A 62707-nucleotide genomic window follows, 5' to 3' on the forward strand; every position below is an offset into this window, starting at 1 on the left:
TACTTCTGGCAGAAAATCACACAAAAAAACCTCAGTGTTTTGGCGCCATTCTGGTGCAGGTTTCTGCCAGGAGATGCAAATTTGATGCAGAAATCTGGGACAGACATTTCTACCAGTAGATGTTGGTTTGGTGCTAAAATTATTACACCAAATTCCTGCATCAAATCTGCATTTTCTGGCAAAAAAAAAACATCTAAATGCAATGAGGTTTTGATGTGTTATTGATGAATTTTTTGGCCAGGAGATGCAGATTTGGTGCAGAAATTTGGTGTCTAATTTCCAGTATGAAATCTGCATCTCCTGGCAGAAAATCACACAAAAAACACCTAAAAGCTTGCCGAATGGCTTCTCTGCAACCTTTCAACAAGCTTTATTTGGGAGACAAACCCGAACAGGAACCAGACGTACAGACAAAAGTCTGTGTTCGGGTTTGCTCATTACTAGTTACAATCCCTTAAGGGAAGAAAAGTGCATGTGTTTGAGCCTGAGAAATAGACTATGTTACTTGTAAAGATTAGACAATAAATTCAAGAGTTGAATTCTTCTAGAATTTTACAAAAATCCAAAATTTGCCAAAATGAAAATCTTTTTGTAATTCATTTACTCATGGATTCATCAAAATGGCAGCAATTGGCCCAATGCACATTAAATGAAAGGGAGCTGAACTCAATTTTGGAATGGCTGGATGACCATTTGATGTGCATTTGGGCTTCCTGACTTTGCAAAGATATTGCTGCTGGGCAAATCGGAAACAAGCAGTCTGAATTCAAAAGCTTTATCGTGTTGTTCTTGTGAGAAAAAAAGCTGCTGCTAGATGCCTATCTTTTTTCTCCTCTCCCCATTAAAAACACATGTTTAAGGAAGTGCCGAGAGAAATATCTTAAGTGTGTGAACACCTTTAAATTTCTGGCTTGTTCTTGTCTATCTCTTTGCTCTCTTGTGGGCTGACCTCTGCTGGTTTTTGATCTTGCCTGTTTGATGGCTTTATAGACCGAAGAGAGTATGATTCCCCTTATGCTCTTGGGGTCTGGAGTGTCCACCCACAGTTTTGCTGATTAATTTATGTGAGATTTAGGAGGATTCTATTTTCTTATAGTATTTACCATTAATACTATACTGTACACAATGGTATGCAAACGTTTGGGCACCCTTGGTCAAAATTACTGTTATTGTGAACAGTTTAAGCAAGTTGAAGATTAAATTATACCTAAAAGCCATAAAGTTGAAGATGACACATTTCTATTGTATTTAAGGCAAAAAAAAACAACTATTTTCATCTTTTACATTTTTAACCCCTTTACCACCCAGGCCACTTTTTTCTTTAATTCTGATCAGTATCACTTTATGATGTAATAACTCTGGAACGCTTGAATAGATACCGGTGATTCTGAAAAAAAATTTTCATGACATATTGTATTTCATCATGATAATGGTAAATTTGTGACTATTTTTCGCAATTTACAAACTTTAAATTTTATGCCCTTAAACCAGAGTTGTGTCACAAAATAGTTAATAACATTTCTCAAATGTCTACATTACATCAACACAATTTTTGAAACATTTTTTTGTTAGGTTTATCAGAAATGTCTAATTTTTCCAGCAAAATTTACAAAATCTATATTTTTTTAGGGACCGCATCAAATTTGAAGTGACTTTGAGAAGCCTAGGTGACAGAATATACCCAAAACTGACACCATTCTAAAAACTGCACCTCTCAAAGTACTCAAAATTACACATAAGAAGTTTATGATAAATCAGTTTTTATTGAAATTTTTCATCAAAATACAGTTACATAAAGCAAGCAAAAAAATAGAATATGATTAGAGTACAGATAAATTATTTAGCCGCTATCCTCTTTACACTATCGACCCAACAACAGAATTAAACAGTCGCAACGGTTTACCTTGATATTATATTGCGAAACCACATAATATTTATTGTCACCAGGAGAAGCCTCTAGGTCAATTTGTTTGTTTCATATCCAACCTGAGTCACCTTGAGGTATGGCTAACCAGACAATGAACATCAAAGAAAAAGAACTATACCTAAACGTATTCAGAAAAGGGGGGGAACAGAGTAAAGTAAGAAACCAAGGGGATTTAAACAAAAGGGTCTGAGGAGCAGGGTAAGGAGGGTGTTTGGGTATGTGCTGTTACCGAAACAGGGCTTAAAAGTCTGAAGACTCATTGAACAAAATCCAGGGTTGCCAGACCTTAATACATTTCTCATTATTACCCATCACCATAGCTGAGAGTTCCTCCATGTGGCAAATATGCGACATTTCTGTCTGCCACTCCCAAATAGTGGGAGCCTCCATGGACCTCCAATGCCTAGGAATGATCGCTTGGGCTGCTATCAAGCAAAACTGTAAAAGGCTCCTCTTTTGCTGCCCTACCGAGCCAGGTAGAATTAAAAGAAGTGCTATTTTAATTGAGGGGGCAAGGTTCTCACCTGATATTTGTTTATACACCTGAAACACCAGAGTCCAAAAATTGGACAATTTCTGACATGCCCACCATATGTGAGTCAGCGTGCCTTTGTCTAATCCACATCGCCAACAACACTTTGGGACCGATGGAAAAAATATGCAATGTGGCGGGGCACTGGTATCATCTTGCTAACAGCTTGTAGATCTTTTCCTGAGCACTACATGCTACTGAGATCTTGTGGGAGAACAGGTAAGCCTTCTGCCTTTCTTCCCCCTCCAAGCCACGACCTCACAAAAGAGTGCAGCTGAACATATTCAAACCAATTCAAGCGCTGGTCACAGAATGTGGCCTGTATTTCTGACAGGTGATGGCCCTGTATTATACAAGAAGATTATTAACCCTTTATGTGCTTCACAGGAGCTAAAGCAATGTGGAAGGAAAGAATTAAAAATTAATTTTTTTCACAAAAAAATATTACTTTAGCTCCAAATTTGCATTTTCACAAGTGGATCACCAGAAAGTGCACACAATATAATTTGTTGTGCAATTTCTCCTGAATATACAGATACCTCACATATGATGGAAATATACTGTTTGGGAGCAACACAGGACTCAGAAGGAAAGGAGGGTATTTTGATATTTTGAGCGAAAAATGTTTGGAATACACTGTGTGCAGAATTATTAGGCAAATAAGTATTTTGATCACATGATAATTTTTATACCTGTTGTCCTACTCCAAGCTGTATAGGCTTGAGAGCCAACTACCAATTAAGTAAATCAGGGGATGTGCATCTCTAATGAGGAGGGGTGTGGTCTAAGGACATCAACACCCTATATAAGGTATGCTTAATAATTAGGCAACTTCATTTAATTTGGCAAAATGGGTCAGAAGAGAGATTTCATGGGCACTGAAAAGTCCAGAATTGTGAGATGTTTTGCATAGGGATGCAGCAGTCTTGAAATTGCCAAACTTTCAAAGCTTGATCTCCGAACAATCAAGCGTTTCATTGCAAATAGCCAACAGGGTCGCAAGAAGAGTGTTTGGCAAAAAAGGTACAAAATAACTGCCCATGAACTGAGGAAAATCAAGCGTGAAGCTGCCAAGATGCCATTTGCCACCAGTTTGGCCATATTTCAGAGCTGCAACGCTACTGGATTATCAAAAAGCACAAGGTGTGCCATACTCAGGGACATGGCCAAGGTAAGGATGGGTGAAAAACGACCGCCTTTGAACAAGAAACATAAGATAAAATGTCAAGTCTGAGCCAAGAAATATCTTAAGACTAATTTTTAAAAGGTTTTATGGACTGATGAAATGAGAGTGACTTGATGGGCCAGATGGATGGGCCAGAGGCTGGATCAGTAAAGGACAGAGAGCTTCACTCCGACTTAGATGCCAGCGAGGTGGGGTACTGGTATGGGCTGGTATCATCAAAGATGAACTTGTGGGACCTTTTCGGGTTGAGGATGGAGTGAAGCTCAACTCCCAGACCTACTGACAGTTTCTGGAAGACAACTTCTTCAAGCAGTGGTACAGGAAGAAGTCGGTATCTTTCAAGAAAAACATTTTCATGCAGGACAATGCTCCATCACATGAATCCAACTACGCTGGCCAGTAAAGGTCTAATAGATGAAAAAATAATTACATGGCCCCCTTGTTCACCTGATCTGAACCCCATAGAGAACCTGCGGTCCCTCATAAAATGTAAGATCTACAGGGAGGGAAAACAGTACACCTCTCGGAACAGTGTCTGGGAGGCTGTGGTGGCTGCTGCACGCAATGTTGATCGTAAACAGATCAAGCAACTGACAATCTATGGATGGTAGGCTGTTGAGTGTCATCATAAAGAATGGTGGCTATATTGGTCACTTATTTTTTGGGGTTTTGTTTTTGCATGTCTGAAATGTTTATTTCTAAATTTTGTGCAGTTATATTGGTTTACCTGGTGAAAATAAACAAGTAAGATGGGAATATATTTTGTTTTTATTAAGTTGCCTAATAATTCTGCACAGTAATAGTTACCTGTAGGGATGGGCGAACCCGAACTGTAAAGTTCGGGGTCCGTACCGAACACATTGTGTTCGTACACACGACCCCGAACATGAGCTTTCTGGGACAATTGTATTACAGTATGTGTTGCAGTTCGGGTGCAGGGGCTTCACCCCATTTTTGTGTCCAGCCAGGTGCAACTAGGCAGCTGGGGATTTGAATCCGCAGCGCCGGTTGGCCCAAGCTTTCTGGGCCCCTACTGCTGCACAATGTAGTTGACGGCCGCCCAAGAAATTGGCGCTTTCCTAGAAGCGCCATCTTCTGGCGCTGTATCAAACTCTTCCAGTGGCCCTGGTGATGGGTGGCATGCTGGGTAATAAGGGGTTAAACCTTGCTTTCTTTTACCAGCTAGTATTAAGCCAGAGATTCTTAATCTCAGGCAAGTTTGACCCAGCCTTTAAGAATCTCCAATAAAGGGTTAAAAAAAACAAAAAACAGAGAAAAAATACTTTATTAGAAATAAATACACAGACACACTTAGAGACTCCATGTTTATTACTCCCTTTCACCCCTCCATGCTCCATGATCCTGGTCTTCTGTCTTTTCTCCTTCAACTCATGCAGCTCTACTACATCAGACAGCACTGCATGGCAGGAAGAATGCTTCTGCTCCCGTGCAGTCTAATCACTCAATGAGTGAGCAGAGGCTGCGGGTTGGTAAGCGGTGATGTCACCGCTGCCACCGTTGCAATAGTAACCTGACAGGCTGGTTACTATAGCAAGGGTGATCTCTGATCACCTGAGTCCTGACGCCGCTATTCACCGGCTGTGGCAGCCAGTCCCTGCATGTGGGCTGAGTCTGTAAAGAGCGCCGACATGCAGGGACGGGGAGCCAAGCATGTGCGTGAGCATCTCGCCGGTACACGGCACTCGGAGTATACAGAGTACGAAGATGCTCGGGCGAGCACCACATACTGGTGAGATGCACTGACAGGACCTAGCATAACGTCATAGCCATGTGACCAGTCTGTAGCCAATGAGATAATACACATGTGACTGGTAACATGCTATGTCGTCACAGAAGATCCTATCATCAGTGCTGGTTACCAGGAGGGCACAGCAATGATCGGAAGGAGAAGCGGCAGGAGACAGAGTGCAGGAAGCGTCGCAGGACCTGTAAGTATAATGACAATATTTATTATTAACTGTATTCTTTATTTTACAGCGCCCGCCCCATCACATAATTGTAAAGTCCAAGTTCGGTGTTCGAACGCAAGTTCGCAGTATATCAGAACCTAAACTTTACAAAAAGTTGGAGCGAATCTACCGAACAGTGAACATCAGGGTGTTCGCCCATCCCTAGTTACCTGCACAAACAGATATCCTCCTAAGATAGCCAAATTAAAAAAAAAAAAAACACTCCAACGTCCAAAAATATTAAGTTTTGGTATTTAGGAGTCTTTTGGGTTGATTGAGAACATAGTTGTTGATCAATATTAAAAAAAAAATCCTCTAAAATACAACTTGCCTAATAATTTTTCACACAGCGTAGATAAAAAATGTCATGTTTGGAGTGCTCCTGATGTGCCTAAACAGTGGAACTCCCCCACAAGTGATCCCATTTTGAAAACTAGACCCCTCAAGGAATTTAGCTGTTTGGTGAGCACCTTGAAACCCCAGATGATTCACAAAATTTTATAAGATTAAGTCGTGTATGAAGAGAGTGGGGCATTTGGATTTTGGAGCGCAGATATTGTTGGATTTCTTGACTACCTCAAGTCACCATGGCAACAATCAGGCCTTTACGATTACATTGTGGGGGTCTTGATCCCTCTCCTAATCCCCTAAGTATCGTGATAGATATTGATTGCACCATTGGGGGTTAAAACAGCCAGGGAAGACGTGGGCACTGTCCCTGGCTGGGAGGGCCTAGGCTCGGCTGTCAGGAAAGCCAAGACTCCAGCAGCGATCGTGCTGGGCCCAGTGAAATTTACACACAGTACATATACCGTACGTCCAAGGGTGGAACTATTCCCTTTCAAGAGCGTATATGTACGTCCAAGGTTATGAAGAGGTTAATTAACTTGTTAGGGTTATGGCTTGTTCACTATCATCATTAGAAAATACTTAAGCGGGCTTTACATGCTGCGATCTCACTAGCGAGAGCGCAAGCGATCGTACCCGCCCCCGTCGGTTGTGCGACTCAGGCAAATCGCTGCCCATCGCGCACAACCTCGCTTACCCCCGTCCCACGGACTTACCTGTCTTGCGACGTCGCTCTGGCCGGCGATCAGCCTCCTTTCTAAGGGGGTGGGTCATGCGGCGTCACAGCGACGTCACGGCAGCCGTCCAATAGATGTGAAGATGAGTGGGACGTAAACATCCCGCCCACCTCCTTCCTTCCGCATTGGCGGTGGAGGCAGGTAAGGAGATGTTCCTCGCTCCTGCGGTGTCACACCTAGCGATGTGTGCTGCTGCAGGAACAACATCGCTAATTAGAAGAGAACTATTTTTTGTTTTAGGACCACCTCTCCGCGGCAAACAATTTTTGACACTTTTGCGATCGTTTTAAGTCGCACATAAGTGTCACACACTGCGATATAGTTAATGACGCCGGATGTGAGTCACAAACAACGTGACCCCGATGATAAATCATTAACGATATCGTAGCGTGTAAAGCCTGTTTAGTCATGCCAAATTTCACAGCTTTATAAAAACCCAGCCTCCTCTTACCTTGTGCCAACAAACAGCAGCCATGGGTTTTTATAAGCAGCTGCCTAGCACTCTAACAATGAAAATGGCTATAAGAGGAAAGCAATGCACTTTCAAGTTGCCCTTTCCTCAGTTCAAAATGTAATTAAGAAATCGCTGTTAACAGGTACAATGAAGGTCCAGATAAGGTCTGGAAGACCAAGCAAAATTTCTGTGAGAGCTGTTCGTAGGATTGCTTGAAAGGCAAATTAGAACCCCGCTTGACTGCAAAAACCCTTCAGGAGGATTTAGCAGACTCTGGAGTTGTGGAACATTGTTCTACTTTTCAGACACACCTGCACAAATATGGCCTTCATGGAAGAATCATCAGAATTCTATATCCTTACCATAAAATTCAGTATCAGAAGTATACAAAAGGACATTAACAAGTTGATGCATTTTGGAAACAAGTCCTGTGGACCAATGAAGTTTGAATAGAGAGCTTTTGATCATTATGGCCAAAGAGATGTGTGGAATAAAAATTAAACAGAATTTCAAGAAAATAATATCTCGCCAACCATTAAGCATGAGGATGGATCAATCATGCTTTGGGGTTGTGTTGCAGCCAATGACCCTGGTAGCATTTCATGGGTAGAGGGAAGAATGGATTCAATGAAATGTTAACAAATTTTTGATGCAAACACAACACCATCTGTAAAAATGAATAAATAAAGAAATAGTTGAAGTTGATAAAAAAAAAAAAAAAAAAAAAAAAAAAGGGGGGATGGCTTCTACAAATGGGTATTCATCCTAAATAAGCCAAAATCCACAATAGACTACCTCAAAAGGTGTAAGCTGAAGGTTTTACAATGGTCATTACAGACCCCTGATCTAAGCATTAATGAGAATCTGTGGCTAGACCTCAAAAGAGCAGTGCATGCAAGACGACCCAGGAATCTCACAGAACTGAAAGAGTTTTCCAAGGAAGAATGGATTAAAATCCCTCAGAAAAGAACTCAAACACTCTTGGCTGGCTGCAAAAAGCATTTATAAAGCTGTGATACTTGTCAAAAGGTGGTGCTACTAGATAATAACCATGCAGGGTGGCCAAACTTTTGCATTCGCCCATTTTCCATTGTAATTTAAATTTTTTTTTCTTTTTTGCCTAAAATACAAAAGGAAATGCGTCCTCTTTAACTTCACGCCTTTTAGAAATAATTTCACCTTTAATTTAACTGTTCACATTAAATGGTAATTTGATCAGGCGATGCCCAAACGTCTACATGCCACTGTACTTTTACACACACACACTAAAATATATATATATATATATATATATATATATACACACAGTTAGGTCCAGAAATATTTGGACAGTGACGCAAGTTTTGTTATTTTAGCTGTTTACAAAAACATGTTCAGAAATACAATTATATATATAATATGGGCTGAAAGTGCACACTCCCAGCTGCAATATGAGAGTTTTCACATCCAAATCGGAGAAAGGGTTTAGGAATCATAGCTCTGTAATGCATAGCCTCCTCTTTTTCAAGGGACCAAAAGTAATTGGACAAGGGACTCTAAAGCTGGTGTCACACATAACGACGACGACAACGACGTCGCTGCTACGTCACCATTTTCTGTGACGTTGCAGCGACGTCCCGTTGCTGTCGCTGTGTGTGACATCCAGCAACGACCTGGCCCCTGCTGTGAGGTCGCCGGTCGTTGCTGAATGTCCAGCTTCATTTTTTGGTCGTCACTCTCCCGCTGTGACACACACATCGCTGTGTGTGACAGCGAGAGAGCGACGAAATGAAGCGATCAGGAGCCGGCACTGGCAGCTGCGTTAAGCTGTAACCAGCGTAAACATCGGGTAACCAAGGGAAGACCTTTCCCTGGTTACCCGATGTTTACGCTGGTTACCAGCCTCCGCTCTTGCTGCCAGTGCCGGCTCCTGCACTGTGACATGTGGCTGCAGTATGCATCGGGTAATTAACCCGATGTGTACTGTACCTAGGAGAGCAAGGAGCCAGCGCTAAGCGCGGCTCCCTGCTCTCTGCACATGTAGCACAGCGACGTTATGATCGCTGCTTCTGCTGTGTTTGACAGCTAAGCAGCGATCATAACAGCGACTTACAAGGTCGCTGTTACGTCACCGAAAATGGTGACGTAACAGCGACGTCGTTGTCGCTGTCGCTTAGTGTGACACCAGCTTAAGGGCTGCAATTAACTCTGAAGGAGTCTCCCTCGTTAACCTGTAATCAATGAAGTAGTTAAAAGGTCTGGGGTTGATTACAGGTGTGTGGTTTTGCATTTGGAAGCTGTTGCTGTGACCAGACAACATGCGGTCTAAGGAACTCTCAATTGAGGTGAAGTAGAACATCCTGAGGCTGAAAAAAAAGAAAAAATCCATCAGAGAGATAGCAGACATGCTTGGAGTAGCAAAATCAACAGTCGGGTACATTCTGAGAAAAAAGGAATTGACTGGTGAGCTTGGGAACTCAAAAAGGCCTGGGCGTCCACGGATGACAACAGTGGTGGATGATCACCACATACTTTCTTTGGTGAAGAAGAACCCGTTCACAACATCAACTGAAGTCCAGAACACTCTCAGTGAAGTAGGTGTATCTGTCTCTAAGTCAACAGTAAAGAGAAGACTCCATAAAAGTAAATACAAAGGGTTCACATCTAGATGCAAACCATTCATCAATTCCAAAAATAGACAGGCCAGAGTTAAATTTGCTGAAAAACACCTCATGAAGCCAGCTCAGTTCTGGAAAAGTATTCTATGGACAGATGAGACCAAGATCAACCTGTACCAGAATGATGGGAAGAAAAAAGTTTGAAGAAAGGGAACGGCACATGATCCATGGCACACCACATCCTCTGTAAAACATGGTGGAGGCAACGTGATGGCATGGGCATGCATGGCTTTCAATGGCACTGGGTCACTTGTGTTTATTGATGACATAACAGCAGACAAGAGTAGCCGGATGAATTCTGAAGTGTACCGGGATATACTTTCAGCCCAGATTCAGCCAAATGCCGCAAAGTTGAGCGAACGGCGCTTCATAGTACAGATGGACAATGACCCCAAGCATACAGCCAAAGCTACCCAGGAGTTCATGAGTGCAAAAAAGTGGAACATTCTGCAATGGCCAAGTCAATCACCAGATCTTAACCCAATTGAGCATGCATTTCACTTGCTCAAATCCAGACTTAAGACGGAAAGACCCACAAACAAGCAAGACCTGAAGGGTGCGGCTGTAAAGGCCTGGCAAAGCATTAAGAAGGAGGAAACCCAGCGTTTGGTGATGTCCATGGGTTCCAGACTTAAGGCAGTGATTGCCTCCAAAGGATTCGCAACAAAATATTGAAAATAAAAATATTTTGTTTGGGTTTGGTTTATTTGTCCAATTACATTTGACCTCCTAAAATGTGGAGTGTTTGTAAAGAAATGTGTACAATTCCTACAATTTCTATCAGATATTTTTGTTCAAACCTTCAAATTAAACGTTACAATCTGCACTTGAATTCTGTTGTAGAGACTTCATTTCAAATCCAATGTGGTGGCATGCAGAGCCCAACTCGCGAAAATTGTGTCACTGTCCAAATATTTCTGGACCTAACTGTATATATATATATATATATATATATATATATATATACATACATACACACACACACACACACACACACACACACACACACACACACAGTTAGGTCCAGAAATATTTGGACAGTGACACAATTTTCACGGGTTGGGCTCTGCATGCCACCACATTGGATTTGAAATGAAGTCTCTACAACAGAATTCAAGTGCAGATTGTAACGTTTAATTTGAAGGTTTGAACAAAAATATCTGATAGAAATTGTAGGAATTGTACACATTTCTTTACAAACACTCCACATTTTAGGAGGTCAAATGTAATTGGACAAATAAACCAAACCCAAACAAAATATTTTTATTTTCAATATTTTGTTGCGAATCCTTTGGAGGCAATCACTGCCTTAAGTCTGGAACCCATGGACATCACCAAACGCTGGGTTTCCTCCTTCTTAATGCTTTGCCAGGCCTTTACAGCCGCACCCTTCAGGTCTTGCTTGTTTGTGGGTCTTTCCGTCTTAAGTCTGGATTTGAGCAAGTGAAATGCATGCTCAATTGGGTTAAGATCTGGTGATTGACTTGGCCATTGCAGAATGTTCCACTTTTTTGCACTCATGAACTCCTGGGTAGCTTTGGCTGTATGCTTGGGGTCATTGTCCATCTGTACTATGAAGCGCCGTCCGATGAACTTTGTGGCATTTGGCTGAATCTGGGCTGAAAGTATATCCCGGTACACTTCAGAATTCATCCGGCTACTCGTCTGCTGTTATGTCATCAATAAACACAAGTGACCCAGTGCCATTGAAAGCCATGCATGCCCATGCCATCACGTTGCCTCCACCATGTTTTACAGAGGATGTGGTGTGCCTTGGATCGTGTGCCGTTCCCTTTCTTCTCCAAACTTTTTTCTTCCCATCATTCTGGTACAGGTTGATCTTTGTCTCATCTGTCCATAGAATACTTTTCCAGAACTGAGCTGGCTTCATGAGGTGTTTTTCAGCAAATTTAACTCTGGCCTGTCTATTTTTGGAATTGATGAATGGTTTGCATCTAGATGTGAACCCTTTGTATTTACTTTCATGGAGTCTTCTCTTTACTGTTGACTTAGAGACAGATACACCTACTTCACCGAGAGTGTTCTGGACTTCAGTTGATGTTGTGAACGGGTTCTTCTTCACCAAAGAAAGTATGCGGCGATCATCCACCACTGTTGTCATCCGTGGACGCCCAGGCCTTTTTGAGTTCCCAAGCTCCCCAGTCAATTCCTTTTTTCTCAGAATGTAGCAGACTGTTGATTTTGCTATTCCAAGCATGTCTGCTATCTCTCTGATGGATTTTTTCTTTTTTTTTCAGCCTCAGGATGTTCTGCTTCACCTCAATTGAGAGTTCCTTAGACCGCATGTTGTCTGGTCACAGCAACAGATTCCAAATGCAAAACCATACACCTGTAATCATCCCCAGACCTTTTAACTACTTCATTGATTACAGGTTAACGAGGGAGACGCCTTCAGAGTTAATTGCAGCCCTTAGAGTCCCTTGTCCAATTACTTTTGGTCCCTTGAAAAAGAGGAGGCTATGCATTACAGAGCTATGATACCTAAACCCTTTCTCCGATATGGATGTGAAAACTCTCATATTGCAGCTGGGAGTGTGCACTTTCAGCCCATATTATATATATATATATATATATATAAATAATTGTATTTCTGAACATGTTTTTGTAAACAGCTAAAATAACAAAACTTGTGTCACTGTCCAAATATTTCTGGACCTAACTGTATAATACACACACATACACACACACGTATACATTCATACATACATACCAAAATTAGAAAACATAATTTCCTAAATGTTATGGTCATTCTGTAGTCCTGTGATTATATCCGAACATGAGTGAACTCGCAGTATTTTAAACTTAAATTTTTGAATTAAAATATATATTATCAGCTCACCAAGCCTGCTGCAGACCTATAGTCGTCCTGTGGGAGATGATTTTTGAATTGAATTTTTTCAAACCGCATAACAAAAATGTAAATGAGTTAAATGAAAAAGAACACTGATCAGAATTAGAGAACGCTTTCAGATACCTGCAAATTATTGGTGTTAATTTGGTATCTAGTGCTAATTTCTTAATTCGGTTACTTGCATTTTTTTTAATGCATTTTTATGACATTTTGTACTTTTTTTTGCGCTGTGTCATGAATTAAATAAAGCTGCTTCGTTTTCCATACTTCCTGGTATTTAGCGGAGACAAAACCTTATCAATACAGTCGTGTGGATTACAGGTGTTTTTTTTATCTTGTGAATTTTCCTTATCTAGTGCAATCCTATGGTGAAAAACAACACAAACGCTCAGCTTACCTGCAAGAGAAATTGACATGTTGCGGATTTGAAATATGCACCTAAAATCAGTTTCCGCAAAAAAACATACAAAAAAAAAAAAAATAGTTGGCATGAGATTTCTATCATTCACTTTACTGAAAGTGTAAGCTGCTGAATATTTAATACAGCAAAAATGCACTTAAAACTACCCAAAACATTGCCATTTGGGTTAATAAAGTGACCACTTTTCTTTGCAGTGTTTTTTAGGAGTGCTTTTTTATTTTCTATATTTTGCAAGACAATTCGAGAGTGTCTTGGAGACCTGGTACCCATAACAGAATATTATGGTGTATCTTTGCATGATAGGCTCCTGACTATGACCATTATATACACTACTATTTAATCAAATGTAAAATATTTCCTTTCTAACCTCAAGAGGTTTTTTTTTTATTCTAATTTCAAAAGACAGTCTACAGGTAACCATGGCCAATGTTCTCCCTACAAGTACTCAGAAGTGTTCCCCACCACCTGAACTCTAGGTCACTTCTGCAGGAACTATGAAGAATGTGGTTAAGGAGGCTTCAGCACGCATTGATCATATCACACTAAACAAAGTGCTTCCAACCACTGGGAGAAGGAAAGTGTTTGCTCTCATGTGCTTCAAACCAGGTACAAAGGTAGCCGTGTGTACACAACAACCACCTCTCTCACCACTTGGCAAAAGAATATTTATCTGGAGACCTTATAGAAGGAGGAGGACTATTTAGTGGCAAAAAATGCTGCCAAAGTGCGTTTTATTCTCCATGACTAAATCGTAGTAAATAATCTCCGGAAGTCAGAATAAACATCAAGATACAAAATGGTGACAACTGTCCTGGAATGTTAAATCTAATGTTTTGCTTTTCAAATTTAGTTCTACTTATTCTTCTGAACTGAATCACACAGTTAGGTCAGGATCACACAACCGTATCGGAAACGTTAGCCAGAAAACTTGGCCAATTTATCTTCTCACTTGTTAAGTGTTTTTTGTTTTTTTTTTTTGTTTTTTTTTTTTAACAGCAGAAGCTATTAATTTAGAAAAACCATTTACAAAAAAGTCTTATGTTCAACAAATCCAATAAAATGGATGCTATACTGTGGCTTTGTATGGCATCCAGATAGACTCGTCCAATACAATGACTGATAAAAGAGACTTGAATAGTTAAAGTAGTTTTTAAACCACTGAGGACTCCCAATTTATAAATATTTCTCTATCTATTGGCTAACACAATACAAATACATATCTTTCCAATGACTGTCATCCTTGGGGGAAAAAATAATCCCTAATTCCAAATGCATATACAAAATTGAAGAAAAAAAAAAAAAGGGGACCAGCTCCTTTTAAGAGAATTAACTTTTAAGAGGTGGTAGTTTTGCTTTTAGGACACTACAATACCAAATATGTTTTGTTGTTGCATTTCTTAACTGTTAGTGGGCGTGCGGGGGGGCTAGAGTGGTAATTCAATGATGCAGGGTTTTTTTTTTTGTTTGTTTCTTTTAAATATAAGTCAGTGGAAATCGGGACTTATATTCCACACACCCATAACCTTAAATGCAACTGACATCTGATTTCAGACTGAAATTGCAACATAGTGATTTTTTTCCCACTGACAGATTATCAGGGGGAAAGAAAGAAAGGAAAAAAAAAAACCCACAAAAACAGATAGCACTTGTCCAATTTACACACATGCGAGCATGACCAATGGCTTGACATGACATGCACCTCAGCCTCCAGAAGACCTCCAGTTGGTTGGCTGCGCTTGCATCGTAAAAGGGGGTAAAGGGCAATTGAACAACTTTTAGGCCAGATTGTAGTGCCTTTTGTAAGTGATTGACAGTAATTTAAGCATTTAAAGGGAACCTGACCGGTCAAAAAAGCATTATAACCTACAAGCAGGAGCATGTGTGAGCAAGTAACCCCCTTCCTACCCATCACTGTGTTGCAATATTGAGTAATATGAAAATAATAAAATATATGTTTTATTACTTACATATTCTCTATGTAAATGAGCAGGTCTCTAGCCCCACTGGCGTCGCATCACCCCATGATAGTTTGCAAGCTTTCCACATGGGCGTGATACCATGAAAAGCATGCGAACGCCCACGGGGCTATGTGACGCCCATGGGGCTAGAGACCTGCTCATTTACACAGAGTATTCTATTACTTTCATATTGCAACACTGGGATGGGTAGGAAGGGGTTACTAGCTCACACATGCTCCTGCTTGTAGGTCAGAAGGCTTTTTTGACCTGACAGGTTCTCTAATGTCAATGATTGGTACTAGATCTGCTGATCACGTTTATTAAAAGGCAGATGCAAGCTATGAAATATAACCGGTATCTGCCCTGTTTGGAGCGGCCTCCGCTACCAAACACTGACAATATTCGTGATATAATATTAAGTTATGGAGTGTTAAAATCAGTAACATCACTAACCTAGAACAAAAAAAATAAAAAAAAAAAATTCCCCATTTATGCAACAAACCAATGACGTAATATGTAGGGTATGTGAAAGGATTTTTTTTCAGCTGTGCAAGCCCTCATTGCATCACAGTACCATAGTTCAAGGATTCAAGAAAAAGGACAAACAATGATAAAAACAATAGGCTTTTTATTATTATTTTTAAAGCTCTATTATGGCAACGTTTCAAACAACATCCCATTAAAAAAAAAAAAAAAACTAACTTAGCAATGTGCTGGTCACACAAGTGTGGTTCTTTACCTTATGTACATATTTAACACACACAGTTTTAAAATTTAACATGTGTTGCACTTTGCACACATTCAACAGCAAATAGGTAGTGGGGTTATTAACATTTTTTTGTTTTTTTATTTTTTAAAAGTCAATAATAAAAGACCATTTTCCTGAGAATATTTGTTCTTGAAAGAAAATTACAATTAGAAAAAAAAAAAAAAAAAACAAAAATACAAAATGTTCATTTAAATCTTGAGGGAGGGGGAAAAAAATAGGGTGCTGGGGTGCCTGTCAAGACATGGGAAAGATATAAAAAGGCCAGCTTAACATTATTATTAAATTATTAACGTACCATTAACTTAAAATGTTTACATTCCATACAAAAAGTTGTCAAATCTTATGTAAGTGATTCAACACTGATTGTTGCAATGACAATTGCACTTTTCTCTATACAAAAACATTGTATTGTGGAAGAAAAAGTATCATTTGCTACCCTGTATGCACATAGAGACTGAGCAATCCAGTCACATACATAAACCTCAAATAACGATAAACCCTCCACCCGAAAGTTGGCTATGGTAATTGGAACACTGTAGAGACCTAGATCTGTGGCGGATATGACTTAGGACTGGTTCTCACTCAGGTTAGGGAGGTCGGACCTTTTTCTTTTTTGGCAATCATAAATGGAAACATGGTCTACAAGAGGGAACCAGTGAAAATATCTCCCAAACTTGTTCTTTTTATTTTGCCCTGTTCTAGAGGCAATTCCCAATTGGAATGACTGTAAAAAGAATGTAGACTAATCTCCAAGTCACTGGTGACAACTGAGCCTAAGTGACATTTGTTTTATGCCTGTAAGAAAAAAATAAAACGAATGATGAAATTGTAGGGAATGACGAGGTCTACATTGGAACCATAAAGAAAGTATGGATAGCCCATATAATAATGATAATCCTGATGATTGTGTTGGGACTCTATAGTCATGTAGTAAGTGACATGTGCTTATGTACTCCAAAAGTACTCTATCGTGTTAAATCTAGGCATTTTCCCAATCCATATTTGGCTGGAGACTTCTTGTTGGGGAAAAAAAAAAAAAAAAAAAAATATATGAATAAACCACCATTCCTGCCCACACAACCGTTACATAGGACCTTTCACCAGCTTAAGCTTGTTAAACTGGCAACATCATCGAATAGTGGCTGTAGAGCTAAATATATGGGTTTTTTTTATCTTTTGATTTCTCATCTCCCTTGTGGAGATATTAGTTTAAGTTTAGGTTATTATTCATAAATTTAAGGGGTGTTACCAGAAATTATTATCTGGTGGTTCTTGCTTTTCTCCTGCATAACGTTGACCAATCACAAGCAGGAAGTGACGTGTAGTGGGGAAAAAAAAAAAAAAAAAAAAAAAAAAAAAAAAGAACAAGCTCCTAGAGAACATGCATTCTCCTGCGAGACATGTAATGACAGACGGCCCAACTCGCTGCAGCTCTCAATCCACAGACATTTGCTGCTGTGAGATATAAATGGTGTTTGTAATCACACTGTGCCATAATCTCTGCACGTACTGTGTAGAGTACAGCCAAGTGCAGGGCTGTGTGCCATTACATATCGCAGGAGAACACATGTTCTTCTGACCTTCTGGGCATATGTTCGGATTTTTTTGCCTGCATAGCATCTTGATTATGATCAACTCCATCGGAGATTAGAAATTCAAAAATTAACCCAATGTTTTCCTCACCTCTGCAGCCACTATTGTTTGATGTGGCCAGTTTAACATGCTAAAACTGGTGAAAACTGTAAAAAAGGGAACTGTAAACTTGATTTCTGTTATTAAACTAATGCCATCATGCAATAGTGCTTGTAAATATCTTTTCAGCGTTTCCCCTGTGGCAGTCTCATAAGGAGGGAGACCGTGAACTGTCAGCATTGTTATGGCTCTCCTTAGTCATCTGGGCGGTGCCGCAGTAGTAACTAGGCATTCTTGGAATAAACCGTCCCACTGTAATGATGTTCACTCATTTGATTTGACAACCCACTTTGGGTTCACTGTCCCCTTAATTCTATAGGTCCCACTACACAGTCAGCTTCTCATGGATTTTCACAGGACCGGATGACCATTTAATGTAATTTATATGTGGCCCCCAACCACCAACAATAGAGGATATCAGGGTGAGGACGGTGGGAGTGGGTGTATTGGAAGGAGAAAGATCAGACACTTGATTTAAGCCCCGACTCCTTTTGTTCTCCCTAGTGGTAAGCTATTGCAAAGCATTTTTTGCCTAGCACCAGATTACTCTCCTTTCCACATAAAGAACCGGTGTGCTTGGATTGTTCATGTGGAGGGAGTCAGGAGAGACAGCAGATATGTATTGCCACCTTTAGATTGCTGAAAGGTTATGTATAAGTTTTAGTTCATTGTGGTTTTAGTTTAATAAACTTATCAGGTACAACTTATATAATTTGTGATGGTGTATTAGTTCTGTGGGCTTGCAAGAAGCAATTTAACATCCAGGAAGATCTGCAGCTTTTCATTCCCAAGACCATTTGGCAATTAAGTCAAGTAAGTGATGCTGCGATTTATGCTGCTATAAATGGGAAAAAATTTTCGTGACAAAACGCTTTAGTGAATCACCATGTTAGTGTTGTAGAAAATGGCATGCCATCTGCTGAATGCAGGACAGATAGGAGTGACAGAAATAAAACTTCTTGAGATGACAAAAGAAATAGATTGAGCCAGTTACGATGGATGAGCCATTGATGGTGAAATTCATCACCTGGAAGCCTGAAAAATAAAAATTGGGTCAAGTGTCTTTTCACAAGGCAGCATTTCTCTGATGTGATGTGTAAAAGCCTTCTTCTAAAGAGCAGTAATTGCATCCATCCAGGTTATGAAGTTCATTCAGCAGTGGCTTCTTTGAACAAGAATGATATGCATCTCTTGGTATTATTCCTCTTGCATAGATGATTGATAATGTTCACAACTCTTCACATGAACCAAGGCAATAAGGATTAGAAAATGTTCTTCATGGATGTAAGTCTGAAAGGATACTTCAACAAGTATCAGGAGGAGGCTTACTGATGCCCAAACCATTCCAACAGTTATCAAGCCAAAGCCAAAGCACACCAAGAATCTTGCCTGACCGAACCGCCAACTTCAGATGAAGATCCCAAATTGACAGCTGAGTATAGCCCATCCTGCCCTGTGTATTTTAGTGCATTGTTATCTGGGCTGGTGCTCCCACTTTGCTGAGACGACATCAACAATGACCCAACCTTGAAAAGAAAATGAAACATATTAACAGCTACACAAATTTAAATCATAGGAACATAACCTGTAATATAGCTAATAACATTCACAAGCCATGGTTTGCATCTGATTTCTAAACAGTCAAGCAGGATGAACAAGGTAACAGACCGCATTTACCACTGGGTAGGTCCAGTGCCTAGGGGGGAGACGCTACAAAGTCAAAAGCCAACTGGTCAATATGACATTAACAAGTAGAGATTGTTTATTACAGCTCCTCCTTTTAAACCTTACTCAACTTTCCATTATAAACCCCGATTTTATTCTTTGTATGGGGAGGGGGCACTGAGGAAAAGGTCAGCCAAAAAGGAATGGGAAAGTGATCTGAGATGGATAATTGCCACTTATCAGTGCTCCCTGTGGAATGAGCCTATTCTAGAGCTCTGTGTGCAAAAAAGCACAGCCTGTGCTTAGCGGTCACTAACACTGTACAAGATTGTGGGCACTGGCAGGTGGGAAGGCATGCTTACTTAAGTTCAGTTGAAAGTGAGCATCCAGCCTGGGTACATTCAGAAGGAAGTGGTGCTGGAGACGGCTAGTGACTTAGCTGCTCGGGGGACACACTGTCCCATATAGTTAATGACATCGGTGAGGCTTGCGGTCTTCTGAATCTGAGAGCTGACTGCAGGAGGCGCAGTATTTCTGATTGTCTGTAGCTGCTCTGATCATCATTCCTGACTTGAGAAAGGTCCTGTGATAGGACAGCGATGTTGACACATGGGCTAATAAAGTCCACATTTTTTTGCCAATTATATTAGAGTGTTGCTTCTTTTTACCTCTAGACAGACTGTGCCTACACTGACCTGGAGGATGAAACCCACTCCCTGCTACTCTGCACGAAATACTCAGCCGTGAGGGACACTCCTTTCAGGACACTCTCTGATCTCTTACAGAATTTCAGCTCCATGAAGGAGGAAAATAAAACATATCCTGCTGGGGGGAGAAGAGCGAGCAGTGGAGATCCAGCGCTGTATGTGAGTGAATGCCATAGACGTTGGGAAATAACTATGATATGCCATGAACTTCCATAGCCCCCACACTGGTTGTGCCCCCATCCATCGTTCCAACAGTCCTTACCCCGAACCCTATTGTTCAAATCCCTTGCAAAGCCAATCAACATTTAGTCCTGACAGTTTTTAAATTAAATCAATAATATGCAAATTCGTTTTAGTTTGTGCCACATGATTCCACACATTCTTGCAACTGGTGTTGCCAAGACTGTTCCCACTTAACCCAAAAACAGTCTCCAGAGGGAAATTTTGCCTATACAAGCCCCCCATTATTTGTACCCCTCTAGTATGGACCATTTTCAGCACCTTCTGTCCAGTAAACTGTCAGCAACTTCAACCTGTAACTAGATTCCATACAACAAGTGTGTAAAATCAGAAGACAAAGCAGCTTTAGGTTTTTACCTTTCCACAAAATTCTTGGCCCAATCTGTGCAGATTTGTGGAGGAGCAGACTAAAGTTTCTACTGTTTGCCTTTGTACTTGTAAAATACACAAAGGTGACCGCGATGTCACCTTTTGATAGCCACAATGTGCTGCCCTCCAATGTCAGCCAAAATAAGTGTCAGGTGAATGCCCTCTACTTCAATAAACACGGTCAGCCACAGTGCTAACTAGAATATGCCCCAGTATCTGCCATACTACCCTCAATAGTGGCTGTTACACTGTTGTATGGTAACCTCGGCACTTCTAAAGGTGGGTGCATGAATAGGATTCTGTCCCATAAGTCAATTAAAGATACCCGGCCCTCCAAAATAGTGAAATTATTAAACTTATTAGAAGACACAGCAGCAATCCAGAATAAAATTATTTAGTTCATTTCACTTTTTGAGGGCCAAATGTATCCCTCATACAATTGCTCCTAAAGTAGGCAACAGTAACCCCCCAGTGACTGGGAGGCATTGCTATAGAGTAGGGGGGGGCACTTTGCATCACAACAGCCTCATCATTAGGACGGGGCCACATGGGTACCACTGCGATCCTTGCATGACACTCGGATCACGCTGGCAGCACAGCGGGAGAAGAGTGTCATGCGAGTGTCATTGACTGAGGTCCGATCGTGCGATTGGACCACAGCTGCGGGCCGGCACTGAGGAGGGAGCGAGCCGGCGAAGGGAGGGATTAAGCTCCCACTCTCCTCCGTTGCCGGCTATTGCCATTCTCGCTCTGCACTCGCATTACACCGGTGTAACGTGAGTGCAGTGCGAGGTTTCTCTTGCCCCCTAGACTTGAATGGGTGAGAGAGAAACAGGATTGCATTGCACCCGTAGCATGCTGCGACTGTTTTCTCGGTCCAATTAGGGCTGAGAAAATAAATCGCTCATGGGTGCTGGCACGTGGGCTAATATTGGTCCGAGTGGAATGCGAGGTTTTATTGCATTCCACTCGCTCCGATTTTCACGCAGTGTGTCTTCGGCCTTAGGGGTAAAAGCACACAAAATACTTATAAAGTGGATAGCATGAGGTTTTAAAAAGGTAGTCTCTCCACAGAGCGCTTGCTCAATAATGTTCCCATTTCTTAACACTGACCATCACTGTGTGCAGAAATAAGCAAATAATGACAATTGTAAAGTGTAAAAGGGGCTACTAAAAAGGGTTGTGTTCCTGCTTAATGCCTATGGGTTCATGTGCTCTAAAAATACGACTGACGCCCTGGCCGGGCCAGGTAGTCACAAATAGGGCCCCGCATTACACCCTTCCCTTACAGGTAACACACAGCCAACCACAAAACCCTAGTCACCCCCCTCAGGGCTTGTTAGACACACCAGGGGGCGGAACCAGGCGGTTGGAAGACGCCCACCGAGTCGTCCTAGATAGCCTGGGGCCAGAAAGAAGAGAGTGGAGTCGAGAGTTCAAGTTGGAGAGGTGTGGGCTGGAGCGGTGTGCAGCTCCAGCAGAGGCGAGAACCCAAGTTGAACAGGTGCCAGGGTAGGAGCCCTGGTGCCTTTGGCTAAGAGGCAGACGGCGGTTTCAGTCTACAGGAGCCAGGATGACGGCTCGGTGGAACCGAGGTGGACCGGGACAGCCAGTACCGACCCGGGGAACAGACTCGGAAACTCGGAGCACAAAGGGGGGGTACTCAGACCCTGAATCTAGGTCTATAAGCAACTGAGGGCTAGCTAATTACCCGATTGCGGCCAGGACTAGAGGTTCTGTCCCACCCAAAGTCCCGACTGAAGGTAACAGCCCACCGAGGGGGATAAAAGGCCACCGCCACGGGTCAGAGATCCCACGGGCCAGAGTCTGCGGGCAAAGGGCTCCTTAGGCAATCACAAGCCGGGAGCGGACTCCTGAAGTTGCAAGCATAGGCAGTCCACCATCTTACACAGGTGCAGGAGAAAGCCAGACCACCAGCTGGGTGGGGGAACCTCGAACGCAGCCGGCTGCGGGCACCGACCACCATCACCTTGGTTTGCCAGAGACTCGTGTCTTTTCTAACAGTGAGTACATCAGCACCCTGCGGTCGCCCATCTCCCTGCATCGCCAGCCTCCCCAATGGGTCCCGGGGCCACCATGCCTGCCCATGGAGGGGTTAACAACTTTCTGAACAACATCTCCCCCGGGTGCCCCATAACTACAGCGGTGGTGTCCAATATCGCCACACCCCGTGGGCAGCGTCACGAACTCCTTACGGCTCAGCCCGTACATATACGTCCTAAATCCACCATCCCATCACTACCCCTTTTCATTTGAAGTGACCTTGAGGCCCCCGGGTCCGGAGACCCTCAAGCCACCCACAGAAGGGCTGGATCAGAGCAGCTCTGCTGCTGAGAGCTGGGCAGTACACGACCATGCAAAGTAATATAAAGCATTGATACAAAAAGGTGAAAATTGTAAAAAAAAAAAAAAAAAAAAAAAAAAAAAAAAAAAAAAAAAGTAATGAATATAAAATGAAAGCTGCACTACACCAAACGTCTCACCACCGGGTGAAATCTACTGGAACCTTTGCCTAACGGTCCATTGTTACTTTTCACAATGGACATGGCAATACTTAAAAGGGAACCTGTCTGGTCCCCTATGCCCTCCAACACAGCAACATTCACATGTGTATGCCAAAATTCCCTCCCTAACCAGCCTTGTGTAATAGGTAGGCAATGCCCATTATTATTATTTATTATTATAGCGCCATTTATTCCATGGCGCTTTGCAAGTGAAAAGGGTTTACATAATAAAGGACAAGTACAATAATCATTAACAATACATGGCACAGACTGGTACAGAAGGAGATAGGACCCTGCCGGCGAGGGCCCACAGGCTATGCTATGTTTAAGGTGTATGCTGTTAAATAAATGCATGTGTTGATATTTAAAGGTTTAAAATAAAAGTAGGTCTGGATGTAGGAGGGCTAGGACTGTCTGTAAGTGGTCAAGTTTAGAAGACGTTAGATTAGAAAAAAAGTTAAAAGTTATTCAAAAATTGGGGTCAAAGTAAGACTATGTGGCCTTTGTGGTGGTGCCAGTCAGATAACCTTTGGAGGTCCGGAGGTATATGGCTATGGAGGGGAGAGGGGGAAGGACGGGGAGACAGAAGTTGAGGAGAGGAGTGATATGTGAGCGGTAGTAAAAAAGGTGTCTTGAGACACCGTGAAAGTAGCAAAGACCCCGCAAAGACCTGAGTAGAAAGATCAGCCACTCGGAGGAGAAAGAAGCTGGAGAGCGAGAGACCAAGCTCCAAGGACAGAGGGATCCTGTGGGGTGGACATCCAGGGCCCCCAGTACTTTGCACGCATGGGGTGCAGATCCCAGAACAGACCAGGACTTTAAGCAATCAGTTAACTCTGCTAGGTGGGTGGGTTTTCAGAACTCATCTGCCACCACTAACTTATGAGCCATCAGCAGCAAAAGGAGGACCGGGACATATTCCCTTTAATAGTCCAAGCTGCCTGCGGCAGGACCCAGACACCAGACGGACCTCCCAGCAGCTCCACCCCAGGGAGGACCGACAAATACACCAGAGTGCATCGGTGGGAGAGTGGCAGCAGGTTGGCTGGTACAGCTATAGAGGACTCGGGCACACCTGGGATCCAGTATGTCTCCAGGGTGCGAACCCAGTAGTAAGTAAAGACAACCAAACTGCACTATCCTGTCTGGACAGATTTATTGCCCTGTGTCTCCACGTTAACCCTTCCCCAACCCTGGGGAAAAGCCCTGCTCGCGGAGGGCTCCACCATCCCCGCTGCCCCCATCCATCATCCCCAGCGGGAACCTGCAGCGGCGGCCCTACCATCCCTGGCCGCACACCGCGAGTGGCGTAGTCGGACTATATTTTTTATTTATTTATTTATTTTTTTTTTTTTATTTAAAACTGGTCAACACTGCCCCCGGATCCGGAACCCCTCGAGCCACGGACCGTCCAGATCCAAGTAGCCCGGCTGCCCCGGAGCGCAACACTGAGTTCTGAGTCACCAATGAGGTCGCTCGTCGTTGTTATGGCATCAAACACAGATGCATGCTGCCCAGTGGGACACAAACTATCAAAAAAATGAACCAGGATGTTCAGATATGATAGGCGATATCGCAGCGGGGGCGGGGCGGTCGCTGCTATGTGTCACATGTAGCGAGATTGCTAGTGAGGTTGCTGTTGCGTCACAAAACCTGTGACATTTCAGTGATCTCGCTAACGACATCGCTATGTGTAATGGGGCCTTTAGAGATGTGTTTTGTATCTTGTCAGTTTCCTACCTATGGCAGATTGATCATCCGGTTGTACACCCTCTATGAATAGAGGATGCAGCACACTTTCTATGGAGTATCTGTATAATAAATTGACCCCCATGTGCCAGTATTTATCAACTGGATTTTTTTAAAGACTTTAACATAAAAACACAATACTGAGATATATGCATCAATGTATTATCTACATCAGTGTTTTCCCATGGTTACAACTGTATCAATTTTCTGAAGTATCGTGAGACATTTTAATCTGGACTTGTATGTTCAGGGCGCAGGGTACTGCAATATGCAAGATTGTAACCGTTAACTTGAATATGGCCTATAATCTACTTTTTTTTTTGCTCCAGAAGAAATATCGTTGCTATGTTGCTCAACAATAACTGCTACTTTAAGTAAAATATTCCAAACTCAAAGTTCAAGATGGATATGTGTTTTCCTTCTCTGAGGAGTTCACAAAGCCAGACATATCAGGCGCTCTGTTAGGAATTCCATGCAACTATACTTAAGTTGTCATTGTAAATTATGGCATCAAGATTTGCAAGAAGGATCTAATAACTATGGAATTATTACAGCAATTGGCCAATAATATGAAGTGCCATAATGCCATTTATTGGTAATCAATTTTTGTTCTGTCACCAGATTTCACACTACAAACTGGAGTACCTACTTTGAAAGTTTAAACAAAAATGGCTGCATTATCCTTTTTAAGTGTGTATACCTGATATTAACCCCCTTCACGCCATGGTCATTTTCCATTTTCCCTCCCCTTCATCCAATCATAGCTTTTCCCCCCGTCAATGTAGCCATATGAGGGCTTTTTTTCCAGAAAGAGTTGTACTTTTGAATTAAACCATTAAATTTACCATTATAAAAGTTACTATGTGGGTAGCAATTGAAAAAAAAAAAAAAAAAAAAAAGGTAGTAATTATTCAATAAAAAATAGGCAATTCCACTTTTTTTTTTAAAGTGGTGACAAACAAAATTTTGAAAATGTAAAAAAAAAAAAAAAATAAATAATATATTTCTTCTTTTAAAATCAACATTTTCAAAGACCTATAATATTTTAATGTTTTATAATATGGGACTGTGTGAGGGCTTATGTTTTTTTGCACCACGAATTAATATTTTATTGATAACATTTTTGGGTAGATTCAATATTTTAATTTCTCCTTTTGTAGATTATTGCAATGTTGTGGAGTTGTGGAGACAAAAAAAAACAAAAACAAATCCTAATTGTTATGGAACATTTCTGAATGCAGAGATACCAAATGTGTATTTTTTAATTGCTTTATTTTCAATGTTTCTGAACAGAAATATATTTTTTTATTTCACGTTATACTGGATTTAATAGTCCCCCCGGGGTAGTTTAAGCTGTGGTCATCCAATCACCTGAGAGACAACAGTGCATCAGCACTACAATGTATAGCGGAAATCATGATCGCCTTCACAGGCGGATCAGAATGACAAACTCCTAGGTCATCAGCAGACCCCCAGCTGCCATGATAACCCATCGGTACCCAAGATTATGTCATGTCGAGCCGATGAGAGTGTGGAATTATGCGCATCCCTACCAGCTAGTGTTAAATCCCGCTGTCAGAGATTGACTGTGACATTTAAGTCATTGACAGCTGTGACCACAACTCCGATCCACCTGCGGATGTTAGAGGCACATTGTGGCTAATTAAAATTAGCCACCATGTGCCGGCTTTTAAAAGTAAGTACACCATCTGGTGACTTAAAGATTGAATATTACAGGTATAACTATAAGGTTTAGTAGAAAATTTCATTATTAAAAAGTTATTCACAAATTTCACAGGACAAATAAAAAATACGCTAGTCACAGTGAGGACATAGGCAGTATTAGGTTTGAGATAGGGTCCTTTTCAAGGGACGCTTCGCCCCTATAAAAATCATATAACCTGTATAGATTTCATTGCTGTCATTACTTAGAGCATGCTTTATTCCATATGGAAATGAAGGGGTACCTGGATACAATTTACACCCAAAGTTTACTCTTCTGTGACTGTGCGCTGATCCTACCTACTCAAAAAGGAATATTTTTTGCATGTGGGGGCCCAATATGAACTCCAGCTTTAGGGCTCCATAATTTCTATGTCTGCCCCTGGTAGTATGGTATAAAACTGTTGCATAGATCGGCTGCTCGTACACCGATTATCTGATAATAAGCTTCATTAAATGAAAGTAATATGCAACAGAGAATCAAACAGCTATGGAGTCATTAAGCAAGAAAAAAAAATAGATTTGGCTTCATTCACTACAATGCTGACATTACTATGCTGCCCCTACAGGCACTACCATGCAACTCCTACAATGCTACCACTACCATGCTGCCGCTACAATGCTACCACTACAGGCACTACAATGCTGCCACCACCTCCACTACAATGAGTCTATGGGGTCTCCAATAGTTGCAGTGCCATAGGCATTACTATGAGCCTGACTCAGTTATAATGTTAGTATGATTTTCAGGGGGGGGGGGGGCACATGTTATTTGACACCTTCGGAAGCAGAGGAGCTGGCATATCTTCAATTCCCAGTAATGTAAAAGTAATAAATCAAGAATATTAGTAACAATTTTAATAAGGACGACATTAATGAATACAATGATCATCTCTAGTTGTTTTGGCCTCAATGGTAATAGGAGAATGCATATTTTTGCCTGTGATACTCAGTGAAGCGTCATTGTGAACAGGGTTTGGGTGTGTAGATAAAATATCTGTGGTATGAAGATGAAATTGCTGACGCCACTTTCTAGTGAATAGATCTAAGCCAGAGTCTCAGTACTGGGAACTGTTTTGCAATAAATCCATTTAGTGCCCTAAACACTGAATTCTTTTAGCATTCCTTTAAGTTTACTGAGCTTTTATATGTATGGCCACAATCCAACAGAGATCTTATAGAAATTAATATAACATAATGACTTACAAAATAGAACATGAAATCTAATACTTAAAATCAAGTTTTCCAAAAATGGAAAACCCTTGTCTCTTAGCTGCATTGAGTCAAAAAAAACAAAAAAAAAAAAAAAAACAAAAAACACCAACTTATACTCTGTTCCGGAGAACAGCGAGTCTGCCACTGCTCACGGTTTCTGTTAGGCCTAAGCCACACGGCGAGAAAATCGGTGCGAGTGGAGTGCGATAAAACATCGCATTCCACTCGGACCAATTCTAGCCTGTGTGACAGCACACATGAGCGATTATTTTCTCAGCCCTAATCGGACCGAGAAAACAATCGCAGCATGCTGCGATTGTAATCCGAGACTCTTTCTCTCGCACCCATTCAAGTGAATGGGGCGAGAGAAAAAAAAAAAAAATCGCACTGCACTCGCGGTACACCGGTGTACCGTGCGTGCAGAGCGAGAATGTCTATAGCCGGCTACACAGGCGAGAGGGAGAGAAATCCCTCCCTCCCCTCCTGAGTGCCGGCCCGCCCCCTGCAGCTGAGGTCTGCTCGCACGAACGGACCTCAGTTGCAAGGACACAAGCATGAGACTCGGCTCTGCTGTACTGCCAGCACGAGCCGAGTCTCATGCAAGGGGATCGCAGTAGTCCCCGTGTGGCCCCAGCCTTATGGTCAGCAGTACCGATGTCACGTCGATTGCACTCCAGTCAATCAGTGAGCTCAGCGGCTCTGAACGGTAAAGGCCATCATCTCAGGCAAAGCAGTTCTGCTCAGTGATTGGCTGCATCATTGTAATCAATAAAACACACTGGAAGATTCAGCAGAAGCTTAACAATGGACTTGGGAAAGGGGAGTAAAGCAGGTTTTTTTTTTGTTTTGTTTTTTTAAAAATAAGCCAATGAACAAGGTGTTTATAAAACTAGAAACATCATTAATTATAAATAAAAAATTTAAAAAAAAAGTATTTTGTATGCGCTGAAGTGCACATGTAGCCAATTCATACATGGACCATAATTAAACGTTTTCTTGCCAAGTTCTGTCTAAAGTTTTGCCTTTGGATTAACAACTTGGGAGTTGGACTCTAAAGGTGAAATGTCCCGGCAATACTCACCCCAGTAAGTAATACTATGAAACTTGTTTCCAGTGCACCCTTGCCACGAACATGGAGATTGAGGGACATGGAGATTTACCAGTCTATTGGGGGAACCAGAGTTTTTCTTGATTGTGTATTAATTCTGGTCAGTGTATCCATTCTAGCTGTATGAGGACGTCAGCGCATGGTGCATACCTTTTAGTATTAATTTCATCTGAGACAGATGCCTTTTTAAAAGAGCAGCAGGTGTTCCTTTAGTGGGTCAGTGTGTGGGTTTTTTCTATTAATATAACTAGCTAACTAATATGAATTAGAAGTGTAGTTATCAAAACATGTCTTAAGTTATTGTCCATTAGATTTCTTTATATTGTGAAGCAATTAATTACAAACTTTTGGTTACTAGGGTCCCAAGTATTCTGATGGTTGGGGGTCATTTTAAGATTATTGGCTCCTAATGGTGATTCACATGACCACCACATAGGAAGACTATATGGTATGTATGTACACTTGCAACAAAATGCATTTCTTAGTTGAAAGATTCCAGTTAATATTTGTCTCTGTATTTCCCAGTCTATCATACAGGGACCTTTACATCCTAAATTGACAGTAAGGCCTGTGTTGCCATTCCTCCTCAATAAATTCTGGTTAGGAAACACTGCCTATGGGAGAACCTACTTAAAAAGGTAAATTAAGGTTCCTCTAAGTAAGGGCTATCACTAGAGATGGGCGACTAGTAACTATTCATGTTCAGTTAATGCTTGCCAAATACTGAGGACTATTCCATTATTCGTCACGGCAAGAAAACTGCTCCGGTTCCCCATGGTCTTGCATTAGGTTCGTTATTCCTGACGAATACTGAAATAGTACTTTGGGACTCGTTACGAATAATCCGTACATGAATAGATACTATTCGCCCTTCACCAACTATCACACAGTTTTCTATGATAGAACGGTTATTCAAATATTTTTGCAGATAGATCACACCAATCCATTAAAATGGAGTAGGATTTTGCACAAGCCAATGAACCCAAGAAAAAAACAAAACAAAAAAAAAAAAAACAAACAAACGCATAGACTAATAATACCATCTTTGTGCCATCCATATTTTACACTTTAATGGAAAAACAATTCTTAGCTGCTTTACCATCATACGAGATAATTAGATACAGTAAAGATTGGACCAAAAAATGGATTCAGAAATAAAATATAGAGATTGTTATCCAGGTATAAAACTGATACGTAAAATTAGCCTAACAGAAAGGGTTAATATCGATTCTAAAAATATAAAACTGATTTCCAGCATCTGAACCAATTCAAGATCCGTGGAAATGTCAGATAAAAGGTTTGTGGCAAAGATCATAAATGTGTAACCGGAATGGTATTGTTTTTAATAAAACACAAAACTAATAACTCCATTGTTTGTATGACTTACAATGCTGGACTCCGATGTGAACTAATGAAAATGACAAGGAATCCTATTTTTATATTGGCTTGGTTATGACTTATGATTTTCTTACATACATGCTATCAGGCATTGAAAGCTAAAATGTTTGTGGAGATAACTTCCCCAAGATAAGATAGCAAGAGAGATAAGACACTATGTTGTGTTCTTAGGTTATCATTATGACACTTACCCCAGAAGCTGTGCCCTGATTGTTAGGAGAACCGCTTTTTACACAGTCATCAGAGTTTGTGGATGACGTTGTGGAAGTCGGAGTCATAGGAATTTGGTGGCTACCAGTACCTAGAAATGACAAGTAAAAATAGGATTTGTCAGTAGTGTATTGAAATATTAGAAGCTCTATCCTGTCATCACAAAGTCTTAAAGAAGTTTTCCCACTTTTAGAAAAGAGGACCCCGGATCATTGCCCAACATATTATTCAGCCTCCCCGTCTCCAGTGCTGGCTTTCTGCTGCTGCTCCGGTCTCAGTGGTGATGTCACATAGATCGCTCACATCAGCTCTGCAGGCATTGACTAAAAACAGCGGATAGTGCAGACTACCTCAGCTCAGAGATTAGCTACAGCGGTGATGTGAGCTGTCAACGTAAGATCATCATTGCATCCAAAACAATGAGCCTGGAGCAGCAGCAGAGAGACTGTTCTAGAGAGCAAATATTATATGCTTTTGTATGACACGCAACATTAGTAGTCCACTTTTCTAGAAGTGAAAACTCCTTTAAGGGTACGCTCACACGAGCGAGTGCAATGCAAGAAATTATCGCATTGCACTCTGACCAATGTTAGCCAATGAGGGTGAGCAGTTGGGCAGCTTTTATTGCATCCAGAGTCTGGATGCGAGAAAAGCGGTAGCATGCTGCGATTTTCTGCTCCAGCCGCATCTCTCGCAGCCATTCAAGTGAATGGGTGTGAGAGATACATCGGACTGCACTCGGATGTTATTCCAGTGCAGTGCGATATACGCACAGGCTGACAATGGAGGAGATGGGGGGGGGTTAACCACGCCTTCTCCTGCACAGCGCCCACAGTGAGATTCACAGCTGTGACCCTATCGTAAGATCGGGTTACAGTCGCATGACACTCGGCTCATGCTCGCAGCAGAGCCTGATCCAGGGGTCATTAGGATATCGCATCCGATGCGCTCACATCGGATGCCCTACGCTCGTGTGAGTCCAGCCTAAATATAATTATTCTTCTGTCATGCAACATGCTCAGTATTTTCAGCTAAAAATCAGTGATGGTGATGCCATTTACTAGTGGAGCCTCCAATGCACACGTGAACAGAGTTTAAAAAGGTTTCACGCTAGAAGAACGTTATGGTCTTCCCCTTCTATTCCAAATGGGGGCTCTGATGTCTGCTTGCAAACTATGCCAATAAAAAGGGAAAACCGAAAACTCATGATCGAGTACTAAATTGAAAGATGGAACTGCAAGCCCTGGTAAAAGTAACTTAACCAAAACATTATTAAAAGGGAACCTGTCAGGTCCAATATGCACCCAGAACCACGAGCATTTTAGGTGTATATTGCTAATCCCTGCCTAACTGTATACACTAGCATAGATAAAAGGGATCTTTAGAAAGTTTTTCTAAAGATCTTTTACCGTATGCTAATGAGGGAGGGCACTAGCCCCCTGGGCGTTAGTTCCTTGACTAGTCGCCTCCATTAGCATGTTATTACTCCCCTGCGGGCGTGCTAACATGCTAAAGAATACGCAGCGTCACAAGATGATCTCATTCACCTCTCCACAGCCAGATGCTGGATTTTGGCTGAATCCGGAGTTTGGGTCATGCGCACTACTACAGTTTGAAGCTAGGACGCATACACCCGGCTTCATAGTACGCATGACCGAAACTGTGGGGGGGTGGGGGGGGGGTCATGCGAACTGAGCCGAAATCTCTCGTTGGATAAGAAGACAGTGGAGAGGTGAGAGAGATCATCATGTGACACTGCATAGTCATTAGCATGTTAGCACACCCACAGGGGCGTACTAGCATGCTAATGAGGGGCGACTGGCTGGGGAAATAACGCCCAGGGGACTAGTGTCTTTGCTCGTTAGCATACGGTAAAAGATCTTTAGAAATACTTTTTCTAAAGATCTCTATCTATGCTAGTGTATACAGGGACAGTTAGGCAGGGATTAGCAGCATGCACCCAGAACGGCTCGTGGTACTGGGTGCATATTGCACCTGACAGATTCACTTTAACAAGCACACCAAGTTGTATATTGACCTGCACACACTGGTTCAGCGGCATGAATGTATGAATATATGGATGTGTATTAAAGAAAAAGACTTAAAAAAAAAAAAAAAAAAAAAAAACCACACAACAACACCACTCTGCTTGGACAGGCACATTCCAAAATGTAATATTTATGTTCAGTAATGCAACACACACACACACACACACACACACTAAAACCAATTAAAAACCAATGAGCCATAATGAGAACAGTAAATACATATGAGACAAGAGATTACTTCACAGGAGAAGTTTGTAAATATGAAAATGAAAGCTGCCAGGAAGAAAAAAAAAAAAAAAATAAAAAAATAAATAAATATATAGCTAAATAAAAAATTCAATGCCGTGCTATTTTTATCCCCATTTTTGCTTTTAATTGATTATATATTTATCTCAATAATGAATAAAATCGCACCGCATCAAATATCACGTGAGCAGTACCAGGAATAAAATAGACGGAAAAATGTGAATTAAAATATTGGATAAATACCAGTTCAGTGTAGAGGAATGCTAAATAAGAAACATTTTCATTAAAAATAAATTTTAGTATATGCCTGTCCAAGCATAGGTTTAATTTTTATCCTTCCTAGGATTCCTTTCTATGCAGTGGGCACTCCCCACTAATTTGGTTGGTGCCCATATCCTTCAAAGTAAATATGGTTTTGTTTTTACACAATTTGCCCTTTTTTTTTTTTAATTTATTTTTTTACTTTGAGTAAAAAAAATAAAAAAAATAGATATGGGTTCTCCCATTTTAAATTTAGGTTATTTTACTATATGACATGTATAGATTTGACTGAGCAGTGTGGTTAATGAGCATGCTTTGGGTTGGCAGTGATCTAAAATGAGATTTAAAATGAAAATTAGAATAAATTAAATAGTAACAGGTTAGAGATTTATTCTATGGGTCCAGGCTGTCAAATACTTTCTGTGGAAGTCAATTAAATTATTACATTTGTATTTAAAACCGGAGGCTGCTTGAAAGTAATACATACAGGTTCCTTGTATTGCAATATTACAGTAACAATAGCTTAAAGACATGGCCTATACATGTGAGGCGTGACCTACCATTACTAGAGGATTTGGACTTGTTTAGATTCTTTGGCTTTCTTTTTCTAGTTTGAATCCCTTCTTTCTTCATAGCGAGCGGTCGAGGAACCTGAAATAAAGAATCATTTTATATTCCTGTTAAAAGTTACATAAAAAAAGGGGAAAGTTCCACTTTATTTCCATTAAAGCCATAAATATCTGATAGTGTAGGTCCTATAGGAGGGAACTAAATCTAACTACATCTTCTCTTACATTGGAGTTAAAGGGCTAACGCCACAAAATGTTCCATGCTAGTTTGACCAAATTAGATAAAAAAAAAAAATAAGAGGACCTTATAGTTAAATTTAACATGGCAAGAGAAAAGTAAGACATACCCCATGTAATTTCATGTACAAGCCACAGGCATTACATACAGGCTCGCCCTCTGTATTCCTGCGCCATAATGTTGTAGTTGTGGTATGACAGTTGGCACAAGACAGTCCAATTCTCCTCGAAGAAGGCTGCGTATAAACAAAGTTGTTTAATTTTCATCTGACTAAAAAAAGGTGATTATTAAACTATTAGCGGTCTTAAATTTCTTGTAAATCGAATTAACAATAGTAAAAAGATCAATGCACCCATGTGTAATACATTAAGAAGTCTTATCTCGATCTATAAAGTTAATGGTTGTTTTCAAACACCAGAGATAAAGGTCCTTATAAATGTAATAAAAAAAGAGATGATAGGGATTGATCTGGATTCAGTAATGTAAAAACATCTTATGTAATCTGAGCCATGAGTCCAAATAAAATATGGCATAGTGGGAGCTCATTGAGCAGATATGCCCCATCAGAATTTTACATTTATGGGTAGGATGACTTCCAGATGAATTGATGAACATCAGGCAAAAAAATAGCCCTCCAAACTGTATAAGGTTTAGGTCCACGACCCCTTTATTTTGGTAAACCATGTTGTGAACTTTCCCAAAATGGTGGTGGCTTTTGTTCTTCAATCTGGCAGAGAAATGTCATAAAAGAGTTGTAAGTAGTAGCAGACTTCTTGTTTGCTTCTATGACACTACCATAGGATGAGCATTACACATTAATAACTAAATTTGTATTCCTCAAAAAGAGTACACAGCTTGTTCTGAAGCGAAGAATAATAAATGCCATATGGTCAATGCGTGATCTCTTCTTAATCTGTTCTCAAACTACAAGTGAACTTTTGGCAGCAAGGTCCATGTTACAAATAAGCCCTTTATGACTATATCCAGCCGTTTGAAGCCAAGGTACTGCAGTCATATAACAAAACTAACACAGCTTTATGAGTGCTAAGTGTACAATGGACAATGAGTCTCTTACAGACATAAAGGCAAATGGGTACAATAATGATGGCAAAGTTACAAAAGGACATATTAAAACCATTTCAGGGAAAATACAGGAAATAAACAGTTCTCCAATTTATATTTTCGGATGCAGATATCAATTCACCATTAACATCTACTTGTTGGGTTTTGGACAAAAGATATAAGGAGCCAAGAGAATATGGGGATTAAAACATGGTGAGTAGTTGTAGTAGTACGGCATAATGTTATGGATACAATTAATTGATTCTTTGGGGGCTTTAAAAGGGGGGGGGGGTTTACTTTTCAGATAACGTTCGATCCTAGCTGAGATTTAGAATAAATAAATTTTATGCTGTACTCGCCTTTCAAACTATTGGAGAGAGTCTCTTCTGCTGCCCTGCGTGTCTTGACAATGGCTCTGGTGCTGATGTCACGTCAACTGCCAATCACAGACCTCAGCAGCTATGAAAGGAGTTTCTGGCTACACTGGAAGAGCCACTGAGCCCATTGATTTGCTGTCGACATGAAGTCAGCATCACACCAGTCAGTGCCAGAAACCACTCATTTCAAAGCAAAAATGTCCATCCTGTAGCAAATTTGATAGAACGTAAGGGACTCACCGGAATAACTGTCAAAAATCCTGTATTCCCTCGTCGGGTCACATGTGAAGGCAGTAGGGGAGGTGGGCACACAAAGCACGTCCGACGTGCTTTGTGTGCCCCCCTCTCCTACTGCCTTCACATGTGACCCGACGAGGGAATACAGGATTTTTGACAGTTATTCCGGTGAGTGCCTTTCGTGCTATCAAATTTGTTATTTCTATCTACCAATTTATTCTAATTTTCTATCTATTCCAGGTTTTTTTTTTTATATCCTTTAAAAGAAAACACATTAACAAAAATGCGGCAAAAACACATGAATTTTTACCGCATTTTTTGTCAAACAGGGTCTACAGTTGTCAGTCTGCCAGAAGGTACAGTTTTGATGTCGAACCTAAAATGCATGTGCCACATACCCTTAATTTAACAAGTTACAGCCATGATCAAACACTATCTGAAAGGAGTCAATCACTTAATACAGAAGGCTAAAGGTCCAGTCACACTAAGCAACTTACCAGCGATCCCAACAACGATAGGGATCGCTGGTAAGTTGCTAGGAGGTTGCTGGTGAGATGTCACACTGCGACGCTCCAGCGATCCCACCAGCAACCTGACCTGGCAGGGATCGCTGGAGCGTCGCTACACGAGTTGCTGGTGAGCTCACCAGCAACCAGTGACCAGCCCCCAGCGCCGCGTGGAAGATGCTGCGCTTGGTAACTAAGGTAAATATCGGGTAACCAACCCGATATTTATCTTGGTTACCAGCGCACGGAGCTACACGTGCAGAGAGCAGGGAGCAGCGCACACTGAGCGCTGGCTCCCTGCTCTCCTAGTTAATTAACCCGATGTGTCCTGCAGCTACATGTGCACAGAGCAGGGAGCAGCGCACAATGCTTAGCGCTGGCTCCCTGCTCTCCTAGCTACAGCACACATCGGGTTAATTAACCCGATGTGTCCTGCAGCTACATGTGCACAGAGCAGGAGCCGGCACTGACAGTGAGAGCGGCGGAGGCTGGTAACAAAGGTAAATATCGGGTTACCAAGGACAGGGCTTCTTGGTTACCCGATGTTTACTGTGGTTACCAGCCTCCGCAGAAGCCGGCTCCTGCTGCTTGCACATTTAGTTGTTGCTGTCTCGCTGTCACACACAGCGATCTGTGCTTCACAGCGGGACAGCAACAACTAAAAAATGGCCCAAGACATTCAGCAACAACCAACGACCTCACAGCAGGGGCCAGGTTGTTGCTGGATGTCACACACAGCAACATCGCTAGCAACGTCACAAAAGTTGTTAGTTAGCAGCGATGTTGCTAGCGATGTTGCTTAGTGTGACGGGGCCTTTATCCATAGGATTGACCACCAAGGCCAGTGGAGGTCCAATCTCAGGTGATCAGCACAAAAAAAGAGCCCTGGAGATCAAAATACAGTTCACCTGACAATTTTGCTGACCAGAAAGTCTCTACTGATCATACATTGGTAGCCTATCCAAAAGGCTCTGTAAATGTTTTCTACCAACAAGCAATATGATAAATCCCTATAAATCATCTAGCTGAGCAAACTCATCACTTCTGGACTGATACCAAGAGACAATAACCATCTCTATAGATCCTTATACACGTTAGACTAAAAAGTCAACTGAAACCACCAATATCGATGAGCTCAGCCCAAGGTCTAATGTGTATGGGTGCACCGGCTGACTGATGGTTGGAAGAGATGTCAATAACGCATGTTCAAACTTATTCTCCTAAAGATAAGCTGCCGACCGACATGTCACTCGGCAGATATCTCACAGATAATGGGAGCGCACCGCCAAACGAGTGCTCCAGCGCGTGAGTTGGCCGAAGCATCGTTTGACCAACAGCCTACTACTACTTTTGACCAGCCTTAAAAGTGCTTGAGATACTTTACATACATAAAAAAAAAAAAAAAAATGTAATAGATGCTGGCTCCAGGTGATCTAACTACCGTAGATTTACAAAAATAAAGAATAAAGTTGTGATTATATTTATGTGCGCCTCTGCTATAACCCCTCTTTTGCATTACATAGAATATTCTGTATTTTAGATGACTGCATCAGTTTCACAATTGTTAGATGTCTTTCCAATTTTACTATTGACCCGAATTAGTGGAGCGCCACCCTGGTGCTAGCAAGGTGGGTTGGCAGCTTGGAGAGCAGTTTTATGCTGCACTAGCCTGTATATAAATTTCAGCAGTCCAAGGTTTCTAACCTATCTGAAGCTTTTTAGAATTACTGATATTATTACTATTAAAACAAAGATTTTAAAAATATTAACTACAAACTATGCGATAAGTTGAATAACAAAAATTAGGTATTTAAAAAGAAACACTCCAAGTTTTTTCCTCTCTTCTATAGCTGTACTCCCAACCCACAGGCCAAACATTCTCAACTTCTGTTACAGGAGCCTGAACTTCATGTATATCTTGCCTTTGGACTATATATTGATTTCTAGCTTTCATTCTGCATTTTTTACTTTACACTGCTATAAAACTCCATAATACATCAACATACATAGCATTAGATGACCAAATCTACCTGCCTTAAAGAAAGACTAACCTCTCCTAGATTTTCCAAAATTATCTAATCCCTTATCAATAAGAGTCAAATTGCTGAACTGTGATCTTCTACATTATAACTCACACTAGCTGTGTAATAATCATCATAAGCTGCGATATTTGTTTTATTTTCCCATGCCCATAGAGAAAGTGTGTGGTACATTCCACGCAATTGTATCAAATGGTAAATGCTGGTAACTGCCATGGGGACCCCCCTGAAGGGAACAAAAACATTTTATTCCCAGAGACTGACCTAAGGGCCACATGATGTAACTCAAGAGAAGTACCCCATGAAATTTCAGATAAAAAAAAAAAAAAAAAAAATATTGAAATGAAATAAGGTAATACTAACGCCATAACACGGCTGGGGAAATAAGTATTGAACAAGTCACCAATTTTCTAAGTAAATATATTTCTAAAGGTGCTATTGACATGAATTTATCAACAGATGTTGGTAACAATCCATACAATCCACACAGGCAAAGAAATCAAACCACTGGAGGTACATAAATGCTTTTTAAATTAATCTACAACTGGTGTCACGACTTTCCATGCCTTTTTAAATCGATGTGTTCTATACTTTTTTTCTGTGCAATTTTTCATTATTAAACGATTTATGGACATTATGATTTAGTGTCTTTGCCTGTGTGGATTGGATGGGTTGTTACTGACATCTAGTTACAAACAGTACCTTTAGGCTGCGTGCCCACGATCAGTCTTTTGGATGCAATGCATTTCACTGCATCCAAAACGCTGCGTTCTATAGTAGGAGCACAGTGGATGGGATTTGTAGAAATCTCATGTCCACTGGGCTTGTCTTTCCTGCAGTGTCAACTGACCTGCAGTGCAGCTTTCCGAGCCGCAAAAAGTCAGTTTATGCTGCAGAGCCGCGAGTGTTCTCTGCAGGGAGACCAGCGAGAATGTCTACAGTGCCTCGAACCCAGATTGTGGGCACAGGCAGCTGTGGTTTCCTGTGCAGAGCACCCCCAAACCCGCAGGAGCAGACAAGCTGCGCCCAGGATACAGTGTTGGATCGTGTGCACATATCCTTAGAAATAAGATTTGCCTATAAAATTGGTGACTTGTTCAATACTTTTCACCCAGTGTATAGTGGGGACCAGTAACAGAACACAGTTTTAAACAAAACCTTGGAGTGCTACTTTAAAGCCGGGGTCACCCTGGCATATAGTATCTGATGCAAGAGAATCGGATGTTATATGCTATTTAGACTTGGCTCAAACTCAGCTATGAGCGTGATCCAAGTGTTATTCACTGTGATCAGATTCATTCACATGCGAGAATCAGATCACAGATGCAAAGAAGATTGAGAACATAAACTCTCCATCTTCACCATTGCCTGTCTCGGAGTACATTGGACTGCACTTGAATGAGGTTTCATTCACAGACTTGTATGGATACACATTGTCTGATATACACTGACAATCACAGGAGTCAATTTTTTTTCTCATGCCGAATCAGCATAAAAAAAACAAAATGCTCTTCTGCCCTCCACCATAGCATAACATTGGAGTGAGTGCTATCCAATAAAACATTGAATAGCCCTTGTCTGTGTTAAATGGTGGTGTGAGCGAGGCCTATATGGAAGCTAAAACCACTTTCCTTCAAGTAGGTAGTTTCTTAGCATATTAGAGGGTAGAGCGATGAGCATGCTTTTATTGTAGATTCACTATATAAAGCTGGCATCGAACCATTTGATTGGCCAAACCCAGGATGGAACTGTTTAATTGGGACCTCATGTATGAGAACCGCTTCCCAATAAGATCGTTCTGGTTGCCTTTAGCAGCCACAGTGCAGCTTAAAGTATTGAAGCTGCTGAGGTAAAGTGAAATCTGAGCTCTGATTGGTTGCCATGGACAACTAGACTTATCAAATGTAACCAATAATCTATAATATAATGCTGAACTGGCTGTGGAGTGCGCAGTGCTAAGTTCACATTGTAATTTCTGCAATAAAATTACACCAGAGTCAGCGCATACTGCAAACTCTGTCATTTTATTGAATCCACTGTCTCTGCAAGTATCACTAGTTTGGTTCAGATGATACTTACAGACAAGGGCTTCAATAAAATGGCGTCGAAGTTTGCAGTATGTGCACATGCTGACTGGTGTAATTTTATTGAAGAATTCAACTACAATGTTAACATAGCACTGCGCATGCAGCAGCAATGGGGATAATGGTGGCGGCCACGGCATGAAATTTAAATAAAAGGGGGAGGAAAGTTGCCAGGGGAGAAATGGATAAAGAAGGCCTGACCCACAAAGTCCGCACCAACAAGGCAACTCAAAGAAAGACCACAGTTAACACCAAAAATGTGGTTTATAGAAACGTTTTTGCACAATACATATGCAGCACCGCACGGGTAGGTGGTTAACCTACTCGTTGCTGGGCTGTTGAAGGTCGGGTGAGGTGATGTTACGGGTGGCCTTGCCCGGTTCCGTTGCCCCGAGGCGTGCAGTAAATTGAGGGGAAAGCGGGGTGTTGGGGAAAGTTTGTCGTGACGTCACCTGTGGTACACAGCTAGGGAGTAGCCACTGCTGCAGAATTCCTCGCTGGGGCAGGTGTTATGGCAGCTGGTATGGTATCGCTCCCCACAGGCGGAGCGCGCCCCAGATGGATGATGAGTGTTACAATGGCCATTGGCGCCTGGGCACTGGGTGGCGACGCCGGTAAGGACAAGTCAACAGTCTCTGCGGGTTCAAGGTGTCTTACTCACAACTTCAGTTGCCAGCACGGTCGTACTGGTCATCGCCGTCAATTCCAAGCAGGTAAAGGGTCACCACCGGTGTTTGAAGAGCGAGAGCAAGTGTCCTTTCCCACGTGGAAGTTAGGAACCCGGGCTGAGCTCTGCTCCAAGCCCCGGGCCTAGTAAAGTCCAAGAGTTGCTGAAGTGTCTTGTCAGAACCATGGTCCCAACTCGTCTGTTTTTTGATGAGCGTGTGTTGCGCCTTCTTAAACCCCCAAGTAGTAACTTAGGTGCAGTACCCTGTGGCGACCAGAGCCTCGGGGGCGCCACACATACATTAAGTTCTCAGCTAATAATTCGATAAAATTAAAAATGTGCCAATAAAAATGCTCTGGACCCGGGCATAAGCTTGTAACAGTATATTGAGAATATTGTTTGTAATGGAATTACAGGCAAACAATTGCATGTGCCAATCCACACATTAGGTGGGACCATTTCTAATGGCCCTGTTGAAGTTAACTGAATAACCCGCAACTATAGAAGGGTGGACCAAAAACATGGTTAGGCTAAGAACGCACTTTGCGTTGTGCTACTTGCAGTTCTAAACGCACGTTTTGGGCTTAATTGATTTGACCAAAGTTGCCTTTTTCAGAACTTTACCGCATTTTTGATGCGTTTTCAGCGCTTTTTACATGCTTTTTCACCTGCGTTTTGACAGATGCGTTTTGAACATCATGACACTGCTAAATAAAGTTTAAAACAGTCAAACATAATGAAAAAAAAAAAAGAAAAAAAAAAAAAGGATCATATCTATATTAAAGGGGAAAAATAATGAAAATAGATATATTTCTTCAAATTATAGCGGTAATATACATTTTATCGCTAAAATAGCAATAAATGCATATTTTTCTAAAATTTGTCAGATTATGTGGTGTGTAAAGGGACATATCAAATCATTATTTTGAGGTCCAAAAAGCATGCATTTTGGTACTACAAAACGCATGTTTTCTGCACTGAAAAAGCAGGAATTTGAAGGAATCTTGTTTTTTGCTATTTCTGATTGACTTCAATGTTACCAAAACGCACCCAAAATGGCAAAAACAATTGACATGCTCCTTCTTTGAACGCATGGTTTTTGCCACCAAATAAGCAAATTAAACGCAGCGTTTAGAAACGCAAAGTGCGGTCTGAAAATCCCCATTTTCCATAGACTTTGCTGTGAAATCAAAACGCATGCCTTTTGGCATGAAAAAGGTGCTTCTCAAAACGGACCTAAAAAGCACCTAAAACGCAGGCGGAAACGCAAAGTGCGGTCTTACCCTTAGATTCCTCTTCATCCAAACAAAAGTAAAGGTTTGTTATAAAAATGATACAATTGTTGTCGTCACACGTCGTGCATTCTAATGCTCCTCATTTTTGTGACTGCAGATAATGGCTACTATAGGGATCATGCACCTTTTTGTTTATTACCCTGAAAATTATATAAAATGGTTGGACTGTGAAATGGATACTTGCATCATTAGTATTTGTGCATAGATTGTAAGCAGGACCTTCATCTAAAAAGGGAGTAGTCTAGAATTTTAAATACAAATGTCTGCTGTGTGACTGCAGAGTCCTCACATAATTTGCATACATGGTGGTTGTCTTTTCTGGCTTCTCTTAAAAACGGGTATTCACATCTTCAAGATCCTGTTCCAATATGTAGTAGGTGTGATACTATTAGCAAATACCTCCAATTAGAAATGTAGTATAGTTCTCCTGATATAGCCATGTCTCTTACCTCATGTGCAGGGCATTAGGTATCAATGGTTACGTCCACTCGCAGTGACAGTTAGTTATTTGCTTGTGTTCGTAACCATGGATATCGAAGCTAAAATGCCCTGCACATGAGGTAAGAGACCTGTCTATATCAGGATAGCCATACTATATTTCTAATTGGAGGCATTTGCTAATATTATTATACCTACTACATATTGGGATAGGATCTTGGAGATGGGAATACGTCTTGAAGTCTTTTCCATTGATACCTCTAGGATGGCAGATGACAAGTATGCAAAGCACATCATTGCCCTCTTGCACCAGGAACGCAATCACAATTTGGCAGACTTGGGTCCAATCCTGGGACAACCCCTTTCAGTTGTTTAAAACCTTCATGAGTTTATTACCATGTAATGTCTGATTAGTAAATGTATCCTCTGAATTGTAAAAAGCAGCCGGCTATATAGCAAAATGTATTATCACATATTCATACAAATTTAAACTCCAGATCAAGTATTTTACACCAGCTGGCACAGAATAGAGCCCAAAACAACATGGCAGTGCATGGGTGATGGTTCTAAGAAAACAGGAAGCACAACAAGCAACGGTCCATACACAGTGGAGCACAATGACTGATACAGGGAGACAAATAGAGCGGCTAGTGACACATCCTAATACACCTTGGTTGCCTCAATTTGTTAAATGGTTAAAATTGCAAAGCGCTTGTGAAAACAAAGGAACTTTGCAATTTACTTATTGAAAATCTGTTACGAGGGATTTCTAATTTTAAAATGTACTACTTATTGCCTTGGTTACTGGCCACCTCTGAAGTTGCTGGATTCCTAGATAAATAGCGAACACTTGCAAGCGGTTTGCTACACACTCTAAGGGTGGAAACACATCTATGCGAGTAAAATCGGTCCGACTGGGCTGAAAAAAAACTCGGCTGATTTTACTTCACGTTAGGTGAGAGTGCAACGCAAGTGCGATGCTTTTTCTGAATAAATTAATGATTTTACTATTGTCGCGGGCGGAGGAGGGGACGCCGCGCTCTCCCACTGCTCGGGTCCGGCTGCTGCTGCTCGGTGGCTCGAGCAATGGGCCGGATCCCGGGTACTCGAGTGGCGCTCCTCGCCCGTGAGTGAAAGGGGATTGGGTTGTGGGATAGTTTATTGTCCGTGACGCCACCCACGGCTGTGGTGATTGAGTGGACACCACCGCTGCTCTGTTTGGAAAGCCCGGGAGTGCTGGTACGGAGCAGCCAGTTGTTGATTTGCCCCTCCGTGGGTAGGGGTCTTGGTGCTCCCGGGGCCCAGTGATGGGGTTGGTATGGGGCCTGTGGAGGTGCAGGGGCAGCGCTGTGCCGCACGGCACGGAGGTACTCACTCAGCCAGTAAACACGACACAGTTCTTGGTAAACAAACGGCTGGTTGGACGGGTCCCTCGGACGGTTACGGTGCTGCGGTTCCCTGCAGTTAGCGGTGACGGTCTCTTCCCTGCACCTATGTAAAGTCTCTTGGTAGCGATGGGTTCCCACCGGTTACCCGCTCCTCGGCTTCAATCTGGGCCGAAGGAGCCCTACTTTGCCCGCAGGCGCAGGCCCTGGGAAACTGGTGCCCTGACGGTGGCGGTGTCTCCCCTTCACGGTCGGACTGTTGCCTTCAATCGGGACTTGGTTGTTAGGAGACAGAGGTCCCCTTCACTGACGGATTTGGCAAATTATGGCGACTCCTAGCCTTGCCGGGATCCGAAAGGCCCCTGCCCTGGTGCTGACTGTTCTTCGTATACTGCTCCGGTACCGCCGGGTCACCACCCGTCCGCGGTCCTTCCACTGGAGGGTGTCTCAGACGCCTGACATGATTAATCTAGGATTTAGTGGCAGCTATGGGCCGCCATTAACTCCTTATTACCCCGATTTGCCAACGCATCAGGGTAAATCGGGAAGAGCCGGGTACAGTCCCAGAACTGTCGCATCTAATGTATGCGGCAATTCTGGGCGGCTGCTGGCTGATATTGTTAGGCTGGGGGGCTCCCCATAACGTGGAGCTCCCCATCCTGAGAATACCAGCCTTCAGCCGTATGGCTTTATCTGGCTGGTATTAAAATTGGGGGGGACCGCACGCCATTTTTTTTTAATTTATTTCACTGCACAGTATAGACCCACCCACCGGCTGCTGTGATTGGGTGCAGTGAGACACCTGTCACTCAGCGTGGGGGCGTGTCCCACTGCAACCAATCATAGGCACCTGTGGGCGGGAAAAGCAGGGAATAGGAGATTGTTTAATGAGCGGCCGGCTTTTTCAAAATAGTAAAAGCCGCCGCAGCAGTGTGAATGCCGTGCAGCGCCGGAGATCGGGGAATGGTGAGTATGAGAGAGGAGGGGAGAATGACCGACAGACTGTGAGAGGGACATAGATAGTGACGGACCGACAGAGAGAGAATAGAGACCGAGAGGGAGAGACCGACTGACAGAGAATAGTGATTGACAGACATTGTGAGACATCGCTCGTTTCCAGTGTTTTAGGAAACATGCGAGAAATGTATTTAGAAAATCGGATGTCACTAGGATGGTGTGAGTGCCGTCCTGTGACATCCGATTTTTTTACACGCTCCCATAGACTTGCATTGGAAAGACTTGCAGTAGAAACTCGCAAAAAAGCAGCATGCTGCGTTTTTCTCAGTCCGATTTGGACAAAAAAAAAAAAAAAAAAAAAAAAAAAAATCGCAGATGAGAGCTGAATCATTCACTAACATGTGTCCGATTCCAATGCGAGTTTTTCTCGCATTGCTCTACTGCGAGAAACTCGCAAGTGAGAAGCAGCCCTAAGCACTGCTAAGAAGCTGGCCCAGATTGCTGTATTCAGTGTCCCCATGGTCTTTAAATGCTGCAGGTGCAAATGGAGCACCCCATGAGGTTTTGGGAATACTAGTCACCGGGCCGGTGAGGGTCAGGGGGATGTCATGGGTGGCCCTGCCCGATTTCATGACCCTGAGGTGTCCACAAAAGGGAAATGGATGATGGGATGAGGATGTTGGGAGTAGTAGCTGTCTCGTGACGCCACCTGTGATATGCAACCAGGGATTAGCTGCTGCTGTGGTTGTTGTCCTCTGGGGCAAATGGTATCGCAGCCGAGATGGTTTAGTTCCCCCCAGGTAGAGCCTGGCTCCAAGGAGGATGATGGTGGTGGTAATGGCCGTTGGTGCTGGAGCACGGGGTGCTGGCAATGATGAGCTGACACAGTGGTTGCAGTTCAAGGTCTTTTACTCACAGTTCAGTTGTCACCCTTGGAGTGCCAGTTTCCGCCATGATGGGCCCCAGCCAATCCCGGGTACCTCAGAAGACACCACCGGTGTTTGAGTGTGAGACCTTCCTTGCTTGTGCTCTGTAGTGTGAATCCCTGTGGTGTGAAGCTACTTAAGGACCTAGTGTCCTTGGGTTTAGTTCCCATCCCGTCCGCAGGCAGCGCAAATCAATTGTGGGGCTGACCGTGGTCTGGACTCCCAAACTCCATATACTGCTGTGCCCTGGGACATTTGTGGTGGGCAATGGGACATGAAATCCCCCTTCCCTGAAGATTCTGATGGCGCACTATGGAGTGTATGCTACTCTAGGGTTCTGCACCCTGTCGGGCGCTGGTGCTGAGGGAGCTATTGAACTCTACCAGTGGAGCTGGTGAGACTCAGGAGCAACATGGTAGCTGGAGGTAGTCTCCTGCTCCCTCTAGTCTGCCCGGTCCTAACTGGAAGCTCTGAAGCACTCTCCACAGCAACCATGTTGTTCTGAGTCTCAGACTATTCTGAGGTAAAAACTGTGTGTTCTCTCACTTCCCCTGTGCTGCCCCCACTTTCCTGATGACTCACTGGTGGCTGGGAAAAAACAGTTAGGCTATGTGCGCACAGTGCGTTTTTCGGGTGCGTTTTTGGCCTCAAAACTGCATGACTTTGCTTCCCCAGCAAAGTCTATGAGTTTTCATTTTTGCTGTCCGCACACAACTAAATTTTTTTAAGCTGCGTTTTTGAGCTTGGGGAAAAAAAAAAACAAAAAAAAAAAAACGGACATGTCAATTCTTTCCTGCGTTTGCCGCCCATGCAATGCATTGGAAAAACGCAGAGATCAAAGACGCACCAAATCGCGGTAAATACGCATGCGTTTTTTGGTGCGTTTGTGCATTTTTAGCGTCCAAAAACGCAGCGGCAAAAAAAAAAAAACGCAGCGTGCGCACATAGCCTTATGGTGACCACCTTTAGCCCAGTTCGAGTGGGAAAGCACCTAAGCTGTGCGTGTTGTGTAAGTGAACACCAGTGGTTAACCTCTTCCTTACCCGGGATGAGTACTGCAGCTTAAGTCAGATGCAATACCCTGTGGCGACTGAAGCCTCAGGGGTGCCACACAAAGCTACCTCTGTTTGCAGCATGGAAGAATAGACAATTCAGACAAGTGGTCCTACCATACCAGTGGGCTGAAATGTCCACCTTCAGGAGCCCACTGCCCCCCTGTAGTTGGAAATTAAGCATTGCCGGATTACCAATTAGGCCACGTGCACACATTAAGTTTTTTACTTTCGTATTTGTTAGTGAAAACTATGAATGGGACAGAGATAAAAGTAGAGCAGAAACACGTGCTCCACGTCTGTATTTTTCACCCACGCCTGGTTGTAGCTTACAAATACTAATGTAAAGTACTGAACATGTGAATGTGGACTTAGGCATCCTATCCAACCTGTGCAAAGGTTGAATTTCTTTGCAGATCAAATCCAATATTATTTTCAGTGTGCCAGCCCGGCTGGATCACATTGGAGGCCAGCTGGAACAACGGACCACCAATGTGAGTGTTACAGCAAGTGGCAGTGAACTGATGTTTCAGCGGTTGTCTGGTATATTCACAAATAGTAGAGGGGCATCTATGTGATTGTGCATGGCCAGAATGGAGAGTGGAGGACAAGAAAGTGCCGAGGAAAATTCTTGCTGAAAATAGTCATGAGTAAAGGCTTCTGGAACACAGACCAGTATATATAGACTAATCTTGAGGTCAACGGTCGTTAATTACCTTTCCTGGGTTATAATGAAGTTTGAATAACAATTTTTGTTCTATTTAATAAAATTAATTGGTGGCTTAAAATTTGTTAGTAAAGTTAAAACCCTATGGGAAATAATTTGCTGGAGGGGCCTCAAGATTTCGACAGCTTAGGCTAGGTTCACACTTCCGTTAAATTGTATCAGTCACAATCCGCGGCTCTGGTAAACAACAGAATCAGTTTAGCGGATTCCGTTGTTCCCATAGACTTATATGAGCAGCGGATTGTGACTGATGATGCTGCGTTGCACCCTCCGCCCGACTGATTAGTCGTGGAACGACTGACCGCGGGGCGGAAGGAACGCAGCCTGTAACTTTTTTGAGCAGCGCAATCCATAGGATTTCGCTGCGCATACCCTCTCTGGCTCCCTGCACCCGTAACCAGGATACACATCGGGTTACTAAGCAATGCGCTTTGGTTAGTTACCCGATATTTACACTGGTTACGTGTGCAGGGAGCCAGCGCTAAGCTGTGTACGCTGGTAACCAGTGTAAATATCGGGTAACCAAGCAAAAAGTGCTAAAATATTTACCCTGGATGTGTGCAGGGAGGCAGACACTTCCCCGCTCGGCTCTGCCCCCTCCCGCACTCGGCATGTACACACATGTCCTCAGCGCCACGGCCCCGCTCGGCTCCACCCACCCCGAACTCCGCCCCCCGCACACAACGGAGTCAGACAATGAATTCTGTTCATCATCCAGTGTACAACGCATCAGTCACATGCGTTAAGCAACGCATGTGACTGAAGCAAAACAACAGAAATGTGAACCTAGCCTAAGGTGCATCTGTAGGATTTAATCTAACACTGAAACAAGGAACACCGATTGGAATATCCCTTTAAAAGATTGAAGCTGATTATGTGCATCACAATTATATAAATGGCTAGCTCAGAAATGTATGTTATTATTTGTGTAAAATCAAGTGGATTGGTATATCACAGAAAAATTTCCCCCAAAATGGAAATGAATAAATGTAAGCAAAGAATTTTTTTTTTTTTGTGAGACCTCTGAAATACCATACACTGAATGGGTTTTCCGGCTTTGGGGTACAAGTCTGCAGACTTGTGAATCCTAACAGGCCATGTGACTGCAAGTTTGCAATTTGCTTACTTCCGGTCACATTCCGACTAGACGTGCACAGCCTCATCAAATTCACTCACATTGAGAGAGGCTGGGCACGTCTAGTTGGCATGTGACCACATGTACGCAAATCACTTATGCGTGGTCAAGCACCCTTTGCTCCCAGCACCGGCGAATCCTCAGAGCAAGCAATGTCATGAGGGTTCACGAGTCTGCAGTCAGAGTAACTGCAGACTTGTACTCTAGGGCTGGAAAACACAATTAAATATAGAAAAAATATTCATATTTATGACATTAAAAGGAAATGCTAACATACTGAATCTGACTAATAATACTACTGGGTATAATAAGGCACAAGATCACTCACCACTCTCTTCTGGGGCTTAATGAGGGGTCGGCTCAGGCCATTCATCTTGCTGTAGAGGCCACAGGCATTACACAAATAATGGCCGGTACCATCCCTTCTCCATAGTGGGGTTTGCACAGAACCACAGTTCACACATTCCCGACTCTCCGGCAGCTCATCCAGCACATCTGCAGGAAGAACAGACATTTTATACACCAATGAGGCACCTGCTTATACAGTGCAGCCATCAATATAAAAGAGAAAGCTCTGGGGACTAGAATTTGTGGGATTACATTAATATGAATAACCATAGAATGAGAATATGAAAGACTATAGCAACCAACGAGAACTCGAAATTTGTCTTTTCTGTTTGACCTCGTTCTACATCTGACCTCCATATTATATGTGGGCTTATCAACTGAAACCGCACCCATTTGCCAGCTGTGTTACAAATCCAGTATCTGACTTAGGCTTGAATCACACTTGCGTATGGCTCTCAACGGATGCAATGTATTAATGACCCTCAGTTCAGGCTCTGATGCCAGCGTCAGCCAAGTGTCATGGGACTGTGATCTGATTTTGCAATCAGTTTACGGAGGAGAGAGAGTGAGAGAGAGACACAGATACTCTCCATTGCCGGTCTGTCTGTATATCTCACCCATAGAATTGTATGGGTGAGAGTGAGCTGAGACTCGCAAACAATCGCAGTATGATACTTACAGATAGGAGCTGCCTGATTGATTAACATTGGGCCGAGTGCAACGCAAGAGACTCACATTGCATGCATGTCGTGCGCCTGTGTGACGCTGACCTTACAGCATTGATCACAGTTTACTCAAATAGCTGCTGTTAACTATTTAAATGCTGCTATCAATTACTGACACAATTGTTGTTAGGTAGCGAAGAGTTGTTCTGGCATAGCTGTGTGTGCTATATAGAACACTTTACATACTACAATACAGTTCTATTGCAATAAAAGGTACAAGCCATCAGGCAACCGCAGGTTCAAGCACACCAAGGAAACATACACAAATTGCATTCCATTTTAATAGAGGAAAGAAAAATAAAAAAAAAAAAAAGAAAAAGAAGAAGAATGTATGTGCCAATGATATCACCAAAAAGTCTATATAGAAAGCTAAAATGAATAAAATTAATGTTTTGGGCTTCGTTTTTCGCAAAACTTCTCCCAAAATTTTAACATTTTAGTTGAAAAATAAATAAATAAATAACTAAGTGAAAAAATTAAGATTGCCCGTGATGGGGAGGATTTAAAATCTACATTATTCTAAACTAATATTCCATCTGTTAATGCTGTTACTTTTACATATTCATAATCTACCTATTTATTATCTTGGAAATATACCATATTCTTTATTTATGGCAATACTATAATATTTTATCATTACACATATTTTGTTATACTACATATAATTACATTTAGTTATTTACCAGTTGTCATGTAGTATAGAATTTATATTAGTTTGCATATGACTGATTTAAAGAACACATTTAGATAAGATTCTGTATAGGATTATGGTACAACGTTATATTAAACAGAATCCATACAAGGATTTTAATTTTTTTTTTTTTTTTTAATTCTATGAAAAAAAAAAAAAAAGTCATCTACCAGATGTAAGAAAACAAAATAGCAAAGTACTGCTTATGTTTATGCAAAAAAAAAAAAAAAAAAAACCCCGACTAAATTAATGTTTTTTTTCTATTCATTATCTTTTTATATGACTAACAAGTGACTATTATAAAACAGACATTCCATCTAGGTTATATCCAGTCTTTTCTTACTGTAGAGCATATTACAGTAACTCTCAGCTATATAGCGTCTGGCATTTTAAAGAATAAACTCAGGATATGTTCTAATTTCTGTCACCGCAGTGTAGTTCGCTATACTGAATGGACATTGCATACAATGTTTGTGCCATATGACTTCACCTTAAGGCTATGTGCGCGCACAGCGTTTTTTTTTTGACACTGCGTTTTTGGCCTCAACGCGCAAAAGCAGCACCCGCGGCAAAAACGCATGCGCTTTTACCACGTTGGATCGTTTTTGGCTGCGTTTTTTCCAATGCATTGCATGGGTGGGTGAAAAACGTAGGAAAGAATTGACATGTCCAAGTTGTGTGCGGACAGCAAAAATGAAGAGTCATAGACTTTGCTGGGGAACCAAAGTCATGCAGTTTTGAGCCCTAAAACGCACAAAGATGACGCAAAGAAACACTCAGTGTGCACATAGCCTTACACAGCTAGCCATTTATTACATTCTATATAAAGCTAAATATATTTTCCCACATAAGACAACTTATTCTGAGATTTTGCAATTTATAACATCGTAGAGACACTTCAAGGACAATGGAGTTATCTGTTACAACCTGGATGAGTCCTTGCTATATATTGCACAATGTGGTGCAATGACTAATAACAGAAATACACGAGTTAAGGTTTAAACTCTCAGGATCTATGAAGAGTTGACCTTTCGAGCAGTAACAGTTATATTCACTGCTCAATAAAACATTAACTCGAAATATGACTTCATTTGATTTGCCAGTTTTTGTTTGTCATGTATTTTTATATTATATAAAATTAGCCAATTTTTTTTATTTATTTTACTCACATATTGCGCCACTAATTCCACAGCGCTTTACTGATGTGATCATCACTGTTCCCATTGGGGCGCACAATTTAAATTCCCTATCAGTAGGTCGTTGGAGTGTGGAAGGAAACCGGAGACCCTCAAGAAACCCACACAAACACGGGGAGAACATACAAACTACTTGCAGATCTTGTCCTTGGTGGGATTTGAGCCCAGGAGTCGGACCCCAGTGCTGCAAGGCAACAGTCCACTGAGCCATCCGGCTGCCAATTTGTTACAAATTCATAGTCTACCCATGTCTATGTAATTTGTAGCAATTTTTCCTTATAAATGTACTTCTTTCATATCTTGAACATCTTCCTGCACTAATATACAAAATAAAAAAAATATACAAATAGGGATATAAAATTGTATATAAATCCATAATCACATTTATCAGTATAGTATAGGACTCTTATTTATACATGTACAGCCCAAACAAGTAATTTTGTACTACTGTTGTGAATTATTTTAACCATTTACCTAGAGGACGATCAGACGATATTTGAAAACTATAAGTGGATTATTTAAAATATTATCTGAACTGAACAGAATAAATGATTTTCTGTGATCTTAGTCTCTAATCTTAACTAAAAGGAAAAATATTCTGTTTTAAAATGTCTGCCCCCTTGATCCCGCCTGACTGTAAGAAGAATCTCTGAGGAATTTTATGATAAACAGACTGTCAGTGGGCTCCACATTAATAAATCTCTGGAAGTGGCACCATAGTCTGCAGCCTGATCAGTGAGGCTGATGGTTAGAAGCGGAGAGGAAGTGGTGATAGGGAATCATTCCCGATACGGCCTTTCATTCTGCCCCCTCCCTTCCCGGCAGATTGTGTGAAATACCCCAATATGCACATTTGATATTTAAAACCTACCGCAGGTGGGGACCTCATTAGGCACCTGTTAGATTACTTCTGCATAAAAACCGTAATCAATTAAACCTCCACTGATCTACGGATTTCCTCATTCACCAAAACAAATACTTTTTATTTCATTTACTTATTTAAAAGGGGTGCTGTTAAACATCTCTAGTGTCCCTTGTAGGAGATGGATATAATATTATGTATCAATGTCAAATCTCATTGGACCAAAAAAAAAAAAAAAAAAAAAAATTTACGGTATATATAAATGTTCATTTTTTTTGTCCAATGAGATTTGACATTGATACAGGTATAATATGTCCATCTCCTACAAGGGACACTAGAGATGTTTAACAGCACCCCTTTTAAATAAGTAAATGAAATAAAAATTATTTGTTTTGGTGAATGAGGAAATCCGTAGATCAGTGGAGGAAATGTGATTGAATTGATTACTGTTTTTATGCAGAAGAAATATATAATAATATCTATATATAATAATAAAAAAAATAATATATATTTTGCGCTTTGGCTTGGACCGTGAAGAAGGCAGCTTATACCACCGAAACAAGTTGTCCATTACGCACTATTTCCTGCAACCTATTTACAGCTCTGCTATATATTATATATAAAAAATAAATAATAAATATTATTTTATTTTTCTATCAATAAATCCATTGTTTTATGCCAACCGGACCTCTTGATATTTCCTGGATCACTCTTCCTTTTCTATATCTATTATTTCTCTCTCTATCTATCTATCTATCTATCTAAATCAAGGAAACACAAACATGGCACGAACATAAAATCTCCTACAAGAATATGTTCACGCCATGTTTATGTGTGTTTCTTTGGATTTCCTCCCACACACCAAAGACAGATTGGGAGCCCCAATGGGGACAGAGATGATTATAGCTGTAAAGAACTGTGGAATATGATGGTGCTATATAGGCAAAAGCATAATTGTTCTTAATATTATGTCCTCAATATACAAAAATTGGCACTACTAGAACAGGACCCACAATCTAACCTTCCCTTTAACACACCATATCCTTGCCACTCTTAATCCCTGTTGGTGTTTACTATATCCAGGATTTTTATTTCCATAAAATTACCCAACGTTTTATAATTTTATGTGAACAACTTATACAAAGGAGTGTGAGTGAGAAATTTATATAAAATATATATTACACCCACACTTCCCCACCCCCACCCCTTTATTTTTGGATAAGTGGCAAGATGTTCACAATTAAGACAGATTTAATTGGTAAAAAACAGAGGAACAAAACTCTTGACTGACAGATAATTATCCAAAAGTCATAGCCAAGGGGTTCGTTCCCCTGTTTTTATCACTGTATGTGGGTAAATCTGTCAGTTCCGTTTTAGGTTACATGGCTTTATAAGTAAAGCCTTATTTGCACTTATTCTGCATTTTTCCTGTAACGTGCAACAAAAATGCCAGTGGGAAACAGTTGTGGGAGCGGATCCCATAGTTTCTTATGGGATAATTTATCTTGCACATCAGTTTTTGCTCCAAATTATTTAAGAAGCCGAATCGGAAAATTTTATTTGTTGTGGTTTGCGATGCTCCTCACCAGTTTTGCAATCGAAAGTTGAAACATTTTCACATTAAATTGGGATCATTTGACGTAGAAGAAAAGAAATCTGTTATAAAAATAAATGAAAGCCAGCCTTTCTGCTGAAAACATTTCCATTATAAAATTAAAAAAAATCCTGCATCACCATTACGAATTAATTTCCCATTCAGATGTGGCCATCAATGTAAGCGATATTTATTGTGGTTGCCATGGACTACGTACACAAATAATGAGAAGTGCACACATGGCAGGTGTACTGCAGAAATGGCGCCTACTGGCCTATGTATCTGAAGAATCTTGCAGGAATCCATGTGCATGCTGCAAACAAAACCTTTCAGATTAACCTTTTTAACTTGTGAAACAATTCTGCTTTCTGTGAATATTCCCTTCTGTCAGATTTTGTTTAGTAATCTAATCATTCAGACATCAGCGAGTTGTCTGGTACGCAAATACATGTCCAATTTTTGTCAGCATTTCTGTCTTTATCATGGTTTTTTTTTTTCTTACGGAAGAAAATTGATGGTGATAAAGTGTTTCTTAGGCCAAGTTCACATGTCCAGTAATTATCCGTTAAAACGCATCCAGCAGCAATCGGTGTTATCAAAAACGTTTGTGCAGACAACTATTTAAGATCGGAAAAATTGTTGGTTTTTTTTTCGTTTTTTTTTGTTTTATTAACATTGGAGTCTATGGAAAACGGATCCCTCACCTGATTGAATTTAGCCATCAGTTTTTCTTTCAATTCTAAAATTATCCTTTTTTGCTTACTGGATCAGTTTCAAATGGAAAATAAGTAGCAATTGGTTAACGGATCAGTTTCCCTAGACCCCCATGGTAACAAGAAAAAAAAAAATCCTGCAAAAGTCAATGTTTTTCAAAACAGACAAGAAAAATTAAAAAAAAAAAAAAAAACTTTGCACAAGTTTTTTGCCAACAGATCTCTGCTGGATTTATCTTAACGGATGATTACTGGAAATGTGAACTCAGCCTTATCTATTACAATGTTTGCTAACGACGGATCGCACATGTATGGCATCCATGAGCGGTCAGCGATTTTTCAGTTCCATAGTCTCGTATGGGTTGCTGTGATCTGTGACATGGACCAAAAACAGACAGGTCTGCGTTTATTGCGCGGATCACTCAGTCACAAACCAACTTGTGAACAGCCACAAACTGCATTGTGTACAGATTCTATGCATGAAAAGCATAAAACATGTCGGAGTCATAAGAGGTCTGAATGAGCCCTAAATTTAACACAATATATGTAACAAACTCAGTAAGGATCTAAATATATAAATGGATTTAGAGGTCATATGTGGAAAATTATTTATTTTAGACTGCCAAAATATTCCAAAGAAAATTTGTTAGATTTGATGAATTTAAGTGATTCTTTTTAATTTGTGCCCATTGTCATTGATGTTTTTGCAGAAACTATAGTCAAGACAAGCAACAGATGAAAAATTAAAACTAATCCGCATTCTATATTATTATTATAAGACACCAGACCTTTCTGCTAAACAAAATGCTTTTATATTCTGTATATAAATACTGCTGAGATCTATAAATACTGGCCATTTTCACTGCCAATCAGCAGCACAGTAGTGGTAGTATGTGTATGGTCACTATTAATTAAGTAAATTAGTGATGTGGATATTTTATAGTCTTGAAGCTCCATTGGATAGTTTTACACACACACACACACACACACACACACACACACACACACACACTTTGGGGGAGAAAACAAAAAATAAAAAAAAAACAAAAAATAAAAAAAAAAGAAGAAGAACACTGCTACTGCTACTTTCCAACTGCTACAGCCAGATGCTTGCTTTAATCCAATACTGAAATTTAACTGACATTTTCCTGAAATTAGAACTGGCACTTTTCTGCTGCAGGTCTTATAAAATCTAAATACTTGAAATTCTAGAGCCAGATATATATATATATATATATATATATATATATATATATATATATATATATATATATATATATATATATATATATATATATATTTTACATACATATATATTATATACATGCATACATACACACACACACAAATTTCGAAAATGATAGATTGCTGTTGGGCTCATAAGCAACAATCATACCCACAAATTAGTTCTCTGCTTATTGACAATGCATAGGGCCTGAGCCTTCAAGCAGTGTATGGCTGAAGGGGGAACAACTCATTTTGTTTTATTTCCAAAAACGCAGAACGATAGGAGTATGGCATTTTCTATACTCTTGTTTTCAGGACTTCGGAAAGGGAAGAAAAAAAAAAAAAACAAACTCAAAACAAGCATTAAAAACCTAAAAATCATCTTTTTATTAATGGTCTATTCTATTGACAGTTCTGAAAAACTAAGGCTGATCCCCCAATTTTTGAAGCACAATTCTAACCATGGCCATATACATAAGACAGCTGCCTCCATCAGCCCTGCAGAAAACTCAGGACTCCGCTGAGAATTTAGGTTTATTTCAATGAGTGAAAGACATTGCAGCCATCTACAAAAACAACGATCGGGCATGTTGTGTTTCAGATCTGTTGTCAGGGGTCATCATTAATTTATGTATAAGGCTCGTTTACTAACAAACTACACTCAGCAATAGCCCCTCCTACATACAATAAGAGGGGCTAATGTATAATAGTGCTGACTGTACAATACTTTTCTATTAAATTTCCTACAATTAAAAACAGAATATTTTCCTATGGATTTCCATTATTTTATTTTTCTATAAGTTAATGTTAAAGTATATAAAAATGCCACCAGAAACTGATATCCTAAGCTAGCCATATATCAGAGCCCTGGTGGGGTCATAGTCAGACACCAATGATTGTTGGGCCAGATGATGGACAGTTGGTACTGCTGATAAGGGGAAAGGAGAATCAGTTTGATCTGTACAATTCTGTGTCTCATTAAAGATAAGGTGTCTGATTTTCCTTGCAGCTACTTATTTCCTCCGATCTAATAATATGACGTTTAGATTCAGTTTGGTTGAGCAGGTTAATGGGCAAGATGGCAGATAGTCTTCAGATAAACTGCTGCTCACATGTAAGCACATCTGACACTGCTCTTTAAGTAATAATACCCCTTCAACTTCTGATAATAAACATGTTGCCATAGGGTCACATTGTGCCACAATTTATGTCAAAGCGGTATTAATCGTCATCAGGTGTTCACCAGTAGCATTTTATTTCACTGCAATGGAATTGAAATCACGCAGAGTCCCTGATCTGACTCCGAAACTGATGTGCTGGATGAATAGAAATGAACCCATAGTAAACTAAGAGAGTGATATATGTGGTAGCAAACTATGGGATCTGTTCTCGCAGCATCCATTTGCCGTCTCACTGGTACATCAGAGGGGGGGGGGGGGGGGGGGGATTAAAAAAAATGTATATGTAATAGATTATAGATAGATATAGATATATATATATCTATATCTATATCTATCTATCACACACAGTATGTATAGTATATATAATAAATATGACTTAATCATTAATGTGTAATATATTCTTCTTATTAATAGCAAATACTGTGTTTTCTGTCCACATTGCTTTTTACAATGATAACATGGCCTGTTCCTCTGACAGCTGGAACCATTAGTGCACTCAGCATTTAATGGCACATTGGAGAAGTATCAATAGATGGTGATCAAGTCTCCATCTCTGTTATTTTATAGGATCTTCTAGTAAAGTGGTCTAAGCATTCTAAGACAGCACGACATGATAACCGAAAACATGATGAATTCCTTGCCACTGGAAGCTTACAGCCTTGGGAAAAATAAAAATCAGGTTCTTAGGCATATTTAGATTAAATAGTTAATAAAGCGATAGGCAACATATGATCCCAAGAAAATACAGGTAAGAGCCTAATTGGGACAATTTCAATCCCCAGCTCAACACACACACACACCTCAAAATAAAGGGAACACTTAAACAAAATGGTATTTTAGTGTTCCCTTTATTTTTTTGAGATATATATATATATAGAGATATAGATATATATATATATATATATATATATATATATATATATATATATATATATATATATATATATATTATATAATATATAGATAGAACACACACACACTTAAAAGGAGCAATAATAGCATTTAAAATTAGATAAAGCAGGCATTGCAGCTCCAGCTGGTAATACATGTGCACATATTGTCGTTATCCGACAGTGCCAAAGATCCACATTAGGACACGTCTCACCCTTTATCTGACAATTCCCATGTTTAGTATTCTGCATCTTCCATTTGTACAGTTATTTACAGCACAGGGCAGTTTCCTTCGCCTGTTATGCAGTATAATAAGCCTATCCAGCTAGGAGCCCATTATACAGCTCAGCCTAGGTTTAACCATTAACATAAAACATTAAGAATCATTTTCTTCTCCAATGAGACAATTACAGTATTATACAACTACGTGTCTCTTAATAAGATCTGCACATCTAGAGCCCAGCATTCTAGCATCCATGCTGTATCTTGGCAGTAGTCTTACCTCCAGGATGCCCCCTCATGGGGATTGGTGTCGGTCTGCCTTGAAGACTGTGGAGCATGGAGTTGTCAAACGGTCCAGTGGACCAGGCTGAAGTCAGAGGTGGGGTCATGTAGGATGTGTAGGGACTGGGGTAAGATCCATTAAGCGATCTAGCGAGAGGTGTGTATTGATCTCTGCCATTCACGTTGATGGTGGCATTGTTGTAGCCACTTTCCCTGTTGCTTCCATTGGCCATGGGAGGACTGGGAGAGTAGTGGTATCTGCTGGACGTGTGTGGACTGTTGCTGCTGTATGAGGAGTTCTCGGAGGCTGCTTGGGACCACACTGAGTGACTGTTCACAGAGTGGGAGGCTTGAGAGGGTCCGGTCCCTTGCAGATAGGAGATGCTTGTAAGCATGGGTCCAACTCTGGTGGTGGGCACATAAACAGGTGAACTGGCAGCGGAGTGCATAAAACTTCCAGGAGATCCATCATAGCTGACTGGCCCCTGAGCCGCAGTGATGGCTAAAGTTTGGTACATATCCCCTTGTGGTTCAGGCAAAGCGCTAAACCTGGAGTCTCTGTTGGGTAAAATCAGTTTGTTGATGTGATCCAAATCCCTAAAAAGTATAATATCTTCCGGATTGGGCAAGCTGGAGAGATGAGTGACACCAAAGTGGTGGGCGGAGGTGGGCGACCTGCCCTCCTGCGCAGGATGGCTCCTGTCCGTGTCGGGCTGGTGGTGGGCTTTGGTGGAGCTCAGCTCTCCTCCTTGGGAGTTGGGAGACGGAGATGAAGACGAGCTGTCAGTTCCTTTTACTTTGATGGGATAGAAAGAGCTCCCCACGGTGAGCCTCCTGACATCGGACCAGGCGTCCTCAGGAAGGTCCATCCAGGTCGGGAGCTGCAAAGAAATGGGGACTTGGAACCTCGAGTCCTTTAGGCGCAGCCCATAAAGAGGATAGATGAAAAGGGAACAAACAAGCACAAGGTTAGAAAACAAAACAATTAAATGTCTTTAATTCAATTAATCAGGATGCTCCTAAACAAAAAGTAAACAATCAGAAGGTCCTGTGCCTATGCAAACGAGAAGCAAATAGGATCAGACTCCTTAACAATCCCACCAGACAATGGGGAACGTCTCAGGAGTTAAATCATTAATACAAGAAGTCTTCAATGGCCGGGCTATACAATAAGAACCTAGAAGGGGAACCACATCAAGTGCACCCCGTAACTGGCAGTACCATCTGTAGCCTCTGCTGACGACTCTGCTGCGCTCCCTTGTGCTCAGCCACACACTGACTCAGTCCTATGGGAGGGGAGCCGGGGAAGCCAATCTCCAGAGCAGCTCCGTGCCAGTCAGCACCATTTACTTAGGGCCTCCCAAGGTTTACATTTTGGTTACATGTTCCAACACACCTTAGGGATGGCAGCTCTCCACTATCAACACCAGCAGTCTCACAGAGTGCAGCTCTCCACTATCAACACCAGCAGTCTCACAGAGTGCAGCTCTCCACTATCAACACCAGCAGTCTCACTGAGAGTGCAGCTCTCCACTATCAACACCAGCAATCAATGAGAGTGCAGCTCTCCACTATCAACACCAGCAGTCTCACTGAGAGTGCAGCTCTCCACTATCAACACCAGCAGTCTCACTGAGAGTGCAGCTCTCCACTATCAACACCAGCAGTCTCACTGAGAGTGCAGCTCTCCACTATCAACACCAGCAGTCTCACTGAGAGTGCAGCTCTCCACTATCAACACCAGCAGTCTCACAGAGTGCAGCTCTCCACTATCAACACCAGCAGTCTCACTGAGAGTGCAGCTCTCCACTATCAACACCAGCAGTCTCACAGAGTGCAGCTCTCACATCTCACCCATGCCCCGGGTCTGGACTGTGGTGTGAGCTGAGGTCTCACCTGAGAGCAAGGAACAAGCAAAAAAGGAAGTGACAAGTGCGAATCCCAGTCAGCTTTATCTCACTACTACACTTTAACCCCTTATCTCCACAGCAATTACCAACCAAACCCCAGAGATCCATATCCAAACCAGAATCCCTTACACCCTCCAGTGTAGACACCAGTCTAAAAGGGCAATCTGCAGCTAGAAAGAGAGAAACATGCAAACCTAATAATGCAGAGCCGGGTCCATGGGTCTCCCGAGTGCAGTCAGAGCGCCAGTGTCCAGAGGCAGAGCAGAAGTGTGCGGAGTGTGAGGAGGAGGCGCCTCTTACAGCTCTGCCTGCAAACTGCAGCCACTCAGGACCGTGCAGCTCTGCAAACACTGCTCCCCAGGGTGCCAGCCCCAGCTCTTCACATGCCACATACAGACTGACTGCTAGACGTGTATCTCTGCCAACAAGGGGCTACACAAATACCAGCCTCTCCTCAAACACATTAATGACTAATGATCAAAGCTATTCTAATAGCTTTACTGCCCACTCACTGCAGCCCTAAACATGTATATACAAACACATATGGCACATAATATCAAAAAAAATCTACAAAAATATACATTAATCATCATCATTCGTCAATTGGCATGGTTTGTAACTTAGCCTGCATTTATGGTGCTATGTTAACTTATAGGAAGAAAAAAAAAAAAATATATATATATATATATATATATATATATATATATATATGCAATGTTTTGCAGTAAGCAGGTAGATTCTGGGGAGTCAGCAATGTAAGGTGTAGATTGTGGGGAGTCACCATTATAGACTATAGATTATTGAGAGTCCCCCATTGTAGATTATGGGGAGTCCCCATTGTAGACTGTTGGTCTCCTGACACCTGGGACAGCAGCTAGTTATCTCCCTTGTGGACACAGTGATATGGAAGTGACTTCATATAAAGTTACTGGGGTTATCAGTAGTAGATCTGTCACTAGCACCAACCATATAGGAGGCTCCTTCTGTAGCACATGGTCTCCTACATAAATCACAGGCTCACACTGCCATGATACAGGGGTGAGTATAAATGAGCACTAGATCACGCCGGTATATACAGTATACATTACGTCTAATAGAAATGTCATCATTAATGTCTGACTTAAAACACATAGTAAAGAATATGCATTTATAAGTCACTTTTCCAGAGCATAAAGCTAGACTTCCAGTCCTTTGCCATGAATGTAAATATTACTACTACTTAGAGTCTACTTGTATATGGTGTCCTGTATTGCTACAATCTGGATGTAATTGTTACTAGGGTCTGATAATTGTAAAGGTAAATTCATATTAATTCAGTTCCATGTATATAAATTAACATGTCATTGTGGTGGATGGAAACAAATTATTGTAAACCTGCCTAGATTACCATTATTGTATTCTTACTATAGCATTACTGTTATGATGCATGTCCTCTGGCGGACAGATAGTGGAGATAATATAATACAATATCATGTACTTTTATATTAAATTTCATGAGAACAACATTTTATGGATTTGAGGAAGAGATTATTGCATAAATGTGGATTACTGAAAATTTATTTTGTCTGAATAAATTGTGCATGAATATTCTCAATACATATTTAACCGCATTATTGAGGAGTGATTTAATCATTATTTTCTAACATTTGCACATAGCCGAATATTGTTTATTTACAAATAATTCATATTAAATTATTTCACATATACTCAGACAGGCAATTCACTCACTTTGGGGAAAATTTACACATTTCTAAACAATAGAATTCCTGTATTTGCCATTTCTTAAATCCACTTAAACTGGACAAATTACAGTCACTTGCATTGTGCTCTGCAATGCCCGATATCGTTAGTACATGTCTCCTCTGAAGTGTAAACTAATGGCGCTATAGAAATAAAATGTATTATATAATATAATTATAATAAAATGACAGACAATATTCTTTTGCTAACTTACATGTGCAATTTGTTTTAATATGGTTGTATAAAATTAGTGATTTGAGCACCGAATGTAATATATAACTATATATTCGGCAGCAGTTTTCTATTAAAAGGCTACCCGTCTCACATTTGGGCACACACTGTAATTTCAGCAGGGTCTGGGACCAATTTCTTGCATAAAGAACCTGTGCATTTAACCCTGTAGTCTCCAGGCATATCTTGGACAGCGCGTTTTCTGCCACAGACT

General features: G+C 41.3%; 1 protein-coding gene across 1 annotated transcript; it reads right to left on the bottom strand.

Annotated features, from left to right (window-relative positions):
* Window positions 1–15673: 15673 nt before the first annotated feature.
* On the bottom strand, window positions 15674–59520 carry GATA6 (GATA binding protein 6). Its single transcript, XM_075316378.1, has 6 exons — window positions 58611–59520; window positions 49009–49175; window positions 33903–34028; window positions 33547–33637; window positions 30413–30522; window positions 15674–19049 (listed from the first exon to the last, which is right to left on the bottom strand). Exons 1-6 carry the CDS (start codon window positions 59479–59481, stop codon window positions 18879–18881), a joined length of 1536 nt encoding a protein of 511 aa, XP_075172493.1. The 5' UTR covers window positions 59482–59520; the 3' UTR covers window positions 15674–18878.
* Window positions 59521–62707: the final 3187 nt, after the last annotated feature.

The sequence above is a fragment of the Anomaloglossus baeobatrachus genome, chromosome 6 (assembly GCF_048569485.1).
Source record: "Anomaloglossus baeobatrachus isolate aAnoBae1 chromosome 6, aAnoBae1.hap1, whole genome shotgun sequence".
Lineage (NCBI taxonomy): Eukaryota > Metazoa > Chordata > Amphibia > Anura > Aromobatidae > Anomaloglossus > Anomaloglossus baeobatrachus.

Bases quoted from the DNA above. Each gene is read 5' to 3' on its own strand.
- GATA6 (XM_075316378.1), bottom strand. From the start codon at position 59,481: ATGGACCTTCCTGAGGACGCCTGGTCCGATGTCAGGAGGCTCACCGTG. The intron at 49,176-58,610 runs GTAAGACTACTG...TTCTTCCTGCAG, and splicing joins CATGAGGGGGCATCCTGGAG to ATGTGCTGGATGAGCTGCCG. The intron at 34,029-49,008 runs GTGAGTGATCTT...GTTTATACGCAG, and splicing joins TTAAGCCCCAGAAGAGAGTG to CCTTCTTCGAGGAGAATTGG.